The 72,089-nt window shown below is 42.2% G+C and overlaps 1 protein-coding gene across 1 annotated transcript; it reads left to right on the forward strand.

Moving 5' to 3' along the window:
- Window positions 1-19,877: 19,877 nt before the first annotated feature.
- On the forward strand, window positions 19,878-24,180 carry NKX3-1 (NK3 homeobox 1). The gene is made up of 2 exons (XM_066267334.1): window positions 19,878-20,242; window positions 21,343-24,180. Exons 1-2 carry the CDS (start codon window positions 19,945-19,947, stop codon window positions 21,759-21,761), a joined length of 717 nt encoding a protein of 238 aa, XP_066123431.1. The 5' UTR covers window positions 19,878-19,944; the 3' UTR covers window positions 21,762-24,180.
- Window positions 24,181-72,089: the final 47,909 nt, after the last annotated feature.

The raw sequence follows: 72,089 nt of genomic DNA on the forward strand, positions 1-72,089 counted from the left end.
GCTGTGTAGAAACTTAGTGTGGCTGCTTACCTTTCTCTTCCTCTCCACCTACTTCAATCTCCCTTTAATATTTCCAGGCCCCTTTGAAGGCCAACCTCCTCCATGAAGCCTTCCATCCTGAATCTGTCAGTCTTTATCTAATGGTTTTCAAACAAGGTTCTGAAACACGACGACGGTTCTCAGGACAACACTGAGACAAATAAATGGCATGGGGTGTGTGAGCTGGGGAGGAACCCCCCACCCAGGGAGATGACCATTGTCACCCTTGCCTCTGCTCAGCAGCTGCAGATGCAGGTTCATCTGGCTGTATTTGGTGTCCATGTCAAAGTTCCTCTTCAAAGAGGCCTGCTGCTAACATACTAATATGTAATTATATGTTATAATAAATATCAATAGCAGTATAATCCTGTCCACCCTTCTAGTTTTACAGGGAATTCCGATGGTACTTGATGTCTACTGTGATGTGACGCCCTGCAGATTTAATTCTTTTCCTGGAGATGCCTGTCTCCTCAACCAGAGTATCAACTCCTCATGAGCCAGGACCAGGTCTTATACTTGGATATCTTCAGAGACTAACAAAGTTCAAGAAATGTATATTTGCTGTGACTACTGTCCGCTGAGGATATTTCCCTGAAGACATAAAACATGCAGCCCTTCCCTCCTCACTCCCTCCCCGGAGGTAACCACCCCGAGATAGTGTGGATCATTTTTCACATATTATATTCCACACATAGATGCGTTCTTGCACTATGTAATCTATCGTTGCTGAGTTTGATGGGTCATCTCAGAGACATGGGAGAGATGCCTTCCACACACACCTAGTTTTCCATCCAGGCCTTAAGGTCTGAAAGGGCAGACAGCATATTCTCTAACCCCTAAACACATACTTTTCTTCCAGGAACAATGTCTGCTCACACCCTGAGGATGTGGTATTGTTTCCTCTGTGGGGACACTGGCCAGAAGTGACACCAACAAAAAGCAGCAGCACCTGTGGGCTAAACAAGCCAAATCCAGGCCAGTCTGCTTGGTTTCCTCATGTATTAGCTTTGCAGCAAAGTTAGACAACTCATCTGTGCCTCAGTTTCTTTTTCTGTATAATGGAGTACAATGATATCTATTCATAGAGTTCTTATGAGGACTGAATATAAGAAAGGCATTTCAAACAGTGCATTTAAGTGTGCAGTGTTAGTGACTATGGTTTTTTGTTTGTTTGTTTGTTTGTTTGTTTGTTTGTTTTCAGAGACAGAGAGAGTCAGAGAGAGGGATAGACAGGGACAGACAGACAAACGGAGAGATGAGAAGCATCAATCATTAGTTTTTCGTTGCACATTATGACACCTTAGTTGTTCATTGATTGCTTTCTCATATGTGCCTTGACTGTGGGCCTTCAGCAGACTGAGTAACCCCTTGCTTGAGCCAGCAACCTTGGGTCCAAGCTGGTGAGCTTTTGCTCAAACCAGATGAGCTCGTGCTCAAGCTGGCAACCTCGGGGTCTCGAACCTGGGTCCTCTGCATCCCAGTCCAACGCTCTATCCACTGCGCCACTGCCTGGTCAGGCAGTGACTATGGTTTTGATGTCAAGTCTCCCTATGTTGCTGAGATTCACTAGTTTAGAAAGACTTATTTCATGCAGTCCCCATGAAATTCTAGGCTACAATAAAATGTCAGGATATTGAATAGGCCGGCCCAGTGGTGGAATTCAACCAGTTCGCACTGGTTCAGCAGAACTAATACCTAATTTTTTTTGTTGAGTTCAACAAACCGGTTGTTAAAATGGCATTTGTAATCAGGGTTCTCTTTAAGGTAGGTGCCTGGGCAGCCACCCAATGTGGAAATTAAAATTTTACATTCCTTACTCTTTTTTAACATTCATCAGCGCAAGAGAGTATTCTAAGAACGCGTAGTAATGTTCATTCCGTCCATAGGTGAAAAACATTGCAAGTGAGGACATCAATCTTAAATACCAGTTTTATTGTTTTTTGTCAGATATTATATTAATACTTTTTATTAATATTTTAAGACTCATAACATAATCTAGTTTTGTATACCTTTTATTGTTCTTAAGTACTAAATGCATGAAATAATAAACTACCTTTCATTATATCATTTTTTTATACTAAAACGGTCATTAGGGCAGAGAACAGGTTGTTAAATTATTTGAATCCTGCCACTGGGCCCAATCCCCCGCCTGGGCACTGAGCCCTCATTGGAGCGTGTGGGTGAGTCTGCCTGTCAAGCCAGGTGTCTCACCTGGCCTCCTTCCTGTCCTTGGATTCCTGTCCTCAGCCACTCTTTCCACACTTTCTGTCCTGTTCAGAACTCAGATGGTACCAATGGCTTCTGCCCCCATGTGAGGGAGATGGCCATCAGAAACATGATGGGTCCACCATGCCTGTTGGGCCTAGGGTCTCAGGAGCTTTGAGTGGAGCTCGGCAATGAGAGGCCAGACCCCCAGCCCAGCCCTGTCTCTTAGAGTCCCTGGTAGGCTGGCTCTTTCTGCCGCCACACGCCACCCCACCTTCCTCTAGCTGGGCAGCCTTGTCTACAGGTCGCTGGGGAAGAAGCAGCATCAGGTTTGATCTGACCCGTCAGTGTTTCTCCTTACCACTCAGCTACCTGCTTGTTCTGACAAGTGAATACTTGAACAGCTGTTTCCTGAAAGGTTTTAACATGCCCATTGGCATGTCACAGAAATAAAACACTGACAAGGGAACGTCCACTGTGCTTGTAACATTTTATTTCTTTAAAAAACAATAAAGGACATAAATAAATTATAGCAATTCCCTTTGCACTTTTGGACTCTTTAAAACATTCTGTAATAAAAATCACGTTTTAAAGAGATAGAAATAAAACTGACCCACAAATTGAGTGACATGGGTTCAAGTTCTGAATTAGTCCCAAATGTGTCATCCTGGTTGAGTCATTTAGATAATCTGAACCTAAATATTGCCACTCTTAAAATGTTGCCATTTCCCTCTCTCCAGCTGACCTGTCTCCATGCCTTCCAGGTTCTTCTCCATCCCCCACCCCTCTCCCCAGCCGCTTCAGGGGGATGGGGACTCAGGCCTTGCTGACACTCAAAAGTTTCAGGGATCAGGGCCTTGCAGGGTGATCTAGAAGGGTTTGCTCTTCCTCCTCATGTGACTGAGTGGCTGGACATTTCCCTCAAGAACAGAAAACACCAGCCAGCCTCCACACATCACCCCCACAGGGGCAGAACTTGCCTCAGGCCAAATATGAACCTCTGGCCCAGGGACTCATTCCCTTCCCAGTGGCCTGAGGCTATAATAATATAATAATTTTCAGGAAAGCATCTGTCAGAGAAGCCCTGGTCTGTAACTGTGGAAGAAACAACTGCCCTATCCACAGGTCTCCGAGGAGAAGCAGCATCAAGCTGGATCTGACCCATCCGGTTTTCTACCTACCACTCAACTTCCTGCTGGTTCTGACAAGAGGATACATAAACAGGTGTTTTCAAAAGACCTTAACACATCCATTGACATGTCACAGGAACAAAACACCAGCAGGGGAAAGGTCTTTTTATGAGACAAGCTCTCTGGAGCCCCAGGCCCTGTCTAGTCACAGCTGTCACAGGACCCTTGAGGGAGCCACGCAGAGTCTTGGCCCCCAGCCCCTGACCCGCAGGGATGTGAACCCACCCTATCCCCAGAAATTGGCTCTACCCCCTTCTCAGAGGGTCACCTGCCTGGATATCAACATTTGAGGGCACCATTTAGGGCAACATGCTCAGTTTTGTGGGAAGGCTGAGAGCTGGAGGGGCGTGGGAGAAAGGAGATCTCAAATTGCTGCTCCCGGCAGCTCAAGAGCAGCCCGGGAGAGGTGGGAAGGTCAGCACCTCCTTCGATAGGGAAACAGCCCCAGTGCATCTCCCCGGGAGGCCTCTGCTAAGCTGTCGAGCAGACCAGGCGCAGAGGAACCGTGGCCACCCAGCTAGTGCACAGGGAAGCCTCTGCAGATGCAGCCACGGCCTCGGACCCTCCAGAGATGGCAGCCCTGGAGGCAGCCGAGGGGAGGTGACCAGGGTCACCGTTAGCAAAATACTCCTGAGTTCCTGTTGCCTAATAAATCTTACGTGATGGCTCTTCCTGCCACAAGCACTGAAGAGGGGCATAATAAGGTTGAGTTATTCTCTGCTAGCTCACTTTCCCAAACCCTAATCACCTTTGCTGTACAGAAAGGCCTGCAGGGGAAAGTAGCATGAACAGCCGCTAAGTATAGAGGAACAGATCTTTTTAAAAGGTCTCGGGATAGAGGGAGAGAAGCATGAATGAAACATGAATGGTTTCAGAGTGAAATAAAGGGCACAGGCATGTGCAAAGTCTGGAGTCCCTCAAAAAAAAAATGGAGTAGATTTCCTGGGTCTGCAGCAGCATCCACCCCTCTTCTTGGTATCCTCCACTCTCCTTCATGGAGCTGCTCAGAGTCCTCCGCTCCTCACAGTCCAAAGGGGGAATTTGTTGGGAGATAGATTCTTAGGGCCCACCCAGATCTATTGAAGTGGAACCTGTATTTTAACAAGATCCCTTGGTAATGTGTATGCACCTCGAAGTCTGAGGAGCACTGGTCTAGCCACCTGGGGGTCGTCCCTGCCCCCATGACCCCAGGCTAGTTTTCCAGGAATTTGCTTCCAAAATTCCCTTTCTCCACATACACTTAAAAGTCTTTAGTTTCACTGCAAGAGAGAACACGATGATGGAGAAACAAACAGGACCCTTTCTAATAACATACGGACCTTGCATTTTAATGTTCCAGTCCAGTCCGGAAAGATAATGAAGGGACAAGTATGAATTCCAACATCCCTGAACTTCCCAAGAACTGAGGAGAATTTTCTCCCACCCCTGCACGCCCCTCCCAAGAAAGCAGATTCGGGAAGGGCTGGCACTGCGCTAAGGCAGCCTGTTTCTTTGGTGAGGATCAAGAGTCTTGACCATGAGCAAATCAGGGTGTCTGCTCTCCCTGGGGCCCATCTGTATCCATTAGGGCTGAGCATTGGAACAAAGGACTACCCCTGGGGAGGTCTAAAAGGGAAGAAGAGCAAAAGAAAGAAGCCAATCCCAACTGACTCCTTAATCAAGGTCATGAGCAGGTAACCTTTAGAGAGCTCTGTGCCCCTGACATGGACACTGGCAGCTCGGCCGCCAACTGAGTGAGACCTGGGGCTTACTCCTCATCCTTTCCTGCCTCCATCTGGACATCATTAACCAAGGCTGCTACCTTCTCGGAAGTCTTATAAACCTTGTTGGCTGGTGGAAGGCTTATAGCCCTTTTTATTGTGGTGGTGGTGGTGGTGGTGGTGGTGGATGTGATCAACTCTTCTTTTTTCTCTCTTTTCCTTTGGTCTTTCTGAATTATCACGGCCAACACAAAGTGCCTTCCTAAGACACACATCCTGATGTGTTTATGTAAAGCCTAAACTTGGTGTGGCAACCCCCAGGAGGCTGTGAAACATATATTAAGACATACATGTGCTGTGACAATGAGGTAGGCTAATGAGCATTGTGTATTAGTCATGTTTTTTATTTTCTATATTTCATGATGCTTGGATATCTTGGGGCCTTCCAGAGTCACCTCATTCCTCAAAATAGCAAACCACTGGGCTGCAAGCTTGCTTTGGATATGCGTACCAACCATTCTTGAGTCCACACTCCCAACCCTCTGGTTCATCTATCTCTCACCTACCAAGCCAATATTCCTGTTGCCCCAAATTGCCCTAAGACCAAGGACTAAATAACTAGAAAGCACTTCAATGGCCCTGAGCCTGCTGACTTTATTCAACCTCTCCAATCCTAAGCCTGTTCAGTCTCGCCCATTCCTTCCCACAAAAGACATAGTACAGGCTTGTGCCCATGCTTTCTCCTTCCCTTGCTCTTCCTGACCCTGGTGCTGCCCCAGGTGCTCCTGCACAATGTGTTGTGGCACCTGTTTCCAGGGAACTGTGAGTATAAACACTTCTTTCACAACAGTCATTTCTGGGTCTGTGTGTGTTACCATAATTGCTTAAAACAAACCCCAGGTACTTTTTTATTTATTATTATTATTAAGTGAGAGGTGGGGAGGAAGGGAGGCAAAGAGACAGACTCCCACATGTGCCCCAACCAGGATCCACCTGGCAAGCCCACTAGGGGGTGATGCTCTGCCCATCTGGGGCCACTGCTCCTTTGCTTAGAAGGGAGCCATTTCAGCTTCTATGGCAAGGCCATGGAGACATGCTCAGTGCTCAGGGCCAAATTCGAGCCATGGCTGCAGAAGGAGAAGGGATAGAAAGAGAGAGAAAGAAGGGGGGAAGGGTAGAGAAGCAGATGATTGATTCTCCTGTGTGCCCTGACTGGGAATCAAACTCAGGACTTCTATGCAGGGCCAATGCTCTATCACTGAGCCAACCAGCCAGGGCCACATTTTAAAACACATTTGTACAGGACAATTCTATAAATGCAGCTCCCACCTTCCACACTGGAGGCAGGTCAGGCAGGTAGAAGGATGGAGGTGATGCCATGGAAGTGTTTGGGCTGCAGGTTTGTGAGACTTCACTTCCAGTTATGATTCTATAGTCTGTGTGAATCTCAGGTTCTTTTCTAGAAAAAACAAGAAATTTTATTAGATGACCCCAAGGTACCTTCTAGCTCTAAATGTTTTTGAACCTAGGTGGTTTCTAAAATATATAAATGCTTATGATATAATGTGAATTTGTATGGAAAAAAAAGATGCAGAGATGACGTCAGAGTAATGGCGGAGTAGGAAGCGATACCGATAAATCTCCCCCAAAACTCAACAAGATCTTCAACCAGAAACAGAAAAACCTATATTTGGAGCCTCCAGATGCTTCACAATACACCCGAAGGTATGGTCGAGTGAAAAATTGGCTAAATATATAACCAAATCCTGAAGGAAATAGGGAGTAAGAAATGCTCCGCCTTCCTCACTAACCTAAACAGGGCGGCTTTCTCTGGTAACTGTGAATATAGAAACTGAGGCGGGCAAAGGGGGTGAATACATCCAGGCCGCGCACAAAAGGCCGAACCAGGCTGTGGCACGGAGATCCTAGCGGAGGAAAAACTGTTCCTGTGGCAAGCCGGGCAATACAAGCTAACACTCGCGCCAAACCCAAACAAAGAAAGACAAGCGGGGCAGCCATTTTACCCGATCCCTGGTCGGTGCGCAGTTAGTGGGTGAGAGATTTCTTCCTAAGCCCCAGAAGTGGGTGTCCGTGTTGCCCCACAGAGAGGCAGGGTCAGAGGCCTTTCTGTGGGCCGAAAGCAGAATCTCTGGGCAGCCCCAGCGCCCTGGGAAAGCCGCGCACGGGAGGGAGCGAGAACTAATTCCAACGGTGGAAATTTTCCGTGCTGGTGAGGGTTTCACTCAGGGAAACACGGCCGGCCTCATATCCTGGTGTGCGCGCGCAGATAGGTAGTGAGCGATTCCTCCGAGTGCCTCGGCAGGGCGCGCCCGTGTTATCGCACAGAGGGGCAGAGTCAGGGGCCTTTGTGTGGGCAAAAGCGGAATCTCGGGCCGCCCCAGCGCCTTGCAAAAGCCGCGCACGGGGACGGAGCGAGAGCGAATTCCAGCGCTGCAAATTTCCATGCGGTTGGGGGTTTCACTCAGAGCGTGAGACTACTGGCCGGATATCCTGGTCTGTGTGCGCAGATAGTGAATGAGAGTTTCCTCCAAGCACCCCGGAAGTGGGTGCCCGCCTGTGTTACCGGACAGAGTGGCAGAGCCAGAGGTCTTTGAGTGGGCGGAAAGCCCGCCTGATTATGCTAGCAGCTCTGACTGACTGAGCCTTACCCAGAGCCCTGTGCTGAGTGGAAATAGAGTGGGGAGTTGCCAGCTCTTTGAACCTCTTACTATCCAGGCAGAGGCAGCAACAACCCCATAGCTGGATTATCAGGCTACTAATTGAGGAAGGAAAGACTAGGAGAAAGGCTCCAGGAACACGGACTCTCTCACTGTCGGAGCCTATAAAAGCTAATGAGCCTTGACTCCCAACGAGACTAAAGCACAATACATGACATTGCCATAGAGACTTATCAACTGCAAACCTCTACCTGAGCGTGCCAAAGGGGCAGAACCTGGGGTACAGAGTCACCGACCAGGAAGAGGGAGAGAAAAGAAAAAACAAGAAGATAACCTCTCAAAATCAAGAATAATCTGCAGACTTTATAACCTATCCCATTTTATTATATTTGTTCGTTTGTTTCTCTTATCTTCATTCTTGATACTTTTTTTCCTCCTCCAATTTGGCCGATTAACTCTCTGCCGGTCTTACTCTCTCCTCTCCTTGAACTACACTACCCATAAGTGTTACATCTCCCATTATCTTTTTTCTGCTCTTCCTTTCTCTCTATGAGGGTTGCACTCCAAAACCCTTAACTCTCTCTCTCTCCTTTCTTTTTTCTTCTTTTACTGGTTCCCTCTTTTTTTCTCTCTCTCTCTTTTCTCCCTCTATATTAGTTTCTTCCTTTCTCCTTTACATCTCCTCTCATTCAAACCTCAATAACAAACAAATTATCTTATCTGGGACTCAAACTTATGTTTGTGGCATTTTGGGGATTTTTACTTCACCTTTTTAACTCACTAGCAGTGCTCCCATCCCTGGCTCTCCATTTTATCTAGTTCTTGTTCCACTAAATACAATAGTATTTTTTTAATTTGTCCCCCCATTTTTCTGTTCTCTTATTCCTCTCATCATAACTCTTAGACAACACCAACATCTAAAAGCAAATCATTTTATTCTTGACCCAAATTTTTTCCTTATTTGCTTTTTGTGGGTCCATACCGCCCCCCCTTTTTTTTTTCCTTTTTTTTTCTTTTTTTTTTTTTTTTGCCCCTTTATTACTTTTCCCCAATTCAGGACCTCCATCACAGGCATTGTTTGTTATAATTCACAGTTCACCACAAGATTTTCTCAAGAAAAAGGGGAGAGGAGAGGAAAAAAGGAGGGGGGGAATAATTTCCTTTTTAAAAAATTATTATTTTATTTTTCTTTATTTCATTATTAATTTTTTTAAAAAAAAAACAACTCTTTTTGATTTTTTATTTTTTTTAACTTTTTATTCTTTATTAAATCTCATTAATACTATCAACAAAACCACCCTCAGATGCCATTAAGGAAGAGAAAATCGAATATCATGGATACAAAAGAAAGAGAGGTAACACAGCTAGATGAGGAAAAATCTATGGAGAAAAAATTTAATATATTGGAAACCTTGGAGCTAAATGACAGAGAATTCAAGATAGAAATCCTAAAAATCCTCCGAGATATACAAGAAAACACAGAAAGGCAATTTAGGGAGCTCAGAAAACAACTCAATGAACACAAAGAATATATGTCCAAAGAAATTGAAACTATAAAGACAAATCAAACAGAGATGAAAAACTCAATTCACGAGCTGAAAAACGAAGTAACAAGCTTAGCTAATAGAACAGGTCAGATAGAAGAGAGGATTAGTGAAATAGAAGACAAGCAACTTGAGGCACAACAGAGAGAAGAAGAAAGAGACTCAAAAATTTAAAAAAATGAGATAGCCCTACAAGAATTATCTGACTCCATCAAAAAGAATAACATAAGAATAATAGGTATATCAGAGGGAGAAGAGAGAGAAAATGGAATGGAGAACATACTCAAACAAATAATAGATGAGAACTTCCCAAGCCTGTGGAAAGAACTAAAGCCTCAAATTCAAGAAGCAAACAGAACACCGAGTTTTCTTAACCCCAACAAACCTACTCCAAGGCATATCATAATGAAATTGACACAAACCAACAGCAAAGAAAAAATTCTCAAGGCAGCCAGGGAAAAGAAGAATACAACATATAAAGGAAGGTCCATTAGATTATCATCAGATTTCTCAGCAGAAACTCTACAAGCTAGAAGAGAGTGGACCCCAATATTTAAAGTCCTGAAAGAGAGAAACTTTCAGCCACAAATACTATACCCATCAAAGCTATCCTTCAAATATGAAGGAGAAATAAAAACATTCACAGATACAGAAAAGATGAGGGAATTTATCATCAGAAAACCCCCACTCCAGGAATTACTAAAGGGGGTTCTCCAATCAGATACAAAGAACAAAAAAAAAAAAAAAAAAAAAACAGAGCCACAAGTAAAAGCTCCAAGAAGAACACAATAAAACCAAATTTAAACTGTGACAACAACAAAAAGAAAGAGGGGGAGAAGATGGAGATTAACAGTAGCAAAGGACGATGGAGTGCAAAAGTACTCACAAAATAGTTTTCTACAATAAACAGGTTAGGGACCCTTTTCATTACTCAAAGGTAACCACCATTGAAAAAACCACCACAGAAGCACATGAGATAAAAAAGATAGCAACAAAGGAAAGATGTATGGAATACAACCAAATAAAAACAAAAGATAGAAAAACGAAAGAGAAGGATCAAACAAGACACAAAACTAACAGAAAGCAAGATATAAAATGGCAATAGGGAACTCACAAGTATCAATAATTACACTAAAGGCCCTGGCCAGTTGGCTCAGCGGAAGAGCGTTGGCCTAGCGTGCGGAGGACCCGGGTTTGATTCCCGGCCAGGGCACACAGGAGAAGCGCCCATTTGCTTCTCCACCCCTCCACCACGCTTTCCTCTCTGTCTCTCTCTTCCCCTCCCACAGCCAAAGGTTCCACTGGAGCAAAGATGGCCCGGGCGCTGGGGATGGCTCCTCGGCCTCTGCCCCAGACGCTACAGTGGCTCTGGTCGCAACATGGCGATGCCCCGGAGGGGCAGAGCATCGCCCCCTGGTGGGCAGAGCGTCGCCCCTGGTGGGCGTGCCGGGTGGATCCCGGTCGGGCGCATGCGGGAGTCTGACTGACTGTCTCTCCCTGTTTCTAGCTTCAGAAAAATGAAAAAATAAAAATAAAAATAATTACACTAAATTTAAACGGATTAAACTCACCAATAAAAAGGCACAGAGTAGCAGAATAGATTAAAAAAGAAAATCCAACTATATGCTGCCTACAGGAAACTCATCTAAGTAACAAGGATAAAAACAAATTCAAAGTGAAAGGCTGGAAAACAATACTCCAAGCAAATAACATCCAAAAAAAAGCAGGTGTAGCAATACTCATATCGGATAATGCTGACTACAAGACAGGAAAAGTACTCAGAGATAAAAATGGCCATTTCATAATGGCTAAGGGGACACTGAATCAAGAAGACATAACAATTCTTAATATATATGCACCAAACCAAGGAGCACCAAAATATATAAGACAGCTACTTATTGACCTTAAAACAAAAACTGACAAAAATACAATCATACTTGGAGACCTCAATACACCGCTGACGGCTCTAGATCGGTCATCCAAACAGAGAATCAACAAAGACATAGTGGCCTTAAACAAAACACTAGAGCACCTGGATATGATAGACATCTACAGGACATTTCATCCCAAAGTGACTGAGTATACATTTTTCTCCAGTGTACATGGATCATTCTCAAGAATTGACCATATGTTGGGCCACAAAAACATCAGCAAATTCAGAAAAATTGAAGTTGTACCAAGCATATTTTCTGATCATAAAGCCTTGAAACTAGAATTCAACTGCAAAAAAGAGGAAAAAAATCCCACAAAAATGTGGAAACTAAACAACATACTTTTAAAAAATGAATGGGTCAAAGAAGAAATAAGTGCAGAGATCAAAAGATTTATACAGACTAATGAAAATGATAATACGACATATCAGAATCTATGGGATGCAGCAAAAGCAGTGATAAGAGGGAAGTTCATATCACTTCAGGCATATATGAACAAACAAGAGAGAGCCCAAGTGAACCACTTAACTTCCCACCTTAAGGAACTAGAAAAAGAAGAACAAAGACAACCCAAAAGCAGCCGAAGAAAGGAGATAATAAAAATCAGAGCAGAAATAAATGAATTAGAGAACAGAAAAACTATAGAAAAAATTAATAGAACAAGGAGCTGGTTCTTTGAAAAGATCAATAAAATTGACAAACCCTTGGCAAGACTTACCAAGGAAAAAAGAGAAAGAACTCATATAAACAAAATCCAAAACGAAAGAGGAGAAATCACCACGGACACCGTAGATATACAAAGAATTATTGTAGAATACTATGAAAAACTTTATGCCACTAAATTCAACAACCTAGAAGAAATGGATAAATTCCTAGAACAATACAACCTTCCTAGACTGAGTCAAGAAGAAGCAGAAAGCCTAAACAGACCTATCAGTAGAGAAGAAATAGAAAAAACCATTAAAAACCTCCCCAAAAATAAAAGTCCAGGCCCTGACGGCTATACCAGCGAATTTTATCAAACATTCAAAGAAGACTTGGTTCCTATTCTACTCAAAGTCTTCCAAAAAATTGAAGAAGAAGCAATACTTCCAAACACATTTTATGAGGCCAACATAACCCTCATACCAAAACCAGGCAAGGATGGCACAAAAAAAGAAAACTACAGACCAATATCTCTAATGAATACAGATGCTAAAATACTAAACAAAATACTAGCAAATCGAATACAACAACATATTAAAAAAATAATACATCATGATCAAGTGGGATTCATCCCAGAATCTCAAGGATGGTTCAACATACGTAAAACGGTTAACATAATACACCATATCAACAAAACAAAGAACAAAAACCACATGATCTTATCAATAGATGCAGAAAAGGCTTTCGATAAAATACAACACAATTTTATGTTTAAGACTCTCAACAAAATGGGTATAGAAGGAAAATATCTCAACATGATAAAGGCCATATATGATAAACCATCAGCTAACATCATATTAAATGGCACTAAACTGAAGGCTTTCCCCCTTAAATAAGGAACAAGACAGGGTTGTCCACTCTCTCCACTCTTATTTAATGTGGTACTAGAGGTTCTCGCCACAGCAATCAGACAAGACAAAGAAATAAAAGGCATCCATATAGGAAAAGAAGAAGTAAAGGTATCACTTTTTGCAGATGATATGATCCTATACGTCGAAAACCCCAAAGAATCCACAAAAAGACTACTAGAAACAATAAGCCAATGCAGTAAGGTTGCAGGATACAAAATTAACATTCAGAAGTCAATAGCCTTTCTATATGCCAACAATGAAACAACTGAGAAGGAACTCAAAAGAATAATCCCCTTCACGATTGCAACAAAAAAAATAAAATACTTAGGAATAAACATAACAAAGAATGTAAAGGACTTATATAATGAAAACTATAAACCATTGTTAAGGGAAATTGAAAAAGATATAATGAGATGGAAGAATATACCTTGTTCTTGGCTAGGAAGAATAAATATAATCAAGATGGCTATATTACCCAAAGCAATATACAAATTCAATGCAATTCCCATCAAACTTCCAATGACGTTTTTTAAAGAAATAGAGCAAAAAATCATCAGATTTATATGGAACTATAAAAAACCCCGAATAGCCAAAGCAATCCTAAAGAAAAAGAATGAAGCTGGGGGCATTACAATACCTGACTTCAAACTCTATTATAGGGCCACGACAATCAAAACAGCATGGTATTGGCAGAAAAATAGACACTCAGACCAATGGAACAGAATAGAAAGTCCAGAAATAAAACCACATATATATAGTCAAATAATTTTTGATAAAGGGGCCAACAACACACAATGGAGAAAAGAAAGCCTCTTCAATAAATGGTGCTGGGAAAACTGGAAAGCCACATGCAAAAGAATGAAACTGGACTACAGTTTGTCCCCCTGTACTAAAATTAACTCAAAATGGATCAAAGATCTAAACATAAGACCTGAAACAATTAAGTACATAGAAGAAGACATAGGTACTCAACTCATGGACCTGGGTTTTAAAGAGCATTTTATGAATTTGACTCCAATGGCAAGAGAAGTGAAGGCAAAAATTAATGAATGGGACTACATCAGACTAAGAAGTTTTTGCTCAGCAAGAGAAACTGATAACAAAATAAACAGAAAGCCAACTAAATGGGAAATGATATTTTCAAACAACAGCTCAGATAAGGGCCTAATATCCAAAATATACAAAGAACTCATAAAACTCAACAACAAACAAACAAACAATCCCATAAAAAAATGGGAAGAGGATATGAACAGACACTTCTCCCAGGAAGAAATACAAATGGCCAACAGATATATGAAAAGATGCTCATCTTCTTTAGCTATTAGAGAAATGCAAATCAAAACAGCAATGAGATACCACCTCACACCTGTTCGATTAGCTATTATTAGCAAGACAGGTAATAGCAAATGTTGGAGAGGCTGTGGAGAAAAAGGAACCCTCATACACTGTTGGTGGGAATGTAAAGTAGTACAACCATTATGGAAGAAAGTATGGTGGTTCCTCAAAAAACTGAAAATAGAACTACCTTATGACCTAGCAATCCCTCTACTGGGTATATACCCCCAAAACTCAGAAACATTGATACGTAAAGACACATGCAGCCCCATGTTTATTGCAGCATTGTTCACAGTGGCCAGGACATGGAAACAACCAAAAAGCCCGTCAATAGATGACTGGATAAAGAAGATGTGGCACATATACACTATGGAATACTACTCAGCCATAAGAAATGATGACATCGGAACATTTACAGCAAAATGGTGGGATCTAGATAACATGATACGAAGCGAAGTAAGTAAATCAGAAAAAACCAGGAACTGCATTATTCCATACGTAGGTGGGACATAAAAGTGAAACTAAGAGACATTGATAAGAGTGTGGTGGTTACGGGGGGGAGGGGGGAATGGGAGAGGGAAAGGGGGAGGGGGAGGGGCACAAAGAAAACAAGATAGAAGGTGACAGAGGACAATCTGACTTTGGGTGACGGGTATGCATCATAATTGAACGACAAGATACCCTGGTCTTGTTATCTTTGAATATATGTATCCTGATTTATTGATGTCACCCCATTAAAAAAATAAAATTATTAAAAAAAAAAAGATGCAAAATTTTACTTATCTTATAATTGAATATGGTTAAGGACTGGAAGAAAATATATTTACAAAGAAGAAACTTTTTTAAAAAATTGAATTTAGAAAGAGAGAGAGAAACAAACTTTTTTTAAAAAATGAATTTAGAGAGAGAGGAAGAAAGAGAGAGAGAAACTTTGATCTGTTGTTCCACTTATTCATGCATTCTTTGGTTGATTCTAGTGTGTGCCCTGATCTGGAACAAACCTGCAACCTTGGTGTATCAGGACGATGCTCTAACCAACTGAGCTACCTGGTTAAGGAAAAACAAAAAACAAAACTTTTAATGAAGGGATAAAATTATGCATCAAAATGTATATTTCAATTTTTTTTAAAAAAAGGACCCAAAATTCACATCAGGGCAGAGCTGGGTCATCCTTCTCTCATCATTTCTGCTTCCTTTGATAAATGCCCTGTATAAGTTTCTAGTGGTCAGAAGTCCAAAATGGGTCTTACTGAGCTAAAATCGAGGTACCAGCAGAGGTGTATTTCTTCTGGAGGCTCTAGGGGAGAATCTGTTTCTTGCCTTTTCCTGCTTCTAGGGGCCGCCCACATTCCTGGGCTCAGACTCCACGCCCCTTCCACCTTCAAAGGCAGGTTGAGTCTTTCTCACCTCCCATCACCCTAACCTAGCTTCCTCGTGTCACTTCTCTGACTCTGACTCCGCCTTCCCTTTTACTTGTAAGAATACTGGGATTCCATCAGCCCCACCAGGATAATCCAGAATAATATTCTGATTACAAGATCAGTTGATTTCCAACTTTAATTTCATCTGCAATTTTACCGCCCCTTTGTCATTTGCATATGGACAAGTTATAGGGATTAGGGAGGGAACATTTGGGGGAGGCAATATTCTCTGGAGTTCTGTTCTATTTAAAGAGGCTCCCCACAGCCCCCTGGTATCTCCTTGATGGTCCTTGATCATTTTACCAAGTTTAATCTGCAGAAGACATGGCATAGGAAAGAGCACACAAACCTTCCCCTGGGATTTGCCTTGACCCTGTGGTACCTCATGGATAAGGCTGCCAGTCAGAGAGATGCCTCATAGAACCTGAAGCTGGACATCCAGCCAGCAAACATTTACTGAGCACCTTCTGTATACCATAAACTAAACCAGGCATTAGGGATGATATAAATGTGAGGATGACACAGTCCTGCTCAGGGAGCCTGTGGTCCCATAAAGAAGAGGACTCATCACATAAACACCCAAAATACAAAGCACACAAGAGAAGACAAGTGAAGCAAGGTGCAGAAAAGAACTGTGGGCTGTGCCTGTGTGTTCCGAAGGCATGTTTGAAATCTGAGGAGGTGGTGGAAGAGGGGAGCCCAAACTCAGTTCCATCTCTAAGTCTTGTACTTTTAAAAATTATAAATTAGTACAAGGACCCTTTCTTTGTGCCCCTCCTTTCCTTATTCCAATCTGCTCTCTCCATCTCAGTGATTAGCAGTAACTGCTCCACTGAGAAATTTATACCCTTCCACATATATTCTGTATGTTAAAGTGATCAAATGTAAAACTGTACAGCATTGGTAACTTGTAACTTTTTTTTTTACACATTAGGCTCATTCTATAACTATTTTTGCAACTTGAATCAGTCTCTGACCAAACTGAGGACATTTTCATACCAGGACAATGTGTGCTTGTATATTTCCAGGGTAAAAATCTAAGCATGGAATATTTGTGTCAAAGCATATGCTTAATTAAAAAAAAATTTTTTATTAAGGAGAGGAGGGGAGGCAGGAAGACAGATTCCCACATGTGCCCCAACTGGGTTCTACCCAGCAAAGTCCCCTATCCAGGGCTGCTCTGCTCATGTGGGGTAGTTGCTCCATTGTTTGGCAACCAAGCTATTTTTAGCACCTGAGGTGGAGGCCACAGAGCCATCCTCAGCATCAGGGGGCCAACTTGCTTGAACCAATCGAGCCATGGCTGTGAGAAGAAAAAAGAAGTAGGGCGAGAAGGGAAGGAGGAGTGGTGGAGAGGCAGATGGTCACTTCTTCTGTATGCCCTCACCAGGAATCAAACTCAGGACATCTACCTAGCTGATGTTCTACCACTGAGCCAACCAGCCAGGGCTGGATATGCTCAGTTTTACTTTGGACAGATTTTGCCATCATTAAAATATATGAAGCTGATTTATTCTCCCTCCAGATTGGTATGGGAAAGACTGTTCCTCCACACCCCACCAATGCTGGATATTATCCATCTTTTTAACTTCTACCAATCCGATAGGTGGGAAAAGGGTATCTCAATATGGTTTTGATTTTTCTAATGATGAGTGTGGTTAAACTTTTTTTCTTGTGCCTGTTTATGTTTTAAATTTTTGAGCCATCTGGGATTTATTTTGTTATAAGTATATATATATTTCTAAATGGCAGTACTAGTTATTAAATAATTGACATTTTCCCCACTGATTTGAAATGCCACCTAGTTCTAATTAAAAAAAAAAAGCCCACTTCAACCTAAACTTCACACCATATACAAAAATTAATTCAACATAAATCATGGACTTAAAAGTAAAATATAAAACCTTTAGGAAACACAGGATAGCATTTTCAGTACCTAGAGATAAGCACAGAGTTCTCAGAGAAGACATCAAGAGCAAAATCAGAAAGATTAAATATGAACAAATTGGACTCTACCAAAATTTAAAACTTTTGTATTGTGAAATATTCTGTTAAAAAAGATTTTTTTAAAAGACAAGGTGCAGACTACGGCAAAATATTTGTATGCCACATATTCAACAAAGGTTTACATATAGAATATTCTAAGAACTATCAAAACTCAACAGCAAAAATCCAAAAAAAGTCTAATTATAACATGGGGGTGGTTAAACAGATGTTTCACCAATGAAAAGACATGGATGGCAAAAAAGCACATGAAAAGATGTTTAATTTCATTAACGATTTGGTGAATGCACATTAAAAATAAAAACCACAATGAGATATCACTACACACCTATTAGAATGGCTAAAATAAAAAATAATAACACCAAATGCTGATTAAGATGTAGAGAAACTGGAATTCTACCCACTGCTGATATAAATCTAAAATGGTGTAACCACTCCGAAAATAATTGGGCAGTTTCTTACCAAACTAAACATGCAGTTACCACAGGACCCAACAATTGCAATCTTGGATATTTATCATAGAGATATAAAAGCTCATGTTCACATAAAAACCTGTACATGAATGTTCATAGCATTTTCATTCATAACAGCAAAACAACTGGAACCTGATCAGTTGTCCCTCATTGAGGGAATGGTAGAACTGTAGTAGATCCATACAATGAAATAATACTATTAAGCCATAAAAAATATTAACTATTAATCTCTTTATGCAACAATCTGAGTGAACCTCAGGGGCATTATTCTTAGTAATAAAAGCTTACATACTGTATAATGTTTGATTCCATTTATATAGCAATCTCCAACTGGTAAAACTCTAGAGACGGAGAACAGATTAGAGGTTGCCTGGGGTCACGGGTAGAGAGAAGGGATGTGAGTACACAAGTACAGAGATAGCAGAGGGAGTTCTTTTGTGCTGTTAGGACAACTCTGTGTCTTGATTGTGGCGTTACAAGAATCTACACATCTGATAAGAATGCATATGGCCATACATGCACATCAGTGAATGAATAGTATTATTTTGCCATAGTCTGCACCTTGTCTTTTAAAAAATCTTTTTTAAAAAATGCAAGTATCAAAGTGATTTTAAACTAACATCTGTAGTATAGTTAGCAGTGATGGGCTGTTGCCAGCTTCCTGGTTTTTATGTTGTATTGCAGTGATATACAATATGTCATCAATGGGGGAAGCTGAGGTGACTAATTTTGCACATCCCCGTGAATCTATAACTTTCAAAAGAAAATGTTTTATTTTTTTTGAAATGCAAAAATGAGAGAAGAAAGACCTTCCCATTGCAGAGGGTGGTTCTCTTTGACAGTTGCTTCATCCACAATAACCTACTTCCTATCTCTTCTCCCCAAACACACAGCATACTATCATTTTGAAAAGGCTACAGTCAAATGCAAGCTGCCATAGGTCAAGACTTCAGAAAAGTTTCATAAATGAAAATTGTTCATAAGAACACCTGCATACCAGATTCACCAATTGTTAATATGTGAACCCATTCACTTTATCACATAGAATGGATCCATCTGAAGCACTGTTTCTGAACCATTTGAGGGTAAATTACCTATATCGTGTGATTTTTGTCCCTGAATACTTTGGTATTCATTTCCTAAAAATATTTGTTTATACACTCAGAGTGGTGTTATCGACTTCAGTAAATTTAACATTGATTCAATACGTTAAATCCATCATTCCTATTCCACTTTTATGAGTGACCCCAATAATGTCCAGCACGGACTCCATCCCAGGGTCCGGAGCTGTAGTTAGTTGCGATGTCTCTTTTAGAGCCTGAGTAGATCGGCTTTGCTACCAATCTCTCCTTGTCGCGAGGCACCCAGAACTCTCTCCTGTAAACTGAGAGGGTGGTAACAGTCCCACCTCTCTCTTTGTGAGTAAAGGTGCTTTTACCAATCCATAAGAACTAAATGGAGTATTTCTCTTCTGCATCATTATTCCCCGGAATCATCCAAACATTTTATTGTGGGTTGAGGCGAAGGAGACCCACTTTGGCTTTTCGCTCTCAGCCTGGGAAAACGAGGCAGAGCAGAAGAGGCCAGCCAGGAAAGACACGAAGAAGGGATCTGTAAAGGAACCGAGAGGGAGAAGGGACTGAGACCGTGCGAAGGGCAACCCTTTTCCTCCCCATCACCTGGAGCACAGGACGACCAATCGGCAGCGCGGTCCAGGTTCCCGCGGCCAATGGGAAGGCGGCGCGGCGCGCGCCCCCAGGGTTATAAGCGCGCGCGGGCGGCGGAAAGTGAAAGTGGAGTGGCTGCCGCAGGCGCAGCTCCGGGTGTCCCCAACCCGGGCGCCCGAGCGCGCTCGCGGAACCGACGGGATGCTCCGGGCTCCCGAGCCCCGGCCCAGGGAGGAGGGGGCGGCCACGCGCACCAAGCCGCTCACCTCCTTCCTCATCCAGGACATCCTGAGGGACGGCACGGCGCAGCGCGGCGGCCACGGCGGCAGCCCGCACCCCCGGCCCTCGCCGCCGTCCCCTCGCCAGCGGGGCGCGCGACGACCTGCAGAGCCGGAGCCCCCGGGGGGAAGAGGCGGCGCTGGTGCTCAGGGTGACGAGCCGAGCCCTTGGGCCGGCGCCGCGCCCGGGGAGGCCGAGTCGCGGGCGGAGACCGAGCCAGGTAAACCCGCGAGGCCCGGGAGGCCGGGCTGGGCCGGGCGGGGTCCTGTGGGTTGCGAACCGGCCTGCAGGCTGCGCGAGTGTAAGGCGGGTCCAGGGCGCCCTTCCCGGAGCTCCAGCTGCAGGGATGCGGGCCCGCAGCTCCAGGCGGAGGGACCTCGCTGCCTTCCGCCCGGGTGCGCCTCAGAGATGAGCCCTGAGCCCCGGTGTCCAGGCGGCGCAGGATGCACACATCGGCCGGACTCGCCCGCGTGCTGCTCCAGGCTCCGCGGGCTCCCCGCATCCTGGGCTCAAAACCCGGAGTGCATGCAGCACCCACCGTCCCCCGAATCCCAGGTGAAACCGGGACCCCGCTGCCAGCCACCCTGCGGCTCTTGATCGGTACCAGCTCCGTGTTACCTTTTGACAATTACAGTAACTAATGTATCACAAATAACTGATAATTACTTACTAATATGAATAAATAGGATTTGCCCAGCAAAGACCCCCTTTGCTTCCAAATCAAAGAAATAATAAAACAATAAATTTGGGAGTTTCCTCTGGTCTTCAAGACATACAACACCCTTGGAACATTAAAGTAAAATTATTTTCTTTCCCATCACTCCTTATGAGACACCCTAATGCATCGCCTCTTTTAGAAAAAAGGGAGATTAAAGCCAGAGAAGGTGCTTGCCTTTAGCCCTCATAGCCTCTCCTAACACACAAGCCCTCTCCTGCTGTGGGGATGTTAATATCCCATGCCTTCACAAGGTATCTTATTTTTTGGTGTCTTCCTGCCTCCTTTCTCCCACTGCTCCTCTACATATATCCAGAATCCCGACTTAGTTCTACTGGACGATATGGCAGGAAGTTTTTACCACTAACAGCCTCTTACTTTGGGTTCTTGATGGCTATTAGAAAACTAATACATAGTATACATATGCACTCTCTCCCCACTCAGGGGAGCTCCTTAGTCATGTGAAAAAAGTGAAATGTATCCAAGATGACATTGGGCTGTTTGTTCACTCACTGCAGAGATAAGGCTGGATTGAATTCTGCCCTCCTCCCTGCTAACATGTAACTTTTCCCTTCCCATCCCTTCTTTTCCCCTCTTGTTTCCAGATAGGCACAAGGAGACTTATCTGTTGGACTGTGACAACGCCTTAGGCACCTCACCAAACCTTCCCCAAGCCCCCAAACAGCCACAGAAGCGGTCTCGGGCGGCCTTCTCCCACACACAGGTCATCGAGTTAGAGAGGAAGTTCAGCCACCAGAAGTATCTGTCAGCCCCTGAAAGGGCTCACCTGGCCAAGAACCTCAAGCTCACGGAGACGCAAGTGAAAATATGGTTCCAGAACAGACGCTATAAAACCAAACGAAAGCAGCTCACCTCGGACCTGGGCGTCCTGGAGAAGCACTCCCCCTTGCCAGCCCTGACGGAGGAGGGCCTCTCCAGAGCCTCCCTCCTCCCCATGTACAGCAGCTACCCTCACTACCCCTACCTGTGCTGCCTGGGAGGTTGGAGCCCAGCCTTCTGGTAATGCCAGCTCAGATGACAACCATGCGTGATCAGAAACTGCACTCCTCAGGTTCTCTTTCCGCGAGGGCCAGGGAGGACTGAGGAGCAAGGGGCGTGCAGGCCAAAACTGTTGGAGGTTTGCATGGAAATTCCAGCTTCTTCACTGGTCAGCCAAGGAGAGATCTGGACAAGTAAATAATTTAATATCCAAATAGTTTCCCCAACACATAACATAGATCATTCTTGCTTTTAGAGTCCTGTTGCAGTGGGGAGGAGTGAAGTCAAGGGCTGCTTCCACCCTGTGTCTGCTGTTGTGTGAGCTGTACACATCACTTCTGAGGTGCCGTTCCTATGACTCTATTCTCTGATGTCACAGAGCATTGGCTCGGAAGCAGCTAGCCTGAGAAAGAAGAGGCAGCCCAGATGAGGATGGCACTTAAGTTCAAGAGCTTCATTGGCCTTGGAATACAGCCAAGGTTTCTTTCTGTCTCTGTAAGAGAGAGGATTTTGCAAGAAACCTGTCATGCTCAGCGAACATTGGCTTGGCCTGTGGAGACGGGTAGGAGGGGATGAAAAGATAAGCTTTTTCTTATACCTTTTTAAAGAGCATGCCAGCTTAAGTATTTGCAGGGTGGCCCAAGGAGACCAAGAAGCAGTCACTGTGGGTTTAAGACAAGCTGGGTAAACAGAACACTACTGTAAGAAGTGGGCCCAGCTAGAAGAATCTCCATGTGTCCCAAACAGCAGCCAAAGGGGAAGTCTCCACACTGCAGCTGTGGGCACTGCGATCACATCACCAAAAAGGTAAAAAAGAAAAAAAAGCCTAAGCCTCCTCTGCACCTTTTGCCCTGGGCCTGAGGATTTAGAACGGGAAGGTTCCTGGCATTTTCAGGCTGTGTTGCACACCACATCGTGACAGGCCACATAATTCTTTATGCGCCTGCCTTCTTATATTTTTTGTTCCTTTTCCACATCAGTCACCCATTGAGTGGCTTCTTTTCAGTCCAGACTTTTAGTCTGGCTATACCTAACATGTGCCTTCCTTATTTAGCCTGAGATCTGGTCTATTTTTTTCCCCCAAAAACTTATCTTTCCTGGGTTACAAAAAAAAGGAGGGGGAAGGGCAGATTCTGAATTGGTTAAAAGACAAGCTTTTTTTTGGGGGGGGGGAGTATCTAACAACTCCTGCTTTTTTGTTTGTTTCTTTTAAAAATATACAGCATTAAATCCCAAATCCTATTTAAAGATCTGACAACCCCAGAAGGTCACTGCTGCTTTTATAGGACTTGCCAGTGGCTGTTGTTACAGTTCAAAATCTGACAGCCCTTAGGGGTCCCTGCAGGCAGAGGCAGTGAGAGAAATGGCTTTCACACAAGGGAAACAGTACAGAGTGCAGGGTCCACCCCCGGCACACATCCAGGGGAAACTGAGGGCTCATGGTGGGGGTGCGGGAGAAAAGGCGGCCTGGACCTTACAGAGCCCAGTACCCTGCTCAAGCTGACGGGCTTGAGAGGACTTCGCAGGAAGTGGCTAAGAAAAAATAAACAATTTTCAAAACACAATATTATTGTGACTTCCATCACAGAACAAGCAAACAAAACACTGTTCAAATGCTTCAGGAACTGTGTTTAATGCCTATATATATATATAAAAAAAAAAATGAGTCCCCAACCTGAGTCACCTTGTGACTTCAGAGAGAACAAGAAGAGGATAAAGGAGAAACGTGGCCACCCTCTGTTCTCATTCTATTATCTCAGGTGACCTGGTGGAGGGGAGACATCAGAATTAAGAAAGCCAGTCACTAAGGAGGTACCCCGAGGCCTGGAAATCTCTTGATTCTACCACTTAATTCTTTTTAGTGAGAAACCTTTCAATTTTCTCCTATTAAAGGGGCCAATTTACTGTTGGTGGCAAAACTGCCTAAGTTAATAGATAGTTGGCCGGTTTCACACCAGTTTCTATCGTTCAGGCTCCACGATGAAATATTGTCAACGCCATGTGCGCTGACAACACAGGGAGCAGAGAAGGCAGCGTAGCCTGGCTCCAGCTCACTGTCTCCTTTCACGTGTCTCGTAAGACAAGCATTCAGTGCTGTTCTCTCCACCTTCTCAATCTAATTCTTCCAGCCTGCAATTCTGCAAGTGTTAAACATTTTACTGTGATATATATTATGTTGCCAAAAAAAAAAAATCTTTGTTTAAAATGATTTGGTGTGTGAAGCCCTCTCGCCATTCCCCCATTGGAACTGGTGGAACATCTGAACAGCTAGCATGTTATCTGATGGCTCGTGTTTAACAAATTAGTTTGGGCTTTCCACATGCATAACAAACTCTGCTCTAATCTATAACATATCGAGGCCTGTGACTTGAAGTTTAATAAAGTACCCCCAACTAAACTTTATTTTTCTATGTATTTTTTGCAACATGAGTATTTTTTAAATAAAGAACTGTGTCTTTATTAGACATTATTGTGTGTGGTTTTTTTTTTGTTTTCAAAGACCATCTGTTATGGAGCTCACGGAGTTCTCGTCACCGTGTCCTCCTGCCCTCATCCTGCCTGACAACGAATCTACAAATAGTCAAAAGCAGTGGCATTGCCAACGCAGACAATGGTCATTCTTTTTTAAATGCACTGGCCTGTTCCTGGTCAGTCATGTGGAGGGGAAAGAAATTTCTGTCTTCGGTTAATCACCTGCTCCAGCCCAAGAATGCCTTTTGTTTAAGCAGAGAACATCGGGTGTTTACGTACATTTCTTGAAGACCCTGACAGGAACACATAGACCACAGTAATACTTCCTTTTAAAATTCCCCTGTGGGGTCCCACCAACCCTCCCACTGCAGCTGCTCCCTTCGCCCCCCAGCACCTGCATCTCCCTGAAAGTGTCACCTTCACTTAGGGCAGATAGCACTCCTGTAAGCAACACCTTTGAATCAAAGTCACAGTATTGAAAATAGGTTTAATATAAAATATATAAATAACCCATCCTTTATCTGCCTGCACTTAAATCTCCATTAAATCCCTCAAGCAGAGTGTCTCATGCACCTGATCACCTGAGAAAATTGGTGGGTTTCTGGCCCCCCTTCATGGAAATAGAAGCTTAAAGAAGAAGGTACTTCCTCGAGGTAAAACACATCATCATTTCAAAGTTTGCTCTAACCCTGTAAGTACATTGTACACACAGGTGGGCTCTGCGGCGTGTTCGCAGCGTGAGCTAGTTCTGCCTGTCTGCTGCCTCCTCCCCCACCGTGGAAGGCCCTGAGCGCTCAAATTACAAAGGCTCTGGCAGTAAATTAACAGTGTGGATTTTTTAAAAGCCATTAAAAGTAACTAATCCAGGAAATTAAACAAAAATCTCTCATCTCTAAAGAAAGTTCGCTGCCTCTTCTTTGCCCCTCTTTCAACTTTCCCTGTGTCTGCTGCCCCACTAGGCCTCCTCCTCCCAGCAGCACCCCCCCCCAGCACGCCACAAGTCTGTGGTCCTTGGAATCCCCTTGCTGTCTGTCTCTCAAGCTACTAAGGGTGCAGATTTCACGAGTTGCAGTAGCTTTATCGCTGGTGGTCCCGTTGGCCCTCCTCAGACCTCTTTAGGGAGGCCATTGCTGTCAGAAGGGAAATAGATGCCAGAGATTTACACCTGAAAAAAAGGGTTTTCCTTCTAACTACAAAGCAAGTCATTTTTCTAGGGTGATGAGAATACCATTTCTCTTAAAGCTGACCTTGGCGGGAACAAAGGCCATGACAAGAAAGTCACTTAGCTGTGATGGACCGTGGCATGGACATGCTTTATTGAGAGTGTGCTCAGCTCATGAGATCTGCCCAAGAGGAAGAGAGGACTGCAGGGTTGAGGAGCAGAAGGTGCTGGCCCACCAACACATGTGTGACAGAGGCCTCACACAATACTTGAAGAAGCTCCAAAGCCAGTGTGTCCCAGATTGAGGAAAGGGAGGTCCTTATAACCCCAGGCTCAGCCATCTCCCGAAAGTGAAAGCGGGAGTAACTTGCAGCAATGCCATTCTGTTAGACAGGAAAAGGGTCTCAAGGTTTGAGCAGTTTTTACTAAAGCTATTCTTGCTAAATGTTAAAATGTAGTAGTATTTTGCCAAGGATGAGTTTGACCTAACCCAACAGCCAACTACAAGAAGAAATAAACATGTAACTAACCAAATAGCATATATAAGCAATGGTGAAGGCTTCCTTCAGAAAAACAAGAGCTTTGGATGTGAATCCCTTCTGTCCTTTATTTACAGCAAGTAAGTCAAACTACCTAACAACACGCATGTCTCACTTTGTTTTTCCACTTACTTACTACGCATTCACTGGCTGATTCTTGCATGTGCCCTGACCTGGGATCAAACCTGCAACTTTGGCACATTGGGACAACACTCTTAAAACTGAACCATCTGGCCAAGACAAATACATCTCCTTCTTGAATAGAACACTTCACGCAGCAAACCCCTTAAGTTGGGTACTTCTTGTCAGGGTGAGGCCTGGCCACTGAAGGACACAGCTGTAAGCCCATAGCATCAGAACTCCCAGCAGCTGTGGGATGCAGCTCCCCTGGGTTGGGAGCTTAGTGGAGCACCATGGAATTCACTCTAAGATATATGATCCTTTCCTTGGTCACTCTTAGGACTTTGTTCACTCTCTCATGCCCATAGTCACCGCCAGTCTTCTTAGTAAGGAAATCTGAGTCTGAAGGGTCCAAAGAGGCTCCAAGCTTGAAGTTCTGCACCCAGGCCTGGCTCTTCCCATAACCATCATGAATATGTCACCAGGGCTTGTTTATCCAAGCCCAGAGTTATTTACTGCCCAAGAAAGGGGGTAGGAGCAATAGTTCTGGGACGCACAGAGCTCCTAGTTTAGCCATAGACTTGGCCCTCGCGCAAACCTTTCCAGACTACCCATCGAAAGTCAGCAAGGGAAAGAAGAGGAATCTAGTTTCCATACATGTCCTCCTCTTGCCTCTGTAGGCTTCAGATATGACCTTGACTTATTTCCTGAGTCTGCTCTGGGCCTGATGTGGGGTTTAAGGGAAATCTGTAGGCTAGCTTCCCTGTGTGGCCTCTTGTAACTGGGCTGTCTCCACTGGTTTCCAGCCAATCCAGTGATGGGCATGTCTCTCACTGGGAAGGTGATGGGGTGACATACAGAGGAAGGTCCCATTTACTCCTAGGAATAACTGTGAGATACTTATAGATGGTTTTTAAAGCCTAGAAACTGTGGTGGTGCATAGACAATGCTGACTTTGTTCTGTTGGAGTCCAGCAGCATCTAATCTTGAACACCAGCTGTCCCCACAGTCTCATGCATTGGCAGGGTGGCCCTCACTCCCATGGTGTCAGCCTTCGCTATGTGTTGGAATATCCTGGAAGTCTTAACAAAAGCAAGCAAAGGCCCTGCAGGTAGGGTTCGAGTACCCGCATTTTTTAAAAATACTAATGTTCAGATTACAAACCACTTGCTTAGCCTCTTTCCAACTGGTTTGCCTCCTCCGCCTCTCAGATGCCAGGACAAGGGAGAGCTACCTGGGGTAGCCGGGAAGGGAGGAGCAGCCGGGAAGGGAGGAGCAGCCGTATGGGTGGGGCACGCTCATTCTTTCTATGGAGAAGAGATGTTCAGCTTTTCTTCCTTTCTTCTCAAGCCTCCTCTTCTTGGAATTCCTGACATCATCAAAAGGCCCTCTGTAATCCTGGAAAGCCCAGCTCTTCCCAGGTAATCCTCACTCCGAGCTGAGAGGGACAGCACTACCTGGGTGTGTGGCTAATCCAGAAGTCATTATTACCCATCTCCAACCTCGGCCCATCAGGACTGACAATATAACTCTGACTGCTTGTGGAAGACACTAAAGACTTCATCCTCAATTGTTCTTTTCTTGTCTTTGAGGGGTGTTTGTTTGTTTGTTTGTTTGTTTGTTTGTTTTGTTTCATTTGAGACATGACTGACATATAACATTGTACTAGTGTGAGGGGTAACCATGATGATTTGATATTTGTGTAGACTAAGAAACGATCACCACAGTCACTCCTCTGTCCTTTTCACACATCCTGGAACTACAAAGCCTGCTTGCGCACTGCTGGGAAGGCGGGTGTCATCTAGCATCTGTCAATTAGCGTCACGCTTCCCTGACAACTCATCTATCAGGATTAAGTAGTGTCTTAGCGCTGACATAACATTTACACTTCCTTCTGCCAAATCGGCAATATTCAACGTTTTTTTTTTTTTTTAAGTGTGTGTACAGAGATGGATAAGGTGGAGGGTGGCTCCTAGGAGAGGGAAAGAATATGCATGTGACAACACAGTCTGTGACTAAAATTTGCATGAAATATATGCAGAGTTGGCTTTAGAGCTCCAGCTCAAAGCCAGAAAAGTTTAAATTTGACTTAAACAACCTCTGAAAACAAGAATGATGGAAATGAGTTGGCTCTGTTAAGTTCTTTTATGGAGAAAAAAGCAGGGAATATTCATAACACAAACTTGGGGGGTGGGGAGATGTCATCCTCTCATGGAAAAGTTTGGAATCTCTCACTCGCTCCATGCTGAGAGCTTGTTTATACTAAGATCCTTGATGATTTTTTTCCCTTCAAGGAAGATCTGACTCACCAAAGGCGAACATGTGCAGGTCCCATGCCTTGAAAAGTAAGGTGTGGAATGGGTACTAGCATTGCCATGGCCCCGGGCCCACGAGAGGGTGCTTATTTAGCTTTTACAGTGCTCTAGTCAGAAAGCTCTTACTCCTTTCTGTGACAAAAGCTGACATAAGGAAGATGTCAGCGTGAGTGACCTCTGAATTGAGTTAGACAAGCGAGCCACTAACAGGAGCTTGCAGACTTTTCTTCCTTCTCTCCCTCCATGAGATGTACAAATTGGCAGGGTGAACTGATGAGGGAGGCTGGGGACAAAGGTCCCAGGGCTCCCAGTGTGACACCCACAAAAGATCTCTCTGGGCTTCTACTTGCCCTTATCTTATTAATGAGTAAGTAAGACCCACCATGAATGTATAAATCATGTCAAGAGGCCCTGGCCAGTTGGCTCAGCGGTAGAGCGTCGGCCTGGCGTGCGGGGGACCCGGGTTCGATTCCCAGCCAGGGCACATAGGAGAAGTGCCCATCTGCTTCTCCACCCCCTCCCCCTCCTTCCTCTCTGTCTCTCTCTTCCCCTCCCATAGCCAAGGCTCCATTGGAGCAAAGATGGCCCGGGCGCTGGGGATGGCTCCTTGGCCTCTGCCCCAGGCACTAGAGAGGCCCTGGTCATGGCAGAACGACGCCCCAGAGGGGCAGAGCATCGCCCCCTGGTGGGCAGAGCATCACCCCTGGTGGGCGTGCCGGGTCGGGATCCCGGCCATGCCGGGTCGTGGATCCTGGTTGGGCGCATGCGGGAGTCCGTCTGACTGTCTCTCCCCGTTTCCAGCTTCAGAAAAATACAAAAAAAAAAAAAATTATGTCAAGAAATATCATTGGAAGGAGCTCTTGGACGAGAGAAAGGTAAAGGAACCGGCATGAGGGCTGATGGCGTGGGGAAGGAAAGACTCCACCAGCACAGATGCCGAAGTTCCAGAATCCTTACTCCAAAAATGTCTTTTCGACCGTGACTGAAATGGTGTGCCCTGTTACTGGACTGTTGCCTCTCTTTTCTGCGAGCCAGTTCAAGTGCATGTGAAGAGCCAGGGCGAGGGAGGAGGGACGACAAAGAGTAGGGACTGTCTGGGAAGAAACCAGACGGGTAGTTTTCCATAGCCTGTGGAGCATCTCTGCGCATGTGTGAGTTCACTACCCTTCTTGCCGGCTCCAGATTGACCCCTGAGTGGAGGGATGGCTTTATGTCCTGGAGATTAGGTTTTATTATGGAGACAGATGGAGGGCATGTCAACTTTGGCATCATAAGGAAACAAAAGCTGGACCGGGATCTGAGGAAAGGTGTTTTCTTTACAACCCAAATATATTTTACAAAACCCTGCGGCAAGCACATGCCCCAGAGTAGCAGGATAGGTTTTCACACAAATAACACCAACTTCCCACACAGAGAAACAGCTTGGAGGAAAACGAGGCACATGCTACAACAGGAGGGCATGGTGGGTAGGGTGCTAGGTGACCATAAGCTCCTAAACACCAGAACTAATTTATCTTTGGCAGAACCAAAAGAGTATTGTCCTGAGCAATGGAGACAATATCCCTCCCTACTCTGCACTGAGCTCAGAGAAGTCTGGCACTGAGTGAGGGGAGGAATGAACCCAGACCTCACCTGGACTACTAGGGTTTGTTCTGAGCACTGTACTTTGAAGTACATGGTAGCAACTTCAGAAAAGTATAATTGGGATGGTCCAGGGCTTTGAAACAATCACATGAATAAGAGTTGAAGAAACTAAGAACATTTAACCTGGAAAAAGGAAGTCAGGGCCAAGGGGATCAGAGAAGAGGCTTAGACTTTTTCTGGGTTGTCCTTGGTGGAATCAAGATGACACAGAGCCAAGATCAGGAATGTATGAAAAAATCACTAGGCTGATGTGGGTTCTCTGTCACTGGGAGGTGACAACTATTTGATGAAGAGGTCTGAGGAGAGTGGATATGCCGGGTGCAATGGTAAGATCCTTGCCAGCCCTCTGGTTCTGTGATTCTAGAGAAAAGTATTGGGTTCCAACCTGTCAATCACCTACTAATTGTAAGGAGAGGGCAGATCTCTCAACTCCCCTGAGTTTCAGCTATGCCTCTACTCAATGGAAAAGTTCATCCTCAGAGTAGTGAACTGAATGGAATCAGCTCTTACAGGTCTCATCTCTGAGTCATCAGGGAAACAAAAAAATTCAGAGGCAGTGGAGATCTAATGATTGATACTTGCTGATTGAGAAATGAAATTCTATCCTTGCAGATTCATTCCTGAACCTGAAAACTCCATCTCCAGCTAAAATATAAATATTTCTGGAAGAAGTAATAAATTAAACTTGATGAATCATTAATCACCAAATATGAATTAGTTTATTAACTTACTCAGAGACAACTTGTGCTACTAATAACAAATCACTGTAAAAGATAGGGAAAGGCACAAGAAAGAAGCTGGAGTCTTAGAAAGAAGAGAAAACATATTCTATTTCTGAATTTCATCTAAGTTTAGTCCTGTCCATGTTGATTGCTTTATTGCTGTGTCTTAGAAGCAGGGATTAAATGACTGCATTCTTTTCATGGAAACTTTTTGACTTTAGACCTCAGACATGTATAGTGTTGCCTGGGAAATGGGTGCCCAGAGAAAGGCAACAGCATTGTTCATGGAGCAAAAGGGGTGATGAGCTTTCTCTATTGTACCATTCATGTTTCCTTTTCTCCAACTCACAAATTAGTAATCTAGTGAATATGAAGGGGACAAAAATATATTTTTTTAATTTAACTTTTAACCAAAAATTTCTTCACTCTAAACCTTTTACCTAAATCAATAATTGCTTAGTTTTCTCTGAACACAACATGGCATGATAAAAATCACAGGGATTCCAGCTTTAGGACTGACCTGTAGCCCTGGTTGTCCCTTTATATTGACTGTATGACCTTGGGCAAGTTATTTAACCCTGTTGAGACTCAGATTCTTCATCTCTAAATGAAGGAAATAACATCTCATTTTTTAAAAATTAAGTGAGATAAATCCAGCATATATTAGGTCATCAAGAACTGTCAAGAAAATGTCTAAACTTTATCCAGGTATATACATGAAATTTGCATACTATAATGAAATATATGCAAAGGTTACTTAACACATTTCATATAAGCTTTTCCATGAAGCTACATAGCAAATAATAGTGGCATTTTAATATTTTTCATATTCCAATGAGTTAATACTCTACACATAAAACCACCATATTATTGGACTTGTAAGTGATAGATAGAAAGATAAATACATGATAGATAGATACCATATTTTCCCATGTATAAGACTCACCTTAATTTTGGGCCCAAAATTTGGGAAAAATGTATTACATAAAGTTATCGAACTCAAGTTTTATTCATCATAAAATTTATACAACTCCTCATCACTGTCAAAACTCCCATCCGGTTCAAAACCCTGGGCTTGCCTGGTCAAGGTACAAATGGGAGTTAATGCTTCTTGCTCCTCCCTCTTCTTCCTCTCTCTCTCTCTCCCTCTCTCCCTTCTCTATAATGAATAAATAAAAAAAATTTTTTTAAAGAGCATTTTATGAATTTGACTCCAAAGGCAAGAGAAGTGAAGACAAAAATTAATGAATGGGACTACATCAGACTAAGAAGTTTTTGCTCAGCAAGAGAACTGATAACAAAATAAACAGACAGCCAACTAAATGGGAAATGATATTTTCAAACAACAGCTCAGATAAGGGCCTAATATCCAAAATATACAAAGAACTCATAAAACTCAACAAAAAACAAATAAACAATCCAATAAAAAAAATGGGAAGAGGACATGAACAGACACTTCTCCCAGGAAGAAATACAAATGGCCAACAGATATATGAAAAGATGCTCATCTTCTTTAGTTATTAGAGAAATGCAAATCAAAACTGCAATGAGATACCACCTCACACCTGTTAGATTAGCTATTATTAACAAGACAGGTAATAGCAAATGTTGGAGAGGCTGTGGAGAAAAAAGAACCCTCATACACTGTTGGTGGGAATGTAAAGTAGTACAGCCATTATGGAAGAAAGAATGGTGGTTCCTCAAAAAACTGAAAATACAACTACCTTATGACCTAGCAATCCCTCTACTGGGTATATACCCCAAAAACTCAGAAACATTGATACGTAAAGACACATGCAGCCCCATGTTCATTGCAGCATTGTTCACAGTGGCCAGGACATGGAAACAACCAAAAAGCCCATCAATAGATGACTAGATAAAGAAGATGTGGCACATATACACTATGGAATACTACTCAGCCATAAGAAATGATGACATCAGACCATTTACAGCAAAATGGTGGGATCTTGATAACATTATACGAAGTGAAATAAGTAAATCAGAAAAAACCAGGAACTGCATTATTCCATACGTAGGTGGGACATAAAAGTGAGACTAAGAGACATTGATAAGAGTGTGGTGGTTATGGGGGCAGGGGCTAGAGGGAGAGGAAAGGGGGAGGGGGAGGGGCACAAAGAAAACTAGATAGAAGGTGACATAGGACAATCTGACTTTGAGTGATGGGTATGCAACATAATTGAACGACAAGATAACTTGGACATTTTATCTTTGAATATATGTATCCTGATTTATTGATGTCGCCCCATTAAAAAAATAAAATAAAATAAAATAAACTCCCATCCATTAGCTTGTCCTCATCTATATCTGATGACGAATCACTGTCTTCAACAATGAGTGCAAAAACAAGCGCAAAAAAGTGGGACATGCAAGTAAATCTACAACCACTGTATAAGACGCACCCAGTTTTTAGACCCCAAATTTTTCAGAAAATAGGGCATCTTATACATGGGGAAATATGGTAGGTAGGTAGGTAGGTAGGTAGGTATATAGACAGACAGACAGACAGATAGATAGATAGACAGACAGACAGGAGAAAGTATACTCTAAAGTTCCACAAAAAGAATTGAGTATGGACCCTGACCAGTTGGCTCAGTAGATAGAGTGTCAGCCTGGTATATGACTATTCCAGGTTTGATTCTCAGTTAGGGCACACAGAAGATGCAGCCATCTGCTTCTCTCCCCCTTCCTCTCCTCCTTCTCTCTCTCTTTCCCTCCCGCAGCCAGTGTTTCGATTGGTTCAAGCATTGGCCCGAAATGGGGTTGCTAGGTGGATCCAGGTTGGGACACCTGTGGGAATCTATCTCACTATCTCCCCTCATCTCACTTAAAAAAGGGAAGGCAGAAATTAAGTATGATTCTCTGAGATGTGGTAATTACTCCTGGGCTGACCTATAACTCCATGGGAATCCACATGGGATCTTTCCCACAAGAGAGAGACTATGTCCCTTCAGTTCAAATCACTACAGGTGGAAGTCTGGTGACCAGTGCTGCTTGCTTCCATGCCTGAAGCTGGATTGCACAAACACAGACAAAATAAATCAACAAAAATAGCCAGGAGGCATTTCTAAACATGTCCAGCTGCAGAAATTTACGGCTATTAGCTCTTGGAAAAGGTTATTTCAGATAAGCCAACTATTTATACAGAAAACAAAAATGAACTATATATTGATTGGTTTCAGTTGACTATCCCCAGTCCTGGGAGACCACCTTGCTCTTTGCCAATGTTTTTCCCACTAAAGTCCTCCAAAATGTGGACTAAAGGGAGAGATTCTCAAAAAGCTGAAACGCAATGTTTTATGACCATGTAGATCTTTTTTTTTTTTCTCCAGTGTTCTTTTATAAAAGAAAGAAAGAATCTAAAGTCATAAACATTCTTGAGCTGGCCAAGTTCTTTTCCATGGACTGCCCTGGAGGTGGCCCACGGTAGAAATTCTCCTAACAAGGAAAGTAAGACATCTCTTCAAATTGATCCAGTAAATCTACTGCTCAAAGGTCAAGTGACCTTAGGAAAGTTATTCATGTCCTTATACCTTAGCTTCCGTACCCATAAAGTTTTCTCTAAGGTTTCTTCCAGCTCTGTCAGTCTATGTTTTTTATCTCTCTTCCATTTTTGAAGCTGTCAGGCCCTTTCTTTTACTGTGTATTTCAATAAATTTAAATGTAAAAATTAAGTTTGCATATAAGGTGTCAATCAAGCAGATTCCCAGTAATTTGACACAATGTCCAGCACAATGTAGGTAGAGTTAAATTTGTGCAATCCAAAGAAAAGATTTGCTTTTCACGACTGTTAATAGAATCAAATAAAATAATGCCATTAGAATAGTAGAACATTATAAAAGAGTCCTTTCTGTCATATGTGAAATGCATATGCTAGCTTAGCTGAGCCTCCTGGGCCCTCGAGAACCAAATAAGATTAGTTCAAACCTTCATTCATGCCCCGTCAACATCCAAACCTTCAGCAAGATGCTTGCTAATTCCTAATAGATTCATTTCATTCTGTTTCTTCTCGGGCTTTCTCTGTTCTTCACTGCAGAAGAAAAACTTAGGTTCTTCCTCAAATTCCTAAAGAAAAGAAAAGCTTTCACATACAGCACTCACATGTTTAGTAGACTATACTGAAAATGAGTTGAGGGGGTGAGAGACAGAAGTGAGGACCATGCCAAAGCCAATGGAGGTTTTCAAACTCAACGTCAAAATTCTCTTATATTAAATTGTGAAATGTTTACTGGTTGGGTCATTATATATAGATCCCAGTCTCATTTCATCTGATAATTACTCCTTTTTTTCTCTTTCTGTCCCTGTCTCTGGATCCTCCCACTTGGGAACAGAGACAGTCCTCTCACTGTTTCAAGCAGGGCACATTTCACATTTTTGCTACTTTGGCTCATGCCTTCAAGTGTTTTGCCAAACAATGGCAATTTTTTCCAAAGAAGAATTCTGGTGCTTAATAATAATAGTAATAATCCACTTGTATCACATATAAAATTCATAATGTTGAAAACTTTCAGAAGCAAATATTAAAGCAACTTTTTTAAAATAAATTTTTATTAATGTTAATGGGATGACATTAATAAATCAGGGTACATATATTCAAAGAAAACATGTCTAGGTTATCTTGCCATTAAATTATGTTGCATACCCCTCGTCCAGAGTCAGATTTTCCTCCGTCACCCTCTATCTAGTTTTCTCTGTGCCCCTTCCCCTCCCCCAACTCTCTCCCTCCTTCCCCCCTGCGTCCTCCCTCCCCTCACCCCTGGTAACCACCACACTCTTGTCCATGTCTCAGTCTCGTTAAAGCAACTTTAAAAAAAATTTTTTTTCCCAGCAGTCTTAGGATGGCTTAGGCTGTACCCAGGGACAAACATTGAATCATTAATTTAGAACCTATGATTACATAAGGCTCTGAGCAAGTACTTGATAAGTCAAAGAAATTTGAAACACAATATGAAGGCAAAAGACCCCAAGTATCCACCACAAAACTGACCAAGGACAAAGTTGAAAGACTGACACTACCTGACCTCAAGACTTACAATAAAGTTAAAAATAATCAAGACAGTGTGACATTGGCAAAGAATAGAGGAACAATATAGAGAGCCCAGAAATAGATCCACACAATATAGTCAACTGATCTTTCACAAAGAACAGCAAAGAAAATTCACTGGAGAAAAAACAGTCTTTTCAACAAATGAGGCTGAAGCAGATTTTCATAAGCAAAAAATAAAATAAGTGACTCTAGGCACAAACCTTACACTTGTCACAAAAATTAACATAAACTTGATCATAGACCTAAGTATAAAATGCAATACTATAAACCTCTAGAAGAAAACACAGAAGATCTATGTGATCTAGGGTTTGAGATGAGATTTTGGATATAATACCAAAATAATGATCCATAAAATAAATAAAATAAAAAAAAAAATTGAGTGACGTCACGGAAATGGCGCCATGAGCAGCGCGTCCGACAGATCTCCCCTAAATCACAACAAATTTATCAACTAGAAACAGAAAAATTTATCCTCGGAGCATTCCGGAGTTCCACACAAACTGAAAGCGAAAGGACTGTTATCACTTGAATCTGAGAGACAAGGGTGTGGAGGAAGCTACCGCAGCGACGTTCATTCAAGCCGCGAGGGAGTGCACCTGTGGTGAGTCAGCCCACACTCGGGAGCCGCGAGCAGCCGCGGGCACGCGCCCGGTACGGTTGCAGAGCGAGCACCGCCCACACTCACTCCGGAGCGGCGAGCAGCCGCTGGCGCGCACCCGGTAGGGTTGCAGAGCGAGCACCGCCCACACTCGGGAGCAGCGAGCAGCCGCCGGTGCGCGCCTGGTCCGGTTGCAGAGCGAGCACCGCTAACGTTCCCAGCGGCCCGCACACTGCGAGTGAGAGTCGCCAGCCACCAGTGCCCGGAGCACCCCATTCGCGCGCGTGCCCTGGGCATTCCACACGCCCAGAGCGCCCTACTGGCCCGCACACCCAGGGTGCCCCATTATCCTGCGCCTGGTGTGATCCAGCCGCCAGCGGCAGGGCAAGCGGGAGAGGCATCAGGGTGGTCTTCTACTTGGGAGATTCTCTCCGTGGACAGGGCACCTCACCCAGCCATTCAAGCTAACAATCAAGCGTTGGGGGAGGGGTGTGCGCAGGCAGCCTAAAATACCTTCGGGAGCACAGCTGCGACCCAATCACTGAAATTAGCTTAACCCATGAAATCTGCGCACCCTCCGTTCTAATTGATAAGATCTCTCTCAGTTCAGCGACCCAAGACAAGAGGCGTGATATTTTTTAGTGCCTCTCGCTAAAGGGGCGGGGGCAACTTCTGATTGATAGAGCCTCCATATTCAGGGATAAACGCTAACAACAGAGACTTGGCAGATAATAAGATCTATACTACACTAGTCGCAAGCAGAGACTAGTGCCTCTTCTTCCCAGCCAAAACAGGCTGCAAAGTGTGGAAAGCCTGGGTTGAGAGGTCCAACTGAATGCTAGGCGCTGAACAGTCACCTTGACAACAATTGACTCCCACCCCCGCCTGATTACACTGGAGGCCCTGACTGCCAGAGCCTTTCCCAAAGCCTTGCACTGAGTGGGGATAGAGTGGGGATTTCCCAGCTCTTTGAGCCTCTTACTCCCCAGGCAGAAGCAGTTGCAGCCTTATAGCTGGATCACCAGGCTGCTAATTCAGGAAGGGCGGACTAGGAGAGAGAATCCAGGAAAGCAAACTCTCTCATCGTTGGACCCTGCAAACGCCAACAAGCCTTGACTACCAGCAAGACTAAAGCCAATTATATGACATTGCCATAGAATCCCATCAACTGCAATCCCTACCTAAGTGTGACACAGGGGCAGAGCCTGGGGTACAGAGTCACCGACCAGGAAGAGGGAGAGAAAAGAAAAAGGAAGAAGTTAACCTCTCAAAATTAAGAAAAATCCACAGACTTTACAACTTGTGCCACTAATTTTTTTGTTGTTCTTTGTTTCTTCTATCTTATTGCCTTTATTACCTCCACCTTGGTCCTTCTATTCTCTGCCCATCTTATGCTTCCCTTTTCTTGAACTACACTACCCATGAGTGTTACATTTTATTTCTCTTCTTCATCCTCACCCTCCTTTAAGGTTATACTCCAAAACACTTAACTCTCACTCTCTCCTCTTTTGTTTTTTTTTTATTTGCTTTATTTTGTTTTTTTCTCTTCCTTTTTTATTTCTTCCTTCGTTTTTCTCTTTTTCTTATTTTTTCCTTTCTATTCGTTTTTTCTTTTCTCGTTTTACTTTCCTCCCATTTAATCCTCAATCACGAACAAATTAGTTAATTTGGGACTCAAGGCCTTTTTTGGCTTTATTTTTCTTTTTTGCTTTTGTTTTTGTTTTTTTCTTGTTTGTTTATTTTTGTGGCATTTTGGGTCCTCCCAACCCAAGGTCTCCATTGTATTTAGTCTTCACTCCACTTAATACAACAGATTTTTACTGATTATTTTTATTTTTTTCTTCTTTATTATTCTTTTTTTGGTCCTTTTTTCTGGTTCCCTCTTATCTCTCTCATTATATCTCTTAGTTGACCATCACTTACAAGCAAATCATCTTATGCTTGTCTAAAATTTTCTTCCTTTTTTTTTTTTTTTTTTTGCATTTAGTAGGTCCCTACTCCCTTTTTTTGCCCCTTGAACTCTTCACCCCAAATCAGGCCCTCCATTATAGGCACGATATTTCCCTGAGGAGGGGAGAGGAGGGAAAGAGAAGAAAGAAAAAAAAAGGGGGAAATAATAAATTATTACTGTTTTTTTTTGTGGGGTGTTTTACCTTTTTTTTTTTTTTACTTTTTACTCTTTATTAATTCTAATTAGTGCTATCAACAAGACCACCCTCAGATGCCAATAAGAAAGAGGAAATCGAATATTATGGATACAAAAGAAAGAGAGGTAACACAAATAGATGTGGAAAAATCTATGGAGAAAAGACTTAACACATTGGAAGCCTTGGAGCTAAATGACAGAGAATTTAAAATAGAAATCTTAAAAATACTCAGAGATATACAAGAAAACACAGAAAGGTAATATAGGGAGATCAGAAAACAACTCAATGAACACAAAGACTATATTACCAAGGAAATTGAAACTATTAAAACAAATCAAACAGAAATGAAAAACTCAATTCACAAGCTGAAAAACGAGGTAACAAGCTTAGCTAACAGAACAGCCCAGATTGAGGATAGGATTAGTGAAATAGAAGACAAACAACTTGAGGCACAACAGAGAGAAGAAGAAAGAGACTCAAAAATAATAAAAAACGAGAAAGCCCTACAGGAATTGTCTGACTCCATCAGAAAGAATAACATAAGAATAATAGGTATATCAGAGGGAGAAGAGAAAGAAAATGGAATGGAGAATATACTCAAACAAATAATAGACGAGAACTTCCCAAGCCTGTGGAAAGAACTAAAGCCTCAAATTCAAGAAGCAAACAGAACACCGAGTTTTCTTAACCCCAACAAACCCACTCCAAGGCACATCATAATAAAGATGACACAAACCAATGACAAAGAAAAAATTCTCAAGGCAGCCAGGGAAAAGAAGAGTACAACATATAAAGGAAGGCCTATTAGATTATCATCAGATTTCTCAGCAGAAACTCTACAAGCTAGAAGAGAGTGGACCCCAATATTTAAAGCCCTGAAAGAGAGGAACTTTCAGCCAAGAATACTATACCCATCAAAGCTATCCTTCAAGTATGAAGGAGATATAAAAACATTCACAAATACAGAAAAGATGAGAGAATTTATCAATAGAAAGCCCCCACTCCAGGAAATACTAAAGGGGGTTTTCCAACCAGATTCAAAGAACAAAAGAAAACAACACCACAAGTAACAGCTCCACCAAGAACACAATAAAACCAAACTTAAACTGTGACAACAAAGGAAAAAAAGGGGGGAGAGGATGGAGATTAACAGTAGCAAAGGACGATGAAGTGCAGAAATACTTATAAGATAGGGTACTACAATGAATACGGTAGGTACCCTTTTCATTACTTAATGGTAACCACCCTTGAAAAAACCACCACAAAAACGCTTGACTTAAAAAAGGTAGCAACAGAGGAAAGAAGTATGGAACACAAACAAACAAAAACAAATGATAGAAAAACAAAAGAGAAGAATCAAACTAGATACAAAACTAACAGAAAGCAATTTATAAAATGGCAGTAGGGAACCCACAAGTGTCAATAATTACACTAAATGTAAATGGATTAAACTTACCAATAAAAAGACACAGAGTAGCAGAATGGATTAAAAAAGAAAATCCAACTATATGCTGCCTACAAGAAACACATCTAAGCAACAAGGATAAAAACAAATTCAAAGTGAAAGGCTGGAAAACAATACTCCAAGCAAACAACACCCAAAAAAAAGCAGGCGTAGCAATACTCATATCTAATAATGCTGACTACAAGACAGAAAAAGTACTCAGAGACAAAAATGGTCATTTCATAATGATTAAGGGGAAGTTGAATCAAGAAGACATAACAATCTTTAATATATATGCACCAAACCAAGGAGCACCAAAATATATAAGACAGCTACTTATTGACCTTAAAACAAAAACTAACAAAAATACAATCATACTTGGAGACCTCAATACACCGCTGACGGCTCTAGATCGGTCATCCAAACAAAGAATCAATAAAGATATAGTGGCCTTAAACGAAATACTAGAACACCTGGATATGATAGACATCTACAGGACATTTCATCCCAAAGCAACAGAGTATACATTTTTCTCTAGTGTACATGGAACATTCTCAAGAATTGACCATATGTTGGGCCACAAAGACAATATCAGCAAATTTAGAAAAATTGAAATTGTACCAAGCATATTTTCTGATCATAAAGCCTTGAAACTAGAATTCAACTGCAAAAAAGAGGGGGAAAAACCCACAAAAATGTGGAAACTAAACAACATACTTCTAAAAAATGAATGGGTCAAAGAAGAAATAAGCGCAGAGATCAAAAGATATATACAGACAAATGAAAATACGACATATCAGAATCTCTGGGATGCAGCAAAAGCAGTAATAAGAGGAAAGTTCATATCACTTCAGGCCTATATGAACAAACAAGAGAGAGCCGAAGTAAACCACTTAACTTCACACCTTAAGGAATTCGAAAAAGAAGAACAAAGACAACCCAAAACCAGCCGAAGAAAGGAGATAATAAAAATCAGAGCAGAAATAAATGAAATAGAGAACAGAAAAACTATAGAAAAAATCAATAAAACAAGGAGCTGGTTCTTTGAAAAGATCAACAAAATTGACAAACCCTTGGCAAGACTCACCAAGGAAAAAAGGCACAGGATTCAAATAAAATCCAAAATGAAAGAGGAGAGATCACCACAGACATCATAGATATACAAAGAATTATTGTAGAATACTATGAAAAATTATATGCCACCAAATACAACAACCTAGAAGAAATGGATAAATTCCTAGAACAATACAACCTTCCTAGACTGAGTCATGAAGAAGCAGAAAGCTTAAACAGACCAATCAGCAGGGAGGAAATAGAAAAAACTATTAAAAACCTCCCCAAAAATAAAAGTCCAGGCCCAGACGGTTATACTAGTGAATTCTATCAAACATTCAAAGAAGACTTGGTTCCTATTCTACTCAAAGTCTTCCAAAAAATTGAAGAAGAAGCAATACTTCCAAACACATTTTATGAGGCCAACATAACCCTCATACCAAAACCTGGCAAGGATGGCACAAAGAAAGAAAACTACAGACCAATATCTCTAATGAATACAGATGCTAAAATACTAAACAAAATACTGGCAAACCGAATACAACAACATATTAAAAAAATAATACATCATGATCAAGTGGGATTCATCCCAGAATCTCAAGGATGGTTCAACATACGCAAAACGGTTAACATAATACACCATATCAACAAAACAAAGAACAAAAACCACATGATCTTATCAATAGATGCAGAAAAGGCTTTTGATAAAATACAACACAATTTTATGTTTAAGACTCTCAACAAAATGGGTATAGAAGGAAAATATCTCAACATGATAAAGGCCATATATGATAAACCATCAGCCAACATCCTATTAAACGGCAAAAAACTGAGGACTTTCTACCTTAAATCAGGAACAAGACAGGGTTGTCCACTCTCTCCACTCTTATTTAACGTGGTGCTAGAAGTTCTGGCCAGAGCAATCAGACAAGACAAAGAAATAAAAGGCATCCATATCGGAAAAGAAGAAGTAAAGCTATCACTTTTTGCTGATGATATGATCCTATACATCGAAAACCCGAAGGACTCCACAAAAAGATTATTAGAAACAATAAACCAATACAGTAAGGTCGCAGGATACAAAATTAACATACAAAAGTCCATAGCCTTTCTATATGCCAACAATGAAATATTAGAAAACGAACTCAAAAAAATAATCCCCTTCACGATTGCAACAAAAAAAATAAAATACCTAGGAATAAACATAACAAAGAATGTAAAGGACCTATATAATGAAAATTACAAAGTATTGTTAAGGGAAATCGAAAAAGATACAATGAGATGGAAAAATATTCCTTGTTCTTGGATAGGAAGAATAAATATAATCAAAATGGCCATATTACCCAAAGCAATATACAAATTTAATGCAATTCCCATCAAAATCCCTATGAGATTTTTTAAAGAAATGGAACAAAAAATCATCAGATTTATATGGAACTATAAAAAACCCCGAATAGCCAAAACAATCCTAAAGAAAAAGAATGAAGCTGGGGGCATTACAATACCTGACTTTAAACTATATTATAGGGCCACGATAATCAAAACAGCATGGTATTGGCAGAAAAATAGACACTCAGACCAATGGAACAGAATAGAAAGCCCAGAAATAAAACCACATATATATGGTCAAATAATCTTTGATAAAGGGGCCAACAACATACAATGGAGAAAAGAAAGCCTCTTCAACAAATGGTGTTGGGAAAACTGGAAAGCCACATACAAAAGAATGAAACTCGACTACAGCCTGTCCCCGTGTACTAAAATTAATTCAAAATGGATCAAAGACCTAAATATAAGACCTGAAACAATAAAGTACATAGAAGAAGACATAGGTACTAAAATCATGGACCTGGGTTTTAAAGAACATTTTATGAACTTGACTCCAATGGCAAGAGAAGTGAAGGCAAAGATAAATGAATGGGACTACATCAGAATAAAAAGTTTTTGCTCAGCAAGAGAAACTGATATAAAAATAAACAGACAGCCAACTAAATGGGAAATGATATTTTCAAACAACAGCTCAGATAAGGGCCTAATATCCAAAATTTACAAAGAACTCATAAAACTCAACAACAAACAAACAAACAATCCCATAAAAAAATGGGAAGAGAACATGAACAGACACTTCTCCCAGGAAGAGATACAAATGGCCAACAGATATATGAAAAGATGCTCAGCATCATTAGTTATTAGAGAAATGCAAATCAAAACTACAATGAGATACCACCTCACCCCTGTTAGATTAGCTATTATTAACAAGACGGGTAATAGCAAATGTTGGAGAGGCTGTGGAGAAAAAGGAACCCTCATTCACTGTTGGTGGGACTGTAAAGTAGTACAACCATTATGGAAGAAAGTATGGTGGTTCCTCAAAAAACTGCAAATAGAACTACCTTATGACCCAGCAATCCCTCTACTGGGTATATACCCCCAAACCTCAGAAACATTGATACGTGAAGACACATGTAGCCCCATGTTCATTGCAGCACTGTTCACAGTGGCCAGGACATGGAAACAACCAAAAAGCCCTTCAATAGAAGACTGGATAAAGAAGATGTGGCACATATACACTATGGAATACTACTCAGCCATAAGAAATGATGACATCAGATCATTTACAGCAAAATGGTGGGATCTTGATAACATTATAAGGAGTGAAATAAGTAAATCAGAAAAAAACAAGAACTACATGATTCCATACATTGGTGGAACATAAAAATGAGACTAAGAGACATGGACAAGAGTGTGGTGGTTACCAGGGGTGGGGGGAGGGAGGACATGGGAGGGAGGGAGGGAGAGAGTTAGGGGGAGGGGGAGGGGCACAAAGAACTAGATAGAGGATGGCGGAGGACAATCTAACTTTGGGTGAGGGATACGCAACATAATTTAATGACAAAATAACCTAGACTTGTTTTCTTTGAATATATGTACCCTGATTTATTAATGTCATCCCATTACCATTAATAAAAATTTATTTAAAAAAAAAATTGATGTTAGATTTTATCAAAATTAAAAATGTGTGCCCTGTGAAAGGCACCGTTAAAAGAATGAAAAGTCAGGTGAGTGTCTTGGAGAAAATATTGGCATCATATATCAGATAAAGGACTTGTATCCAAAATATACAAAGAATTCTTAAAACTTAATAAGAAAGAAGGCCCTGGCCGGTTGGCTCAGTGGTAGAGCATCGGCCTGGCGTGCAGAAGTCCCAGGTTCGATTCCCGGCCAGGGCACACAGGAGAAGCGCCCATCTGCTTCTCCACCCCTCCCCCTCTCCTTCCTCTCTGTCTCTCTCTTCCCCTCCCGCAGCCGAGGATCCACTAGAGCAAAGATGGCCCGGGCACTGGGGATGGCTCCTTGGCCTCTGCCCCAGGCACTAGAGTGGCTCTGGTCACAACAGAGTGACGCCCTGGAGGGGCAGAGCGTCGCCCCCTGGTGGGCGTGCCAGGTGGATCCCGGTCGGGCGCATGCAGGAGTCTGTCTGACTGTCTCTCCCATTTCCGGCTTCAGAAAAATAATGAAAAAAAAAAACTTACTAAGAAAGAAAACAAAAACTCGACCCTGGTGGATTGGTTCAGTGGTAAACTGTCCGCTTGGCATGGGGAAGTCCAGGGTTCGAATCCTAGTCAGGGCACACAGGAGAAGCAATCATCTGCTTCTCTATTCCTCCTCCTTCTATTTCTCCCCCCTCCTGCAGCCATGGCTTGAATGGTTCAAGCAATTTGGCCCCCAGTGCTGAGGACAGCTCCATGGCCTCTCCTCAAGTGCTGAAATAGCTCCCTTCTGAGCAAGGGAGTAGCAGTCCCAGATGGGCAGTGTATCAGCTCCTAGTGGGCTTGCCAGGTGGATCCCAGTTGGGTGCATATAGGAGTTTGTCTCTCTGCCTCCCTGCATCCCCACATCTCACTTAATAAAAAGAAAAGAAATGAAAAGCTCAAATAAAAATGGACAAAATAGCTTGACCAGTGGTGGCACAGTAGATAGAGTATAAAACTGGGTCCCAGGTTCAAAATCCCAAGGTCGCTGGCTTGAGTGCAGGCTCACCAGGTTGAGCATGGGGGTCACTGGCTTGAGCATGGGATCATAAACATGATCCCATGGTCACTGTCTTGAAGCCCAAGATTGCTGGCTTGAGCAAGGGGTCACTGGCTCAGCTGGAGCATCCACCTCAGTCAAGGTACACATGAGAAGCCAATCAATGAACAACTAAAGTAATACAACTACAAGTAGATGCTTCTCATCTCTCTCCCTTCCTGTCTGTATCTCTCGCTCTCTCGCTCTCTCTCTCACACACACACACACATTCAAGAAAAGGGGGGGGAGAAACTCTAATTGTATTACAAATGAATGAAATAACTTCACTGAAAAAGGAAGGGTGGGTAAGGTTCTGACAAGTAAATTTAGAAATGAATGGAGACTATTCCATTGCTAAATGGAATGCTAAAGACAGAGTGGGCAGGAAGATGCAAAGGATCTGAAGCTTTGTTTGTTATTGAAGTTAAACTGCTATAAATTGAAATTAGAATGTGAAAGAAGAGAGAGAAAGACAGGAGCATCTATCTGTTTCTGTATGCGCCCTGACCAGGGACTGAACTGGCTACCTCTGCACTTTAGGACAACGCTCTAACCAACCGAGCTATCCCGCCAGGGCTGAATTAATTACTTTTAATGTAACTATATTAAATTCTTCACTCAAAAGAAGAAATTGGCAAAATGGATTTAAGACATTAGTCTTAAAACTAAGCCTTAGGCTATAATGACCCGGCCTGCTTACAGCCTGTCCCCCACACTCAATGCAAACTATAAGCAAGCAAACATATATCTTATTTACAAACTTATTTGACCAACATTCCCCCCTTTTGCTCGCTTCACAATCTAAACCATAGGTATCTTCCATGACGGTCACTGTGCAAGAAGTGGGGTACATTGCATAAACAGAAACAGTACCAACTACAGCAATAGGATTAACAGATCAAAAGCTATGGGCGAAATGAGAGAGCTGTCAGCGGCACCAAGAGAGGCAAATTTTTTCCCTCTGGCAGAATACAGGCCAGAGTTTTGTCTGCAGACAGCACCGTAGCTGGTACCTGAGGCCACCCTGAGCAGGTATACCAAACCTTATTGGCCAGTACACCAGCATATGCTGGTTCTATGTGTAGTAAAATAGGAGAGCTCATTATTGGCCATAAAGAAATTACAAAGGTGCCCTTCATAATACTGTCCCTCTGAGCACACAAGGGATAATACTCTTCTACCTTAGGTGCCAGGTGCTGGTTGCCCAAGGAGTTAACTGAAGGTCCACTTCTAGTCCCTTTCCCCATGGTGCCAGCAAGGCCACCCATCTCAGATGGGGGCCTGTACAGTCCAGGGCCAAGTCCATCGAAGCCGCTGGCCTTTAAGAAGCGCTGTTGGAGCAGGCAAGAGCATGTTGCCCTGCTGTCTGAAACCTGGCTTGAGTAAAATGTCCTTGGTGCGTATCTGCAACTGAATGGGGGCAGCTGTCCGATGCAGGAGGGCCTCTACTGGAGCTGGGCTCCCCGTCGAGGTCTCTTATTCAAAATCCGGAGTACTGTCCATAAGCAGTGTGTCCATCCAGTAAGAGAGCCGGTGCCCCCCTCCTGTCGCAGTCCCTGCTTTAAGAGTCCATTATGCTGCTCAGTGATAATAGCAGCCTGGGGGTGGTAGGGAACATGGTACTTCCAGTCCACCGCCAGCTCTTGAGCCCATTGCCTCACCGTTGAACCAGTGAAGTGGGTACCATTGTCACTTTCAAGGACCGGCGGTCGCCCGTATGCAGCACTCAGGCGGTCCAGAGCCTGTATGACTGCACTCTGGTCAGGGCTACGGGCAGGGTAAGCAGCAAGCAGCCCGGTGGCAGTATCTACACAAGTGACTGCATACTGGTACCCTTCTGACTTTGGAAAGGGTCCAATAATGTCTATCTGCCATCATGTCAGTGGAACATGACCCCTCTGGATCTGTCCAGGTGACACCAGTGGTCTCCGAGGGTGCTCCTTGGAACATACTGCACATTGTACACAGGCTGCAAGTACCTCTGCATAGGACATAGGCAAGTTCCAAGCCTTAACCATAGCCCACATAGTTTTCTGTCCCTCATGGAGCAGGCACCGGTGGAGCCACTGTGCCACATCACCTGCAGGTGCAGTCTCCAACCATCGCACCCTTGCCAACGTATCTGCCTCATCATTCCCAGGATGGGCTAGAGGGGCATGCCCTGTGACATGATATACTGTCACCTGCTTCTGGTGTCCTATTTCCCATAAGTCCTGCCACATGGCCTGACCCCATAATGGATGGTGCATTACCATCCACTGGTTAATGTGCCAAGTAGCAATGCAAAGGGTCAGTCCACGATAGACGGCCCAGCTGTCAGTACAGATTACCAGAGGTGAAGGTTTATTATGGGCAACTAGTCAAACAGCTCTTACTTCTGCCCATTGGCTGCTTTGGCCTGTACCTGTATCCATCCAAATAGTCTCAGTGGCCGGATGGAAGGCTATAGCCATCCATTTGGCAGGTTGGCCCCTGCTGGAACCATCAGTATACCAGGCATCCTTGGGAATGGGCACCCGCCCCTCCTGGTAGGGACTGACTTCAGATTCTGCCCCCTGAGCCCCAGCTGCACCTGACTCTAAGGTCGCATAGGTGACTGGGCCCAACACTTCCTGCAGTGAGTTGGTGCTAAGAGCACAGCGTTGCTGCAGGTAGGCACCCCACTTAGCCAGGGTGGACATTTGGTCCATACCACTACGTGGTTTGGTTGCCCAATCTCTCCCCTATCCTGCAATAGGGTATGTTGTCTTGACTGTAACTGGTGTTGTGGTTGTAATACTCTCAGTGGCCAGGAGGGCAGCATACACAGCTGCCAGCTGCTTCTGCACTAATGAGTAACGAACTTCAGCACCTTTCCACAATTGGGACCAAAACCCAATAGGTTGTCGTAAGCACTCTGTCCGTTGCCACAAACCCCATCCAAACCCCTCCAAGGTTACATGAACATTCAGCTCACAGGGCCAGGCAGGATCAAACACATTCAAGGCCTGTGCCACCTTGACAGCTCTCTTAGCTGCTGCAAATGAACCTTGCGCCTACTCAGTCCAATTCCAATGATCCCCCTTCCGAATAAGGTTGTACAAGAGGCGTAGTAACTGAGCCAAATGGGGTATAAACGCTTGCTTATACCCCAACAAACCTAAGAATTCCTGTAACTGTTTTACCATAGTGGGCACGGGGTATGCTTGAATCTTATCTATAATTGCGTCAGGGATAATTTTTGTCTTACCAGACCAGACAACCTCCATGAATTTAACAGATAACCCAGGTCCTTGTAATTTGTTCTCGTTGACTACCCAGCCACATGCTTTCAAATGGGATAGCAGGGTAGGGACTGCTTGCTCCAATTCTGGAAGAGAATCACTAGTTAGCATAATATCATCAATATAATGGTACATGCAAACTGCCTCTGGCTGTTTCCATTTAGCCAGGTCAGCAGCCACCAGCCCATGGCACACGGTGGGGCTATGCAAATAGCCCTGGGGTAACACTGTAAAGGTCCATTGTCTCCCTTCCCAACTGAAGACAAATTGGTCTTGACTCTCTGCAGCTATATCAATAGAGAAAAAAGCATTGGCCAAGTCTGCCACAAAGTGGTATGTCCCCAACTCATGGCTTAGCCGATCCATCAAGTTAGCTATCCAGGGAACAGCAGCGTGCAAAGGGGGAACAACTTTATTAAGTTCTCTTTAAGCTACTGTCATTCTCCAGGTTCCATCTGCTTTGCGCACAGCCCATACTGGGGAGTTGTAAGGACTGTGCGCTAGCCAGATGATCCCCACCTTTCCTAGTTCGTGGGCTGTCCCTGTGACTTCTTCATAACCACCTGGCAGGCAGTACTGCTTGGTGTTAGTCACATGCCGAGGGACGGGTAATTGCAAAGGGGAATGTGATGCGTGTCCCCGCAATACTGCCTTCACAACCCTGATTTGCAGCCAGAACTCCCCAGCTGTAGTTTCCAACCACAGTCCCTGCAAGACATCTACCCCCAAAATATATTCAGAAATAGGAGACACATACACCTTATATGGTTTAGGAGGCAGTCTTCCTATCCCCAATGGAATAGTTATTGGCTTCACTTGAACAGTTTGGCCCCCATAACTGTCAATGACCACTGGAGTCCCAGCAAACCACTCTGGATTCCCATAGAGGAGGGAACATTCTGCACCTGTATCCACCAAGGCCAATGCCTGTTGTTACATTGGAATGGGACCAGTGGATAGCCAGTTCCACATGTGGCCTCCGGTTTCCACCCATCCCCGTTAGACTGGTCCCTCGCCCCTTTTCCTATTCAAACTGGTACAATGGGTCTTGGGAGTTCTCCTCCCTCAGCTGTCTCTATCATATAATCTTGTAACCGAACTGCCCGCGCACCAAATGTCTTATTGGTAGCTGCTGGGGCCTTTCGTCTCAGTGGCTGGAACTTCTGTTCTGGTTTAAGCTGCCGCCAAAGCTCCAAAAGAACTTTATTAGACTGGCCATCCAATTTCCCCTTATCTGCTCCAGCCGCAATCAAGTCTACCCACATCTGCGTTCGGGTAACCTTTACAGGCCCGTTTCCCTTGTTAGTTGGGGGGGAAACATAGGCAGCAGCCCTCACTGCTTTATGATCCCGAGCGGCCTCCAGCTCTCCCAAATCTGCTACCATCTGTGTAACTGCATTGATGGGCTGCCCCACATAGGAGCCCAAGATAGCCACAAGTGACCCAAAAAGGGCTGACGGGGCGCTAGCAAGGACAAATTCCCTCATTTTTGCCTTAAACACTTCCTCACCTGGCCCACAGGACCCAGAGTTGAAAACAACATTCTTCATACCTAGTTCCCGAAGGACCTTTACTAACTCACTGTAGCACTGCCACCGACTCATTGCCCCCGGCAATTCTCCAGCATTCTGCCAGACCATAGGAATGACAGCCATCACCCATTCTAATAGGGTATGGTCTCCTGGGTTGCCATGGCAGTTCTGAAGACACTGCCTCAAGGAGGAGTGTGTGGTAATGGCGGCCAATTTCTCCATCTCTGTTCTGGAGAGCATGATGCCATCCACCCCTATGTCCCATAATCGTAGTAACCAGGCTACCAGGGATTCAGTAGGTTTATGCCTAAATTGTGCCCCCAACTCCATCAGCTCTGCCTGGGTGTAGGGCTGGACCACAGAGTGTTCCATTACCTGGGCAGGAGGCTCTGGCTGCCCGTGGGGGAGTCTTCGCTGCTGGGTTTTTACCTTCTTGGTGACCACTGGTCGGGCTCTCAGTGTACATATGGCAGCTTCAGCATGAGCCTTCTCATCCTCAGAAGAGGAGTTGTAAGCACCTGCTCCTGCTGACTCAAAGCCAATCCACCGGCATGGATGCTGCTGCTCCTTTGGTGACCGTTTAGGCTCCTGTGGCTGCTGGCTTTTAACCAGAAGCTAAGACTAGAGCTCTTGAATTCGCTGGTGCAAACGTTCAGCTTCCAGGGCAAACTGCAACTCGATAACCCGTAATTCCTTCTCCAGTGCTCGCTCCAATTCCAGCCTTTTCTGCCGTTCAATTTGCAATTCATACTGAAGCTTTTGACCTCAGGCAGCTTCTCGCACAGAACTCCTGGTTTCCTCTTGAGTAAAAAACAGTAGCCCATGGCCCCTAAAAGGACAGCCATGGTAAGCCAGAGCAGCAACCAGTACTCTACTCCACCTGTCAAGGGTGGTGGCCCCATACTGATCTCCGAATTCTGCCACAAACTACTCCAGTTGTAAGGCCAGGAGCCGCCATCGTGGCCATTTACATGCAGGTTCCCATTGGATTCAGGCAGACAGTAAAGAAATGGCAGAGTCGGAGGATGGTGAGCCATTCTGTTTTTTGGTGTCTCACCAAGACAGGCAAGCCACAAGAGAATACAAGGGAAAAGCAGAAAACCAGCTTTTCCCATGAAGGGCAAGGGATCAGGGAGGCCCCTGCAATGGTGATAGCAGGAACCAAGAGAGCAAGCTCCCGGTCTGCTCACTTTGTAGTGTAGAAACTAAAACCTTTAATCCAATATACAAACAAGGAGGTCTCTGATACAAAGTCACTTATCTGAGGCATAATGGGATTCCTCATGAGAGTGTACCACCCACATCATGCAATCAGTCAAGGGTGTGGGGAAAGGCTTAGTCTTAAAACTAAGCCTTAGGCTATAACCATCCTGCCTGCTTACAGCCTGCCCCTCACACCCAATACAAACTATAAGCCAGCAAACATATATATCATATTTACAAACTTATTTGACCAACAGACATGATCCAATTAGATGCTCTCTACGAGAGTTTCATGTTATATCCATTTTATATCTAAAGGCATTTATAGGTTGAAAGTGAAGGGGGTGGGAAAAAATATTCCATGCAAACAGTAACGAAAAGAAAAGAGGGTGGTTATATTAACACCAGGGGGAGAAAAAGGACTTTAAATAAAAAATGGTTACAAAAGACAAAGACATCATCTATTAATAAAAGCATCAATAGAGTAAGAAAATATAACAATTATAAAAATGTATGTGCCTAATTACAAACTGTTGGGCAGATAAAATATATTATGCTCACTTTGTTAAAGATGGCGCTGCCCATGTGGAGGCCCGTCATCCAGATGATATTAATGTGTGTTGGGGGCAGGCTATGGGCAGGTAGGATCCTTGTAGCCTGTGGCTTGGTTTTAGGACTAAGCCTTTCTCACCCTTTTTTTTTTTTTTTTTTTTTTTTTTTATAATTTTATTTTTTAATGGGGTGACATCAATAAATCAGGATACATATATTCAAAGATAACAAGTCCAGGTTATCTTCTCGTTCAATTATGTTGCATACCCACCACCCAAAGTCAGATTGTCCTCTGTCACCTTCTATCTTGTTTTCTTTGTGCCCCTCCCACCCCCTATCCCTCTCCCATTCCCCCCTCCCCCCCGTAACCACCACACTCTTATCAATGTCTCTTAGTTTCACTATTATGTCCCACCTACGTATGGAATAATACAGTTCCTGTTTTTTTCTGATTTACTTATTTCGCTTCGTATCATGTTATCAAGATCCCACCATTTTGCTGTAAATGTTCCGATGTCATCATTTCTTATGGCTGAGTAGTATTCCATAGTGTATATGTGCCACATCTTCTTTATCCAGTCATCTATTGATGGGCTTTTTGGTTGTTTCCATGTCCTGGCCACTGTGAACAATGCTGCAATAAACATGGGGCTGCATGTGTCTTTACGTATCAATGTTTCTGAGTTTTGGGGATATATACCCAGTAGAGGGATTGCTGGGTCATAAGGTAGTTCTATTTTCAGTTTTTTGAGGAACCACCATACTTTCTTCCATAATGGTTGTACTACTTTACATTCCCACCAACAGTGTATGAGGGTTCCTTTTTCTCCACAGCCTCTCCAACATTTGCTATTACCTGTCTTGCTAATAACAGCTAATCGAACAGGTGTGAGGTGGTATCTCATTGCCGTTTTGATTTGCATTTCTCTAATAGCTAAAGAAGATGAGCATCTTTTCATATATCTGTTGGCCATTTGTATTTCTTCCTGGGAGAAGTGTCTATTCATATCCTCTTCCCATTTTTTTATTGGATTGTTTGTTTGTTTGTTGTTGAGTTTTATGAGTTCTTTGTATATTTTGGATATTAGGCCCTTATCTGAGCTGTTGTTTGAAAATATCATTTCCCATTTAGTTGGCTTTCTGTTTATTTTGTTATCAGTTTCCCTTGCTGAGCAAAAACTTCTTAGTCTGATGTAGTCCCATTCATTAATTTTTGCCTTCACTTCTCTTGCCATTGGAGTCAAATTCATAAAATGCTCTTTAAAACCCAGGTCCATGAGTTGAGTACCTATGTCTTCTTCTATGTACTTAATTGTTTCAGGTCTTATGTTTAGATCTTTGATCCATTTTGAGTTAATTTTTGTACAGGGGGAGAGACTGTAGTCCAGTTTCATTCTTTTGCATGTGGCTTTCCAGTTTTCCCAGCACCATTTATTGAAGAGGCTTTCTTTTCTCCATTGTGTGTTGTTGGCCCCTTTATCAAAAATTATTTGACTATATATATGTGGTTTTATTTCTGGACTTTCTATTCTGTTCCATTGGTCTGAGTGTCTATTTTTCTGCCAATACCATGCTGTTTTGATTGTCGTGGCCCTATAATAGAGTTTGAAGTCAGGTATTGTTATGCCCCCAGCTTCATTCTTTTTCTTTAGGATTGCTTTGGCTATTCGGGGTTTTTTATAGTTCCATATAAATCTGATGATTTTTTGCTCTATTTCTTTAAAAAATGTCATTGGAATTTTGATGGGAATTGCATTAAATTTGTATATTGCTTTGGGTAATATAGCCATCTTGATTATATTTATTCTTCCTAGCCAAGAACAAGGTATATTCTTCCATCTCATTATATCTTTTTCGATTTCCCTTAACAATGGTTTATAGTTTTCATTATATAAGTCCTTTACATTCTTTGTTATGTTTATTCCTAAGTATTTTATTTTTTTTGTTGCAATCGTGAAGGGGATTATTCTTTTGAGTTCCTTCTCAGTTGTTTCATTGTTGGCATATAGAAAGGCTATTGACTTCTGTATGTTAATTTTGTATCCTGCGACCTTACTGTATTGGCTTATTGTTTCTAGTAGTCTTTTTGTGGATTCTTTGGGGTTTTCGATGTATAGGATCATATCATCTGCAAAAAGTGATACCTTTACTTCTTCTTTTCCGATATGGATGCCTTTTATTTCTTTGTCTTGTCTGATTGCTCTGGCTAGAACCTCTAGTACCACATTAAATAAGAGTGGAGAGAGTGGACAACCCTGTCTTGTTCCTGATTTAAGGGGGAAAGCCTTCAGTTTAGTGCCATTTAATATGATGTTAGCTGATGGTTTATCATATATGGCCTTTATCATGTTGAGATATTTTCCTTCTATACCCATTTTGTTGAGAGTCTTAAACATAAAATTGTGTTGTATTTTATCGAAAGCCTTTTCTGCGTCTATTGATAAGATCATGTGGTTTTTGTTCTTTGTTTTGTTGATATGGTGTATTACATTAACCGTTTTACGTATGTTGAACCATCCTTGAGATTCTGGGATGAATCCCACTTGATCATGATGTATTATTTTTTTAATCTTTCTCACCCTTTTTGATGTGGGGTAGTACAATCCCATCATGCCTCAGATAAGTGACTTTGTATTAGAGACTTCCCTATTTTGTATATTGGATTAAAGGTTTTGATTTCTACACTATAAAGTAGGGCAGACCAGGAGCTTGCTCTCTCGGTTCCTGAGATTAGCATTAGAGGAGAGAGCAGAGAGGAGAGCACAGAGAGGCCACGTGGAGGAGGCCAGGAGAAGCTGCCAAGATGGTGGAGTGCTGAGGGAGAAGCCAGTTTGTGCAGAATTTGTGCAGGGAGAAGGAAGGAGATGGGGAACAGAGGTGAATAAGTCTAGTGAGCTAGAAACCTTTGATTCCAGGAAACTTGGATAAGTCAGTAGCTTTGTGAGCCCTGAATGAGTGGGTTTTGGAGCCCAGTGTGTGTTTTTACTTGCCCACCAGGTGCAAGTGAGAATTAAAGATGATAGCCCACCAGTTCTTGGCTTTGTTGTTTCATTACCATCTGTCCGAATCCAATGCGAACCTGCATGGGCCAGGCTGCTGTGATGGTGGCCTTGGATACTGGCCACACACAAACCATCAAGATATATGAAGCAAAAATTGGTAGAATGAAGGGGATATAGTCAGTTCTACATAATAGTTGGGGACTTCAATACCCTTTTAATAATAATGACTAGACCAACCAGGCAGAAGATAAACAGGGAAATAAAAGACTCAAACACAAGAATAAATCAGCTAGCTTTAACAGACATATACAGAACAATTTATCCAACAGTAAAATACACATTCTTCTCAAATGCACACTCCAGAATAGGCCATATGTTAGGCCACAAATTGAGTCTCAAAAAATTTTAAAAGATAGATACTATACAAAGTCTCTTCTCAATGACAACTGAATAAAATTATCAATAGAAAAAAAACTAAATATTAGAGAAATGCAAATAAAAACTACAATGAGATACCACCTCACCCCTGTTAGATTAGCTATTATCAACTAGACAGGTAATAGCAAATGTTGGAGAGGCTGCGGAGAAAAGGGAACTCTCACCCATTGTTGGTGGGACTGTAAAGTAGTACAACCATTATGGAGGAAAGTATGGTGGTTCCTCAAAAAACTGCAAATAGAACTATCTTATGACCCAGCAATTCCTCTACTGGGTATATACCCCAAAACCTCAGAAATATTGATACGTAAAGACACATGTAGCCCCATGTTCATTGCAGCACTGTTCACAATGGCCAAGACATGGAAACAACCAAAAAGCCCTTCAATAGAAGACTGGATAAAGAAGATGTGGCACATATACACTATGGAATACTACTCAGCCATAAGAAATGATGACATCAGATCATTTATAGCAAAATGGTGGGATCTTGATAACATTATACGGAGTGAAATAAGTAAATCAGAAAAAAACAAGAACTACATGATTCCATACATTGGTGGAACATAAAAACGAGACTAAGAGACATGGACAAGAGTGTGGTGGTTACCAGGGGTGGGGGGAGGGAGGACGCAGGAGGGAGGGAGGGAGAGAGTTAGGGGGAGGGGGAGGGGCACAGAGAAAACTAGATAGAGGGTGGCGGAGGACAATCTGACTCTGGGCGAGGGGTATGCAACATAATTTAATGACAAGATAACCTAGACATGTTTTCTTTGAATATATGTACCCTAATTTATTAATGTCATCCCATTAACATTAATAAAAATTTATTTAAAAAAAAACTAAAAAATCCACAGATTTTTGTAAATTAAAAACAAAACAAAACACTGTCTAACAACCAATAGATCAAAGGAGCAATCACAAGGAAAATTAGAAAATAAATTCTTTAGAGGCAAATGAAAACAAAACCACAAAATACCAAAGCTTACAGGATACAGTGAAAGCAGTGCTACAAATGCTCACATTAAAAAATAGGAAAAAATCTCAAATCAACAACCTAACTTTACAACTTAAAGAAGTAACTGAACTCAAAGCTAGTAGAAGAAAGAAAATAATAATGATCAGAGCAGAGACTAAAAAAACAATAGAGAAAAATCAATGAACCAAAGTTGATTCCTCAAAAAGATCAACAAAATTGACAAATTTTTATCCAGATTGACTATGAAAAAAAAAAAGAGAGCAGGCTCAAGTTACTAAAATCAGAAATGCAAATGGGGATATAAGTGCTGACTCTACAGAATAAGAAGGATTACAAAAGTAACTATGAACCAATGTACACCAAAAATTTGGAAAACCCACAAAAAGTGGACAGATTCATAAAAACATAAACCATATCAAGACTGACTAATGAAAAAATAATAAATCTGATAAACCTAATAAGGAGATTGAATCAGTAATCAAAATATCCACTCATCTGCTTCTTCACCCCGCCCCCTCTCACTTCTCTCTCTCTCTCTCTCTCTCTCTCTCTCTCTCTTCCACTCCTGCAGCTAGGACTGGATTGGAGTGAGTGGAAACTGAGCACTGAGGATGGCTCCATGTCCTCTGCCTCAGGTGCTAGGAAGAGTTAGGTTGCTGAGCAACGGAGCAACACCCCAGATGGCAGAGCATTTCCCCATAGTGGGTTTGCCAGGAGGATCCCAGTTGGGATGCATGTGGATGTCTGTCTCTCTGCCTCTCCTTCTCTCACTGAATAAAAACAAGTGTGTGTGTGTGTGTGTGTGTGTGTGTATTTGAAAAAAAAATCCTGAAACAAAAATAAACCTGAACCTGATGGCCTCACTGGTGAATTCTATTAAACATGTACATAAGAACTAATACTAATCCTCAAGATTTTTCCCAAAATTGAAGAGGAGGGACCACTTCCTAATTTTATTTTATGAATCCATTGTTGTACTGATACTGAAGTCAGACAGAGATACTGCAAGAAAAGAAAGCTATGGACCAATATCTTTATGAACAACAATGCAAAAACTCTCAACAAAATACTGGCAAACTGAATTTTGCAGCATATTTATCAAATTATACATATTGACCCAGTGGGACTTATTCCTGGAATGCAAAAATGATTCAGCATATGAAAATCAATGTAGTATTAACAGAATTAAGAGCTAAAAAAAATATCTCAATTGATACAGAAAAAGCATTTGACAAAACTTAATACTTTTTCATGATAAAAACACTAAAAAACTAGAACTGGAAGGAAAACTATTTCAGCATAATAAAAGTCAAAGGTGCAAAAAGAAATTTAAAAATGATTCAATATATAATAGCAAAACAAAAAGAATAAAATATTTAGGAATTTACTTGATCAAGGAGGTAAAATACTTGTACAAGAAAAACTATGAAATATTGCTAAAAGAAATTTTAAAAGTACAGAAAGAAATTAAAAGACAACCTATGTTCATGGATCAGAAGCCCTAATATTGTCAAAATGCATTGGATGCTACCCAAAGTGATCTACAGATTAAACACAATCCTTATTAAAATTTCAATGATGACTTTTGCAGAAATAAAAAGTTACATCCTAAAATTACCACAGGCTCTCAAGAGATACCAAATAAGTAAAGCAATCTTGGGGGGGGGGAGGGACGAAGTTAGAAGACACACACTTCCTGGCTTCAAAACTTACCATAAAGCTACAGTAATCACACCAATGTGGTACTGGCATACAGACAGACATGTAAAGCAATGGAATACAATAGAAAGCTTAGAATTAAACGCTTGCATATATGGTAAAATTATTTTTGGCAAGAGTTCCAAGACTGTTCAACAAGGAAAGGAAAGTGTTTTCAACAAATGGTGCTAACAGAACTGTATATCCATGTTAAAAAGAATAATGAAGTTGGACCCTTTCTTAACATCAAATAGAAAAATTAACTCAAAATAAATCAAAAACTTAAACATGTGAGATAAAACTATAAAACTCTAAAAGAAAACATAGAGCAAAATCTTCATCACACTGAATTTTGCAACGATTTTTTTGGATTTGATACCAAAAGCACGGACAAAAGAAAAAAATAGACAAATGGACCTCATGAAAATTAATGCATCAAAAGACACTATTAACAGAGTAGAAAGGAAAGTCCACAGAATGGTAGAAAATATTTGCAAAACTCCTTATATTCAATAACAATAACAACAAAAACCCAATTTAAAAATGAGAAAAGGACTTAAATAGACATTCCCCCAAATAAGATATACATATAAATGGCCAGCCAGTATACTCCTAAAAAGATGCTCAACATTATTAATCATTAGGGAAATGCAAATCAAAACTACAATGAGGCCCTGGCTGGTTGGCTCGGTTGTAGAGCGTCGGCCTGGCGTGCAGAAGTCCCGGGTTCAATTCCCAGCCAGGGCACATAGGAGAAGCGCCCATCTGCTTCTCCACCCCTCCCCCTCTCCTTCCTCTCTGTCTCTCTCTTCCCCTCTCGCGAGGCTCCATTGGAGCAAGGATGGCCTCGGTGCTGGGGATGGCTCCTTGGCCTCTGCCCCGGGTGCTGGGGTGGCTCTGGTTGCAGCGGAGCAATGCCCTGGAGGGGTGGAGCATCGCCCCCTGGTGGGCAGAGCATCGCCCTCTGGTGGGCGTGCCGGGTGGATCCCGGTCAGGCGCATGCGGGGGTCTGTCTCTCCCCGTTTCCAGCTTCAGAAAAAATACAAAACCACAATGAGAAACCACCTCATACACATTAGGATAGCTACTATCCAAAAACAGAAAATAACAGGTGTTGGTGAGGATGTAGAGAAATCAAAACACATGCCTTGTTGGAGGGAATGTAAAATACACAGCCTCTGTAGAAAACAGCATGGCAGTTGCTCAAAAAATTAAAAATAGAATTACCATATGATCCAGCAATTCTAGAGCCACGTATCAAAAAGAATCGAAAGCAGGGTCTCTGAGAGATGTTTGCACACCCACATTATGGTGGCATTATTCACAATAGCTAAAATGTGGAAGCAACCCAAGTGAAAGATGAATGAATAATCTAAATGTGATATATTCCTACAATAGAATACTATCCTACCTTCAAAAGAAAGAAAATTCTGTCATATGCTATGACATGGATGAATCTTGAGAACATTATGTTAAGTGAAATAAGCCTTTCACAAAAAAAAAAAAAAAAAACCCAAAAAAACAATACAACAGTGTCCTTGACATTCCTCCATATCTGTCTCTTATTTTAACATTATTTAGGTGGAACAAACCCAGGGACATCCTTTCTTCCAGCCTCCAACTACTCTCTACACTCTTTTCTAGTCGCCACCTTCGAAACCATCTCAGCATCCTTGGTCTCCAAAACACCTTTTTTTTTTTTAATTGAAAGAAGAAGGGGTCACTTTGCAGTGGAGAAACGTGACAAGCACTACTTCATGCACATAATCAAGGTCAACATCAATAGTCATAAATCATGTTAATAGTATGTATGTACCCTGAATATGGCACAAGGGAAATGGCATTTTACCTCCTCCGCAAACCCCATAATTGCAATCTTATGAGAAAAACATCGGACAAAATTCAACAGAAATGCATCTTACAATATATCTGATCAATACTCCTCAAAACTGTCAAGGTCATCAAAAACAAGGAAAGTCATTTAATGCTCAGAACAGCCTCCCGAGAAGATGTTATTATTGCCATTACAGTTATTCTCATTTTACAGATAAGGAAGCTGAGGCTCAGAGATGGTTAAGCAACTTGTGAAGTCATAGAGATAACAAATAGCAGAGCTGGAATTTGAACTCAGCCACATTGTTGACAAAACTGGGCATTTAATTACTTTGTGCAGTGTCATAGAGGAGTAATAAAGACAATTAGAAGCTGTTCTCTGGCAGGTCAGCAGTTTCCAGGGCAGTGCAGGGATTTGAGCTGAACTCTAAAGGGTGGAGAGGACCAGGATTTGGAGAGGTGGAAGGAGTCTTATTTGTTTGTTTTTAAATTTATTTTTTAATTAATTTTAATGGGATGACATTGATTAATCAGGATACATATGTTTAGAGAAAACATCTCCAGATTATTTTGACAATTGATTATGTTGCATACCCCTTACCCAAAGTCAAGTTGGAAGGAGAGCGTTTAAAGTAGAAAGAACATGTGGTTTTTGTTCTTTGTTTTGTTGATATGGCGTATTACGTTAACCGTTTTACGTATGTTGAACCATCCTTGAGATTCTGGGATGAATCCCACTTGATCATGATGTATTATTTTTTTAATATGTTGTTGTATTCGATTTGCTAGTATTTTGTTTAGTATTTTAGCATCTGTATTCATTAGAGATATTGGTCTGTAGTTTTCTTTTTTTGTGCCATCCTTGCCTGGTTTTGGTATGAGGGTCATGTTGGCCTCATAAAATGTGTTTGGAAGTATTGCTTCTTCTTCAATTTTTTGGAAGACTTTGAGTAGAATAGGAACCAAGTCTTCTTTGAATGTTTGATAGAATTCACTAGTATAACCGTCTGGGCCTGGACTTTTATTTTTGGGGAGGTTTTTAATAGTTTTTTCTATTTCCTCCCTGCTGATTGGTCTGTTTAGGCTTTCTGCTTCTTCTTGACTCAGTCTAGGAAGGTTGTATTGTTCTAGGAATTTATCAATTTCTTCTAGGTTGTTGAATTTAGTGGCATATAATTTTTCATAGTATTCTACAATAATTCTTTGTATACCTACGGTGTCCGTGGTGATTTCCCCTCTTTCATTTTGGATTTTGTTTATATGAGTTCTTTCTCTTTTTTCCTTGGTAAGTCTTGCCAAGGGTTTGTCAATTTTGTTGATCTTTTCAAAGAACCAGCTCCTTGTTCTATTAATTTTTTCTATAGTTTTTCTGTTCTCTAATTCATTTATTTCTGCTCTGATTTTTATTATCACCTTTCTTCGGCTGGTTTTGGGTTGTCTTTGTTCTTCTTTTTCTAGTTCCTTAAGGTGGAAGTTAAGTGGTTCACTTGGGCTCTCTCTTGTTTGTTCATATATGCCTGAAGTGATATGAACTTCCCTCTTATCACTGCTTTTGCTGCATCCCATAGATTCTGATATGTCGTATTGTCATTTTCATTAGTCTGTATATATCTTTTGATCTCTGCACTTATTTCTTCTTTGACCCATTCATTTTTTAAAAGTATGTTGTTTAGTTTCCACATTTTTGTGGGATTTTTTTCCTCTTTTTTGCAGTTGAATTCTAGTTTCAAGGCTTTATGATCAGAAAATATGCTTGGTACAACTTCAATTTTTCTGAATTTGCTGATGTTGTTTTTGTGGCCCAACATATGGTCAATTCTTGAGAATGATCCATGTACACTGGAGAAAAATGTATACTCAGTCACTTTGGGATGAAATGTCCTGTAGATGTCTATCATATCCAGGTGCTCTAGTGTTTTGTTTAAGGCCACTATGTCTTTGTTGATTCTCTGTTTGGATGACCGATCTAGAGCCGTCAGCGGTGTATTGAGGTCTCCAAGTATGATTGTATTTTTGTCAGTTTTTGTTTTAAGGTCAATAAGTAGCTGTCTTATATATTTTGGTGCTCCTTGGTTTGGTGCATATATATTAAGAATTGTTATGTCTTCTTGATTCAGTGTCCCCTTAGCCATTATGAAATGGCCATTTTTATCTCTGAGTACTTTTCCTGTCTTGTAGTCAGCATTATCCGATATGAGTATTGCTACACCTGCTTTTTTTTGGATGTTATTTGCTTGGAGTATTGTTTTCCAGCCTTTCACTTTGAATTTGTTTTTATCCTTGTTACTTAGATGAGTTTCCTGTAGGCAGTTGGATTTTCTTTTTTAATCCATTCTGCTACTCTGTGCCTTTTTATTGGTGAGTTTAATCCGACATGATCTTATCAATAGACGCAGAAAAGGCTTTCGATAAAATACAACACAATTTTATGTTTAAGACTCTCAACAAAATGGGTATAGAAGGAAAATATCTCAACATGATAAAGGCCATATATGATAAACCATCAGCCAACATCATATTAAACGGCATAAAACTGAGGACTTTCTACCTTAAATCAGGAACAAGACAGGGTTGTCCACTCTCTCCACTCTTATTTAATGTGGTACTAGAGGTTCTCGCCACAGCAATCAGACAAGACAAAGAAATAAAAGGCATCCATATCGGAAAAGAAGAAGTAAAGGTATCACTTTTTGCAGATGATATGATCCTATACATCGAAAACCCCAAAGAATCCACAAAAAGACTACTAGAAACAATAAGCCAATGCAGTAAGGTTGCAGGATACAAAATTAACATACAGAAGTCAATAGCCTTTCTATATGCCAACAATGAAACAATTCAGAACGAACTCAAAAGAATAATCCCCTTCACGATTGCAACAAAAAAAATAAAATACTTAGGAATAAACATAACAAAGAATGTAAAGGACTTATATAATGAAAACTATAAACCATTTTTAAGGGAAATTGAAAAAGATATAATGAGATGGAAGAATATACCTTGTTCTTGGCTAGGAAGAATAAATATAATCAAGATGGCTATATTACCCAAAGCAATATACAAATTCAATGCAATTCCCATCAAACTTCCAATGACGTTTTTTAAAGAAATAGAGCAAAAAATCATCAGATTTATATGGAACTATAAAAAACCCCGAATAGCCAAAGCAATCCTAAAGAAAAAGAATGAAGCTGGGGGCACTACAATACCTGACTTCAAACTCTATTATAGGGCCACGACAATCAAAACAGCATGGTATTGGCAGAAAAATAGACCCTCAGACCAATGGAACAGAATAGAAAGTCCAGAAATAAAACCACATATATATAGTCAAATAATTTTTGATAAAGGGGCCAACCACACACAATGGAGAAAAGAAAGCCTCTTCAATAAATGGTGCTGGGAAAACTGGAAAGCCACATGCAAAAGAATGAAACTGGACTACAGTTTGTCCCCCTGTACTAAAATTAACTCAAAATGGATCAAAGATCTAAACATAAGACCTGAAACAATTAAGTACATAGAAGAAGACATAGGTACTCAACTCATGGACCTGGGTTTTAAAGAGCATTTTATGAATTTGACTCCAATGGCAAGAGAAGTGAAGGCAAAAATTAATGAATGGGACTACATCAGACTAAGAAGTTTTTGCTCAGCAAGAGAAACTGATAACAAAATAAACAGAAAGCCAACTAAATGGGAAATGATATTTTCAAACAACAGCTCAGATAAGGGCCTAATATCCAAAATATACAAAGAACTCATAAAACTCAACAACAAACAAACAAACAATCCCATAAAAAAATGGGAAGAGGATATGAACAGACACTTCTCCCAGGAAGAAATACAAATGGCCAACAGATATATGAAAAGATGCTCATCTTCTTTAGCTATTAGAGAAATGCAAATCAAAACGGCAATGAGATACCACCTCACACCTGTTCGATTAGCTATTATTAGCAAGACAGGTAATAGCAAATGTTGGAGAGGCTGTGGAGAAAAAGGAAAAGGAACCCTCATACACTGTTGGTGGGAATGTAAAGTAGTACAACCATTATGGAAGAAAGTATGGTGGTTCCTCAAAAAACTGAAAATAGAACTACCTTATGACCCAGCAATCCCTCTACTGGGTATATACCCCCAAAACTCAGAAACATTGATACGTAAAGACACATGCAGCCCCATGTTTATTGCAGCATTGTTCACAGTGGCCAGGACATGGAAACAACCAAAAAGCCCTTCAATAGAAGACTGGATAAAGAAGATGTGGCACATATACACTATGGAATACTACTCAGCCATAAGAAATGATGACATCGGAACATTTACAGCAAAATGGTGGGATCTTGATAACATGATACGAAGCGAAATAAGTAAATCAGAAAAAACCAGGAACTGCATTATTCCATACGTAGGTGGGACATAAAAGTGAAACTGAGAGACATTGATAAGGGTGTGGTGGTTACGGGGGGGGGAGGGGGGAATGGGAGAGGGAAAGGGAGAGGGGGAGGGACACAGAGAGAACAAGATAGAGAGTGATGGAGGACAATCTGACTTTGGGTGATGGGTATGCAACATGATTGAACAACAAGATACTCTGGACTTGTTATCTTTGAATATATGTATCCTGATTTATTGATGTCACCCCATTAAAAAAATAAAATTATTAAAAATAATTTTTTTTAAATAAAAATAAAAATAAAGTAGAAAGAAGCCCTGCAGGGAAGCAAGAGGATGGGTGTGGCCGAGCCTCAGCTGCAGAAGCTCTCCTCCTCCTTAACCTCCTGTGGAATGACTCTCCTCCTGGCTCTGCATCTAAGCCCAAAGCCAGAGCTGGCAGGCTCTGCACAGCAACATCCAGCTGCTTCAAGAGTGACACTCACACCTTTCTATCCCACCAGTATGGGAAGACAGGATTCCCATTCGCAAATGCTGCTTGGAAGGGCTGAGTGGCCAGCCTGCTAAGCAGGTCGACTCTCGCTCGCAGCCTGGGTTGATCTGAATTGGTAATACCCTACGATCAGACGACGGTCCTCAATATCCAGCCCTTCTAGAACTCTCCTCTTTTCTCTACTATAGTAGACCCACCTACTCCTCCCCATTCCACCCCCCGCCCAACCCTAGGCTGTGCCGCAATAATTCTAATCCTGGATTCTGTCTCTCTACGAAAGAAATATATAACTTCCTATATGCTTCCTGACGACCGCTGCCCTGTGATTGAGATAGCCAAGGGCTCCTGTCCTGTCAGGAAAGCAACCCAAAAGATCTTTCCCTGGAAACATTCTTGGCTTAGTATGTGTTGTTCCATAAGATAGATGTTGCCACTACAGCAGAGGGACTGTCCCCCGTAGCTGGTCAATGTGGTCACGTTCTACTGCACAGCAAAACTCCTCTGCAGTTCTGGCCTCAGCAAGATCAGAAAGGCTGAGCCTCGTTTCTGCTCTCTAGTCACTAACATGCTGGAATGGTCATTGCTCTCATGTTGCCCGGTGGCCCCAAGAGTCCACCTGCAGGGACCTTCTCCAGCAGCCCCACCGCAGGGCTTTCTTCCTGCCCCAGCTCCCCTAGGACACATGCTGGGGGTTGCTACAACACAGGGAAGGGGCTGCTCTGGGTGAATGCCTTCCTACATCACAGGTTTCTCTTGCCTGTCCGTCCATACCCTGCAATACTGAGCATCTCTGTATCCAGTGTGGCGTCTGCACAGAGAAACCACTTGGGAAGAAACGTTCTTAGAGATGAGGGTTCCTGAGCACTGCCACTTGGCATTGCCAGGCGGGGCACTGGCCACTGGAAAGCACAAAAAGCAAAAAGACAAGATGGCAATTGTTGCCCTCAGGTGACAGAAGTTAAATAGTAGCTGTAAAAAATCGAATGGGACAGAATTGTGTTTTTCTCTTATCAATAATACTGTCTAGGATTGTAGTGGGTGGTCTCTAAAATTATTTTTACTATTGTTATTCTAAAATTCTCTGATGGATTTGCATTCATTCTCTGAGCAAACATAGAGCAAATGTCCACTATAAGTTGTGTACTATGTTAGGCATTTGATTTGCATTAATTTATCCATGACGTTTTACCAGATTGCAGCTAGGGGCGCAGTTCACAGCCATAAAACAGAAGAAAGCGAAATGGCTTTCTCCACGAGGAGAAGGACAGCACTTTGCCCTTGCTACTTCATGCTCCTAGCCAGCCAAGCCACCCAGGAGAGCCAGGAGGTTCTAGAAACACAAATATCTGCTTTATTTGAAGAGTCCTTAAGGGACCCTGAGTGTTAGGGAAAGAAAACCAAACACTCATCTCCAACTCAGTCCCTAAACCAAGATGAAGCAGAAGTGGAACCTAGAAGTGTTGGGCTCCCAGGAAACATTGCACTCACAAGGCCACACCTCCCATTGACCCAGAGACAGCCGCACCTGCTCCCCATCAGAGTGGAGAAGCCAAACTCAGCCAACGCAGTGCCATCGCTGGCAAAGGACCTTGGCAGGGACGTGCTCTGCTTTCAACACACTTGTGTCCCCTTTTAATCACAGTGTTTGTCAAGAGCTCTCAGCTCCCCTCGTTCAGGTCCTTATAATGCAGGACTCTTTTTCAGTCATCTGGGCAGCAACACAACTGCTAACCTCAGCTTCTCGGGAGAGCAGGGGCTCCAGATGCCATGGCCAGTCCAGCAGCTGGTTCCTGTCTTCTATTTTCAAACCAGCGCTGGCTGCCTGGTGGAGGAGAAAGGTTCTCTGCTGCCCTCCTCTCCCTAAAGACGGAACTTCCAGAACAGGAAAAAACTGCCACACAACATCTGGAGCCCTGGCAGAGAAGAGTGGTTCCCAGTGGTTCAGATCTAGTTTTCTTGGCTATTCCAACCAAAACACAGTACCTGATAGGGAAAACCAAGTGAATTCTGGTAATGACATAAATTCGGTTTGAGAAATTTTGGCCTTAATACGTCCATGGTTCCTCAGACAGATGCTTAGCATCTAAACTGGATGGGAGCCATGGCTACTTTGATTTGGGGTTCTTTGGAATAGAAGGGAAAGAGGAGTTAGAGAAACAAATATCTTGGAGGTTTATACTCTGTTTGCTGAAAAACAAATATTTCCATAACACTCTCTTTTCCTTCAGTGAAAATGCCAACACAGAAACCCTCAGATCTAGAAGAACAAGAGAAACCCAACAGCCTCAGGCTCATGGAGGGGAGAGCTGCTCCTTCACCCTTTGTGAGTTTCTTCCTGGGAAGGTCATAGGGAGATAAACCCTCTCCACCGGAACTGTTACAGAGTGGTCTGCAAAACCACTCTCTGTCAATGTTAGATTGTTATAATCCTCCTTCCAGACCTTAAATGCAGCAGCCAAAGTAATGTTGCCAAAGTGAATGTTTTGTGGAAATGGTTTCTTTGTAGTGATATGGCCACATACTGGGAGTGGAGGACTCATATTTTGAATTTCAGAGATGAGCCCTGTCCTAGACCAGATTTTGAGTACTTGATTCTGCTTAGCACTGCTCTCTTCTGCCTAAGCTCTGCAACTAACACCTCTGAATGAGTAGGATTTCAACTCCAACACAAGTGTTAACTGAACTTTGCATCTATACCAACAGAAACCGAAGCCCTGAGCTCTGCTTTTCTGACCTTTTAAGGGACCAGTATAAATAGTGAGTGCTTACCTTTTTAAGGCACCAACTCCTTAAGCTTCAAATAACATTCAGGTAGTCTGATGTGGATGATTAGAATTTATATAAATTTATATTTTTCAATTGTCTTCATATAAATTATATTTTCCTAAAGTCTCGCAGTATCTGTGAAGAAGATAGACCCTATATAACTAATAAGATCTTATTTCTATCACCATTATTATCCCCATTTTACAGAGAAGGAAACTGAGGCTCAGTGGAGCTGGGACATGGCTAGGGTCCCACAGTAAGTCAGGCTTGAGGCCAGGATCATAACTCTGAGTTCTTAAATCTAGTTCTAACAAATAACTAAAGACAGGAAGAAAATCCAATCTGTGTCTTTGTTGAAAATAGCACTGAAATTTTATAACAAGGATATTCCTGCTCCTTTTCCAAGGGCCTGCTTTAATTCCCAAGAGTGGGTTCCAAGCCACCTCTCTGTGGTAGGCTGTTTCATTCCCTAGGAACATATCTGTAAATTTAGTCTTAAAAATTCTGCCCGCTCCAGCCAACACAGTTAAAAGCAGACGCCTCCACTCAGAAATTTTCTTCTGAAACAAATGGCACTAGTCCTCCTGCTACAAACATCCTGCCTCCCGTGAATCCACACAAGGAACAACTTGGTGAAATGAGTCGATCATTTCCTTTGACAAAGGAGGAGAAATGACAAAAGGCCGAACATCTTGTATGTGTTCTGATGAACAGGTGACTTACTGCTGTGTTTACCTAATAAAATCTTCCTCCAGGTGAACACACAGAGATGGAGTATTTTATTTGCATGTCAGACTCAGGCATTGAAAACATAAGCCCAAGTACATATAAACCCCTTTTCAAAGACACACAAGAAAGGAGAACTTTAAGTAGGATGAAAACAAGTCTAAACTGAGAGACTATTCTGAATGCTATGTTATTGGTTAAAACCATGAGCTTGAACCCATAAACTGCATACAAAGTGCCCTGTCATTTCTTTCAAGACTCACCTCTCTCTGAGCGCTTCGTTTCCAATGAGCAAGAAGGAGAAGAGATTAAGCATTGGAGGAATCAGGAAAGTCTTCAGGGAGATAATCTGGCCAGATTATAAGCAGATAAAAGGAGAGGACTCAAAGAAGGAACGTCTGCTGGGAGGCTTAGGCAATAACCTTCACTTGTGACAGTGTGATTACAGAGGGGAATGGAGTAACGAAAGAAAGCAGACTTGTCGAGGAAGTGTCAACAGAATTCAGTAATTCATCAATGCGGGCAACAAGGCAAAGGCTCTGACTCAAAAGCAACACCAAGGCCCTGGCCAGTTGGCTCAGCAGTAGAGCATCGGCCCGGTGTGTGGAAGTCCCAGGTTCGATTCCCCGCCAGGGCACATAGCAGAAGCACCCATCTGCTTCTTCACCCTTCCCTTCTCCTTCCTATCTCTCTCTTCCCCTCCCACAACCAAGACTCCATTGGAGCAAAGTTGGCCCTGGGTACTGAGGACATCTCCAAGGCCTCTGCCTCAAGGGCTAGAATGGCTCTGACCACAATGGAGCATCGCCCCCTGGTGGACATGCCGGGTAGATCCCAGTCGGGCGTCGGGCACATGCGGGAGTCTGTCTGACTGCCTCCCCCTTCTAACTTCAGAAACACACACACACACAAACACACACACACACACACACACAACACCAAGGATTCTCCTGAAATAAAGAAGTAGAAAAGATCTGGAAGTTTAATTTGGGACATACTGAGTTGGAAGTGGCATTGGAATGTCCTATATATAGCAAGTAGTTAAGAGAATTCTACTTCTGTGAAGGAAGACTGGAGCCAGAGCTTGGCATCCTGTACCTAGAAGCATGGAAATGGATTAGGTTGCAGAAGAATGAGCTACACTCTTAACTAACATTTGTGAGATACATTTTACGTCCTAAGCTCTGTGCTTAACACTTTGAAGAACCCTTTGCTTTTATCACCACAACTCCATTAGGTAGAGTGCCAGTTCTTATAATTTTCCAGCGTCACTCAGTAGATAAGCAAATAGTGCAACCAGGATTAGAAAGTGATGTCTCTGACTCCAAAATTATAATCTAAATACAAGAGAAGATGAACTGGGTGACTGGTGTTGACCAAGGAAATGATGGAGGTTAGACTGGCTTGTCAGCCCCAGCTACAAGGAGAGACTTGTAGGAGACTGTAGGAGACTGCCAAGTCCAGAGAGGGTGGGGGTGGGATGGGGGCAGAGCCTTCCACACCTGTCTAGAGCCTCTCTGCAGAGCCAAGTGCCAGCCAGGCTCCTTTTGCTAAGAATGCGCATCCAAATGAGATGGTCAGACCAATTGACTCAAGGTCATCTTGAATTGACTCAAGGTCATCTGTTTATTCTCTCTAAGCCACTTCCTAAACCAGGGGTCTCAAACTCGCCGCATGCGGCCCGCCGAACAATTTTGTGTGGCCCGCAGACTAATCCACGAAGTTCAAAATATTTTGGATAAAATTAAGTAAGCCTAGGGGCCTACTTGTATTTTTCATTTCTCTAGCATCCTAGCTAGATATTAGCTTAATTAACAGCAGTTGTGATGCGAACTACAGTTTCTGGTCGTTTTGTGACACTGAGTAAACTGCATGTACGATTGTGCTTGTTGTACTGATTTTTTTTTTGTTTTCAACTGCAGTGAGAAGTGTTGCGTAACAGTTGCCTTTTGTAGACCTAGTGAGGCCCGCCGAACGGCTGTGATCTTGCTCTGCGGCCCACATGCTGAGTTGAGTTTGAGACCCCTGTCCTAAACAGACTTGCTTAGCTTACCCAATCCAGTACTGTGCACTTTTGAACCAAACCATCTCCCTGCAAACCCCTGGAAACTTCCTATCTACTCTCCCAGACTGGGTCCGGGGATGAGCCGAACTCATAGTTCCTGCTGTGAATCTTGTTCTGTGAGTAAACTGAGGCAGCAGAGTGTGGCTGGGAGTCAACAAGAAAGTGGCTTGGGAGAAACCCAAGTCAAGCCTAGCAAAATTGTGAGGTGGGAAAAATAAGTCTTTCTACATCTCCCCTTTTTGGCTTTTCTCCCAAATTCCCTCAGGTTTATGTTTTTGAGCCAACTTATTTGGGGGAGGGGTTCAGATTCCTCCTGCCCACTTCTTCCTTTATAATTCCTTTAGCAAAACTCTCCCTCAGGAAAGATACGATAAACTCATTTACTTCACGTATAAGTGACTGAGAATGGTTTTAACTCAACACAAAGCTATTTGATTTGTGCCAAAGAAATAAAGTTCTAATTATAAACATCTGAAAGTCAACTCAAGGAGGAACATAAAAGAAAAAAAATCAGGCAACTTTCAAATTATAAAGTCCCTGAATAGATAGCTTATACTGATGAGATTCATCACAGTAATTGCAATTTTTTGTTTCAGAAAAAAATACACTGAAATTGTTAAAAATCTAACATCCATCACTTTTATCAACAATAAAGTTTTATTCTGTAGGCAATTTTGTATTTACTGCAAAGTATGAGTCAGAGAACTAACTCAGGTAAAGCAGTGTTTTGAGAATACTTCTGAAAGAAAACATGGTATCTGACTTCTACTAAGTTAATATCTAGTTAGGAAGAAAAGACTGACATAATAACATTTAGCACACAGTAAGTATACTCAGCACATTAAGACATCGGAATGGGAGAGAATTCTCCAGAGTCTGTAGTGGGATGTGACCTGGGCAGCAGGACCTTCTCTGGCCCTTCTCAATGGACGTCCCTATCCTCACAGGCCTTCACTCTATCTTCTATGTACTTTCTTAGATTCTATTAATCTGATGTTAACTTGATTCTCTTTTTCCTATTTACTTCCACTGATAGCTTTATTTCTGAAACTGTTTTTTTCTTCATTCCCAAGAGCACATTCTTGTCCTAATTTTTTTTTTTTTCATTTTTATGGCACATTTTATGGCCTTATTTTCTGGCTGTGCATCATGATTTAATCACTGAGATTTCCAAGATTCTACTTGAGGCAAAAGTTTCTACATCAATTTCTACTTGATGCATATCTTTGGGAGGACATTATAGTGCATACCGATGACCAACAGATAAACAGATAAACGTAGGGTTTACTTTTATGAGACACATATTTTAACTTTTAAAGCAATGGTTCCTTTTTTGAAAAATTTAGATAGGAATCTACTTCTATCATCTTATTTGGGGCAAGCATCACACAATCTCAAGATGACTGGTTAAGCCAGAGGCATGGTTTTCTAGGCCAAAACCAAAGCAAGTGAACTAGGCAGGTTGGGTATTGAACCCGGATGTCAACCTCGATGATTCTATACTCTTCCCTTCCTATTCCCTTCTCCCCTTTCTATGTAAATCTCCCTTTTAGAGAGTTCTTATCTGTCATGCCTGTTGTGCATTGGCAGCAGCTGCTCTCTCTCCTCATCCTCTACTTTCAATGCTTTTTATGTACATATTTGGGGTAAGAGGGGGAGATTCCAAGTTTTACCCTATGAGGGAAAGACCTTGTTGAATAAGAGTCAGGAAATGTGGTTTTAGTCCTATTTCTGTCCACTTCTTTGCCTTTATACAGGAAATACAGCCCTTTGCTACTGAAAGTGTGATTCTTGACCAGCAGCCAGGCCATTCTCTGGGCACTCATTAGAAACGAAGACTCTCGGCCCTGGCCCAGGTTTAATGAATCAGAACCTGCATTTTGGGTTGCACGCATACTAAAATTTGGGTAGCAGTGATTTAGCTTATATGAGCCAAAATTTTCTGCAAAGTGCAATTTCAGCCCCTACATGATCATATTGCTCTAAAATCCCACAGTTTTATGAATGAGAGGAAAAGAAGAGAGATTTCTGTTTCAGAAGGACCCAGCAAACA

Source organism: Saccopteryx bilineata, chromosome 1 (genome assembly GCF_036850765.1).
Source record: "Saccopteryx bilineata isolate mSacBil1 chromosome 1, mSacBil1_pri_phased_curated, whole genome shotgun sequence".
In the NCBI taxonomy this organism is placed as follows: Eukaryota; Metazoa; Chordata; class Mammalia; order Chiroptera; family Emballonuridae; genus Saccopteryx; species Saccopteryx bilineata.

Coding starts and splice junctions, on each gene's coding strand:
- NKX3-1 (XM_066267334.1), top strand. CDS start 19,945: ATGCTCCGGGCTCCCGAGCCCCGGCCCAGGGAGGAGGGGGCGGCCACG. Junction 20,243..21,342: donor GCGGGCGGAGACCGAGCCAG/GTAAACCCGCGA, acceptor TCTTGTTTCCAG/ATAGGCACAAGGAGACTTAT.